This window comes from Rhinoraja longicauda, chromosome 3, assembly GCF_053455715.1.
Source record: "Rhinoraja longicauda isolate Sanriku21f chromosome 3, sRhiLon1.1, whole genome shotgun sequence".
NCBI classification, from domain to species: Eukaryota; Metazoa; Chordata; class Chondrichthyes; order Rajiformes; family Arhynchobatidae; genus Rhinoraja; species Rhinoraja longicauda.
The window spans coordinates 74,260,920-74,333,008 of NC_135955.1; the positions used below are offsets into that span (position 1 = coordinate 74,260,920).

The 72,089-nt window shown below is 41.1% G+C and overlaps 1 protein-coding gene across 1 annotated transcript; it reads right to left on the bottom strand.

Annotated features, from left to right (window-relative positions):
* Positions 1-2,177: 2,177 nt before the first annotated feature.
* LOC144592096 (membrane protein FAM174A-like) lies at positions 2,178-30,604 on the bottom strand. Its single transcript, XM_078396433.1, has 3 exons — positions 29,793-30,604; positions 14,766-14,900; positions 2,178-3,844 (listed from the first exon to the last, which is right to left on the bottom strand). Exons 1-3 carry the CDS (start codon positions 30,089-30,091, stop codon positions 3,841-3,843), a joined length of 438 nt encoding a protein of 145 aa, XP_078252559.1. The 5' UTR covers positions 30,092-30,604; the 3' UTR covers positions 2,178-3,840.
* Positions 30,605-72,089: the final 41,485 nt, after the last annotated feature.

Consider the following 72,089-nt stretch of genomic DNA (forward strand, 5'->3'; position numbering starts at 1 on the left):
GCCCCATTTCATAAGGGTTGATTTTGTGCACGAATTCAGTGAATGGCACATTTTTGAACATTCAAATATGCTGCATCCAATAACTTCCACTACTCACCTTCAACTCTCCCTCCCTATCAATAATTCTGGTCAAAGGGAATTCTGTAAGATGAAAGCCAATGCACATCAAACATCACTGTCGAAACAGGAACATTCTGAGTTCTGTCATAGGAGATTAGCAGGTGGACAGAGGAAATGATTCAAGGTTGTTTCAATGTCTCCTTGAAGAAACACAATATCTTCCATCACTCCCGAAACTCTTTTGCCCAAGATCACTCAAAATGTAAAAGGAAGCATTCAGGATGGCATTGAGAACTTTGAGGCTCTGCGCTGCAGGTACACAGAGGTCTCTTGTAAGCAGAAGAGCCGGTGGACCACCTCACAAACTACCTACCCCACAAACTATCTCCTATGACTACTACTTGCCCATAATCTGAAGTTCCCACATTGGCCTTATTAAGAGTTCTGAGGTGGTTGGAGTAGACGTAAGGCATTCATAATCCCAAGCGACTTCTTCACGAGCAGGATAAGTTTTAAAAGACTACAATCCCTGGATCTGATGACTACTTAAAAAAAATACCACTTAAGTCAGTTATCTTATACCCTGTTTGTGTGCGGCACTTCTATGATGTTTTGCTCGACGTCCAATCAGCAATACGATCATAGACAACTTTTCAACTAGATACAATAAGTATGAGATGTCCTTAATAATTCCTCCATCTAAATCTAAACCTGAATTGCCTATTATTCCCCAGCAGATGATTGACTTAATTTATACACCAAAAAAACATTATGAGCTTGAATTCTAAAAGAAAGTTATAGTTTTTGCTTCCAGGTATTTATTTTTCCACTATGCTTTGGGATTTTCCATTTCTTGAAAAACTGGTTATCCACAGTGACTGCAATCTATTTACTCTGGTAACAATCGACTAGAAAATCATTAACACTTTATAAGCTAGGGAAGACCATGTCACAATTCATGCCACAAGACATTTTCAATGTTCTTGCAACCTGGCCACATTTGATTTTGAGGAATAGGTACAGAAAGTCAAATAAGCTTTTGTACAAAGCCAAAAAAGTGAGATTTATTAACCAAAGTTTTCAGCTTCATACGTTTCTCAAAATATGTTACATCACAAATAAATAACGAAATGGGAAGAAATTACAATATGGTCACCAGCATATTGTAGTTGAATGAATTCACACTCATTTTGCACATTTTGTTCCCCTGAAGTCAATGTTCTATCACACTTAGTGCTGGTAACCAGTTTTGAATGTACAGCATCAAAACAAGAATTAAATACATTTTATGCTATGTGAGAAATTCTTTACTAAATTCACTGTTACAAGGTTCCAATGACAATATTATAATTTGTATGACTGTTATCCAGTTTTCAGTGACTTAGTAAAACAAAGCAGAATATCAAGTTAAATCTCTACTCATACGTTCACATGTTAATTGAATGTGTACAGCAGTAAATTAAAATAAATGTTCAGTAGTTGGTCTACCAATGGATTTAATTGAGAAAATTAATCTTTTGCTTGATTTGAATGAAACTGGAATTACGCAAAGTTCAATTTACAACAATTAGCAGGCACAAAAAAATATTTTAACTACTAATTCTTTCCAAGATGAATAGAAAACATACATTTTTACATTCACAGGCGAAGTCCCAAGTTATGAAAGTGAACATGTAATAATGTTTATTTTGTGAGTTCCAATGTTCTGTCAGAAGTAGATATTTTCTTCATATTATAATCAATAAACATGCAAGGGACATAGTAAAATGTTTGAACCGTATTAATAATAGACTTGACCTGGTTAAGCATCTTGTTAGTCCAAAGATGTATTTCAAAATAACATTTTTAAAAAATGATCTGGTATCATTGAATATAGACACAAAATGCAGGAGCAACTCAGCGGGTCAGAAAGCATCTCTGGAGCAAAGGAATGGGTGACGTTTTGAGTCGGAACCCTTCTTCAGACTCAAGTATGAACTGATATAAGAAAATAACTGCAGATGCTGGTACAAATCGATTTATTCACAAAATGCTGGAGGAACTCAGCAGGTCAGGCAGCATCTTGGGAGAGAAGGAATGGGTGACGTTTCAGGTCGAGACCCTTCTTCAGACGTCTGAAGAAGGGTCTCGACCTGAAACGTCACCCATTCCTTCTTTCCCGAGATGCTGCCTGACCTGCTGAGTTATGAACTGATATATGTATCAGTTGTACCAGTCTTGTGGTATAATTGATTTGGTTTTCAAAATCCATTTCCTATCTCAAATGTAATCAGGATTTTGTTTTTACTGAAACAATTAATTTGAAACTCCAAGGAGAGTGCTATGAAATATATAGTATTTCTAGTGTTATGGTTTAACTGGATAATTTGATGCAGCCAGTCTCCAAAGATCAACCAAAAAAAAAGGCACTTAAAACCTTAACTTAACGTAAGGTTGGTGATGAAGCAGAAGAATGATCCATGCTGGGAGATAATCGACCAAGTACATGCAGGAAAGTAACACATTGGTGCAAGTTTTAGTGCTATATTTAAACTATTGATTCATAGGTCACACACCAGTAGAATGACGATGCATATGAAAATTGATGTTTTCTGAGTTTATCTGAACAAATCACGGCTAGCATTTTCACTTTTATTAGGTTTTCATTAATGCACAGACAAAATCGATTAACATGTGGCCATTTCACATGCACACAAACAGGATTAGAACTAGCCCCATAACCAGAAAATCTCACACAAGAGAAATCATTCAAAAACAAAATTTTCAATGGACTCAAAACATTATTACCAAATCTATCATGAATTTGTCCTCTTGGAATGTGGAGATACAAAATGAAATGGGTGACTTTTATTTGGAGAATCAAAGCCATCTGTATTATCATGCTATTAATTAGCAATAATACACCACATTTCATTTTACTTTGAAATACCAAAGTTCTACTTTTAACTCCTACATTTTACCTAAGGCCCCTATAATTTGCCAAAAAAATCATGTTCATAACTGAATTGAAAAGCATTGATCAACATCAAGTAAACAATCTTAAGTTTCAAGTTCCAATTCTTTTAGAAAAAGGCAAATAAATCAAAATCCCTCAAATATTTTGTTAACATTTTGCTGGTTTGCATATTCTGTACAAAATGTTTGAGATTTTTGAGTCTTTATATAATGTGTTCGCATGCTATATCTACAATATCAAAAATGTAATCCAACACTTTAAACATTAGTGTAAAAATAATTAAGTGTTGCAAGGTACAGCAATTTGCTTTGATATTAAAATCTTAGTAATTTTTTATTAAAATTCCTGTTACTGAACAATGTTATATTGGCACTCTGATTCCAACCTTAAAAATAAAATCAATGTTTGAGCTAGAAAATATCAATCCATTCATTTTAAATCCAAACTTTCGTATTGCTTCAGTTGAAAAGTGACTAATATTATATCTACAGGAGAATTGGGTAAATGTCTTAGTTATTCACCCCACAGATTTTAAAGATTGGAATTGTCACTTAGAAACTAAAAATAGAAACTAAAAATAGAAACTAAAAATAGAAATGTACAATCCTCCATTTTCATTTACACCTATATCAGATATGTTTTACCTTATTAAAATAATATATTTTTCATTAGAGTGGCAGGGCTGCAAAATTACTGTACAATAACATGGTATATGGCAATACGCTATACAGACTTCGAGCTTGATCTGGTAGAGCAAGAAACAGATGATGTCTTGATAATTCTGTACATTTGATTTTCTTGCAAAACGTACAGTAAGATTCACTTTACCTGTAATTTAAAAAGACAAAAAATATAAAATACAAATATATATTAACTATGATGTGCTTATGTGAATTTCACAGAAAGTGCTAACGAGGGAATTACTTGATTCTGACACAGTACTAAGTTAAAAACTGTAAAATTCCTTTCACACAAATAAAAGTAAAAATTCAATATTGTTTTTTAGCCAAAAATTTCAGTGATCGATCTGTATTAACATTATAAATGTAATTTTTTTTTGTCTTAGCTTCATTGAATAATGAATAATTTGGTAAACTGAGTCTGTCAAAGAAATCTCAAACATGTTACTTTACATTCTTTTAGTCAATAAGCAAATAGTTAGATTCATTCTATTCACACTAATCCCTATACATCCAAGTCAGTAAAATATATTAAAAATCAGTGGCCTACCAATTTGAGAGTTTGAGAGAACTTCTGTGGTCTGAAAAGGACCCTTTTGCTGCTACTGCTTCCTGTTATTTAAATTTTAATTTACGATGCCACTGCCCCTTTCATCCAGTGATCTTCAAACCTAATAACGACCTATGCTTTTAATCAAGATGCTTTTTAGAAGTCATATCACATACACCAAATTTTGCTCACCAAACATAAATTAGGAGCAAGAGGTGGTCACCTAGCTTCGAGCCTGCTCTGGATGTAATAAGATCAATGCCACATTCCCATTTACTCGCAGTAATCTTGCAAAGACTCAGGACCCTCAGAGAAAAACATTGCCTCACCAATTTTAAATAGGTGAGCTCTTATTTTTAAACAAAAAGGATGCTAAAGTATTAGAAGCCATTCATAAGTTTTCTATACTAACTCCTTGAATAGGTGTAGACACAAGGAATTGCAGAAGCTGGTTTAGAAAACAACACAAAGTGCTGGAGTAGCTCAGCAGTCAGGCAACATCTCTGAAGGACAGAAATAGATAACATTTCAGTTTGGAGCTCTTCTGACTGAATGTAATTGAGAAGTGAAAGTTGGAAGAGAGTTAGGGGCAGGCCAAAACAAAGTCAGGCAAATGGTAGGTGGATACAGGTGAAGGAGGTTTGATTGGCAGATGATTGGATAAAGGCCAGAGATGTGAAGGTAAAAGGCCGTGAGATAAGGAGATAAGAGGCATGAAATTTGAAGCCGGGGAAGGGATATAGGTGGTAGCAGAAAGGATAGTGGGAGGTGGGAGAAGGTGCACATCCAGGAGGGGCACAGGGAAGAGAGAGGGGGAGGTGGGTGGAAAAGGGTGGCGGAGGTCTTTGTTGGTTAGTTATCTAAAATTGAAGACCTCAAAGAGCATACTGTTGGGTTGCAAGCTACCCATGTGGAATATATGGTGTTGTTGCTCCAGTTTGCGTGTGGCCTCATTCTGGCAATGGCCGGTTGCCTAATGAGAAAAGTTTAAGTAAGCTAGGCTTAAATCTGGAGTTCAAAGGAGTAAGAGGGGATTTGACTGAAATGTGCAGATCCTGAGGCTCCTGATTGAGTGGACGTGGATAGATTGCTTCCTTTGTAGAAGCTATATAATACAGGAGTAATCTTTTAATATAGGGGGGCACTTATTTAAGGGCATCAAAATTTCAACCCTTCTGAGCATTGAAAGGTTTTTGAACTCTCCCTCAGGAGCTGCAGCCAAGGCAGACTTTGTATATATACAAGGCAGAGGTAAAAGGGTACCTCAAAAGTATGGGAGTGTAAGTTACTGTGGGGGCAAAAATAATGCAGAGTTGAGGTAGGAATCACATCACCCATTATTATATTAAATATCAGATTAAGCTCAAAGGGGCCAAGTGACCCTATTCTTGTTCCAAATTCATGTGCTTTGCTGCTCGACTTGGCTTTAAATTTCTGCTCATTCAGGGAGCTCAGCCGTGAATCTCTTCACAGGCTTCAGTCACAGAAATGGACCTGGAGTATAAATGAAACACCTCCACCTTAAAGGCCGCCTTCCCATTGTTTAATTACAGATTTGCTTGCCAAACTTTGATAACAGTTTACCTGTGCAAAATCATTCTTTTGAAGCTGGTCTTTCTCCAGTACCCCCCATTAACATGTGGTCCCGAAATGCTCTTCCACAGACATTTTAAAGATAGAATGACTGCCGACCGGCTGAGTTCCTCCAGCACTTTCTTTCATTATCACCGATTGAACAGTTTGAACATATATATGATATACCCATATCAAATTCATATACCAAAACATTCTTAATTTAATTGTCAGTGCAGTTTTGGGCTCCTGAAATAAAATGTTGGGGTTTGGAAAAATCATGGAAGCAGCTTTACAATACATGGCATTTGCCACACAGTGCTTCCACTGACTAGGAAAGAAAATCCTATCAATATAAGTAATATAATGCTATTACTCCCAACAGTATTGTTGGGATTGCTCCCAAAAGCATAAGTGAATTTTCACAATCTTCAGGAAAAGGATGTGGGAAATGCAAACTACATGTCTACAAGCTAATTACTGTTGAGTATTAACACAGTGAATATTCAAGTACTCAATTTGCAAGCTTTAGCAGAATCTCTGTAGCAAAATAATATTGTTGAAGCATTAATAATGGCACAAAATATTATATGAAAATTATATTGTGTAAATCAATTTTTTCAGACAAGTAGCAGGGAGGACTCCAATCTAAATGCAGGTATTTCTGAAATAAATGTCAGTATGCACAATTAAAAACAAAATAATTGAAATATATAGAAACATTAAAATATGTGCTATTTACTTAAACATATACTGTCCATTTCACCATGAGTTAATTCACCTAGCGGTAAGTAAGTAGCATTTGGCATTGATAACCTGTCACATGCAACCCTTCCGTGTTACAGTCATTCGCCTTACAGAATTAATAAATTCCTACCTAAAATTTGAAATGTGGAATAAATGTCGCTCAATGGATTTGTGAGAAAATATTAAATATTTTTTTCCACAATATATTTTCTTTATCTCACATTTCTTGATGAATGTAAAGATGGAAAATCATGAGGTAGCCTATTTTTCAGGAAGGTAACCCCCCCTCCCCCCCCCATAAACTGGGGTTGCCTGTATTCACAGTACAGGTTTTTGTGAGATCATTTAGCAAATGAAAATTATTTTTGTTTCAACTTAGGTCCATGGGGAATGAATAATAAGCAAAGTGCATGAAGCATTAAATTTGGTTTATGAATAAATTTGTTTCATAATTGCTTTAGCCAATAAATAAAATGCTGGTTAAATGGTGCAGATAGTTCATTGTTCTTCAGCATTACTGGATTCAATTCTTCTCGGCTGTATCAAACTTTGTGACCTCAAGACTCATTATGGATTGCAAATATGAGCTTGTGCCACAACTCATATCGGTCACTCATCCATGAGCGTGTGCAAGCTGATCTACATTGCTCATGATCCATCAATAGCATGAATTTTATCCTTTCATTCAAATTGCCCCGTAAAACTGACACATACAGTGCATTCAGAAAGTATTCAGACCCCTTCACTTTTTCCAGTTTGTTACGTTACAGCCTTATTTTAAAATGGAATAAATTCATTTTTTTAAATCATCAATCTGCACACAATACCCCATAATAAAAAAGTGAAAACAGGTGTTTAGAAATTTTTGCAAAGTAACTAAAAAGAAATAACTGAAATATCACATTTACATAAGTATTCAGACCCTTTGCTATGACACTCAAAATTGAGCTTAGGTTTAGCCTGTTACCATTGATTATCGTTGAGATGTTTCTATAACTTGATTGGAGTCTACCAGTGGTAAATTAAATTGATTGGACATGATTTGGAAAGGCACACACCTGTCTATACAAGGTCCCACAGTTGACAGTGCATGTCAGAGCAAAAACCAAGCCATGAAGACAAAGGAATTGTCCGTAGACCTCCGAGACAGGATTATGTCAAGACACAGACCTGGGGAAGGGTATGAAACAATTTCTGCAGCATTGTAGGTCCCGAAGACCACATTGGCCTCCGTCATTCTTAAATGGAAGAACCTTGGAACCATCAGGACTCTTCATAGAGCTGGCCGCCTGGGCAAACTGAGCAATCGGGGTAGAAGGGCTTTGGTCAGGGAGGTGACCAAAAACCCGATGGTCACTCTGACAGAGCTTCAGAGTTCCTCTGTGAAGATGGGAGAACCTTCCAGAAGGTCAACTATATCTGCAGCACTCCACCAATCAGGCCTTTATGGTAGAGTGGCCAGACGGAAGCCACTCCTCAGTAAAAGGCACATGGCAGCCCACTTGGAGTTTCCAAAAAGCACCTAAAGGACTCTCAGACCATGAGAAACAAGATTCTCTGGTCTGCTGAAACCAAGATTGAACTCTTTGGCCTGAATGCCAAGCGACACCGCTCATCACCTGGCCAATACCATACCTACGGTGAAGCATGGTAGTGGCAGTATCATGCCGTGGTGATGTTTTTCAGTGGCAGGAACTGGGAGACTAGTCAGGATTGAGGGAAAGATGAACAGAGCAAAGTACAGTGAGATCCTTGATGAAAACCTGCTCCTGAGCGTTCTGGACGTCAGACTGGGGCGGAGGTTCACCTTCCAACAGGACAATGACCCTAAGCACACAGCCAAGACAACGCAGGAGTGGCTTCGTGACAAGTCTGTGAATGTCCTTGAGTGGCCCAGCCAGAACCCGGTCTTGAACCCGATCGAACATCTCTGGAGGGACCTAAAAATAGCTGTGCATCGACAGTCCCCATCCAAGCTGACAGAGCTTGAGAGGATCTGCAGAGAAGAATGGGAGAAATTACCCAAATACAGGTGTGCCAAGCTTATAGCGTTATACCCAAGAAGACTTGTGGCAATAATCGCTGTCAAAGGTGCCTCAACAAAGTACTGAGTAAAGGGTCTGAATACTTATGTAAATGTGATATTTCATGTTATTTCCTTTTAATTACTTTGCAAAAATTTCTAAACACCTGTTTTCACTTTTTTTATTATGGAGTATTGTATGTAGATTGATGATAAAAAAGAATTTAATCCATTTTAAAATAAGGCTGTAACGTAGCAAAATGTGGAAAAAGTGAAGGGGTCTGAATACTTTCTGAATGCACTGTATGCCTCTCTGCCACCTCAACAACTGGAAGAGCTCAGTATTCCTCCAGGTCTGGACTATAATACAGGTCCACCACTGATTTTATGGCAACCTTGGTTCCAGAGCCTTTCCGGATTATCCCTTTTGTCAGACAAACAGAATGCACCGTCTTTGAGAGCAGTCCAACAATACCGGAACAGTCCAGCTGAGGAGCCGAGACAACGGCCTGAGAAATCGGCTATGGGAACGGATCTGCTGGTTCAGGCAAGGCTACAGTTCCAGAGCCCCAGCTGTAGGGGGCAAATTTGACCCATTGATTGGCCACGGAAGTTGGCTATGGGAATGAATCTGCCAGCTCCGGCCGGGCCATAGTTCCAGAGCTCTGGCCGCAGGGGGCAAATTCACCCGCCGATCGGTACAGAAGTCCCGATGAGGTCGAGATCAGCTGTCTCATGCAACCTCAGGCCTCCCAACATTTGATTTTACAAATTCATAATTTTGATGTCCAAAATTTAGAATTTTACATCAAAATTCATAATATGGCGCGTAATGCAACTTTTCAGCAAAAGAAAAGTATGCACGCCAAATGCGCATTGCGCTACATTCATGTGTGAAAAACGACTATTATTTTCAACTGTCTGTAGTTCTTGGACTACATGTACAATGTCAGGCCGATCATGAGTATATTCTGCTATTTATAGAAAGGTCATTAAACAGAAATACTTTTTTACAACACAAAGAAAAACATGTTTTGTTTTGTTTTTTCTATTTTGCTTTTTCCTTATTGAATAAAAGAACAATGGTCATAAAATGTATGACTAAGTTATGAAGAGTTTCATTTAAAATTGCACATACCTAATTTCATTGAAGACATACTTGCTGTGGTCTTCAACAGCAAATCACAACGGTCCATGTCCCCCCCCACCCCTCCCCCCACCTTTCCCCCTGCCTCCACTCCCCTCCTCCTCTTCCCCTCCCCCACTCCCTCCCCCTCCCATCCTCTGCCCCCCACCCCCCTCCCCACTCCCCCTCCCTTCCTCCACCCCCTACCCCCACTCCCCTCCCCAACCCCCACTTACCCCCTCCCTTCCCCCCCACCCCAATTCCCACCCACCCCAATTGCCCCCCCCCCCCCCATTCCCACTCAACATTAATGGGCTTCACGCTACGCAGCGAGGCCAGGCCTGGTGAGCGGCGAGGCCCTGCCCAGCGAGCGGCGACGCGAGGCCCGGCGAGCGGCGGGGCCGGACGAACGCAAGGCATGTGTTTTGTGGAAAAATGTTAGGCGAAATCGCAATGCCGGAATTGAAATAAAGCGGAAACTTTCCGCCAAATTCGGAAGGGTTGAGAGGTCTGCAACCTAGGTGCCACATTTTCAGGGAGACTTCAGAGGGGAAGTTCAATCACGCTCTCATCATTTTGACAAGATTAAAGAGGTGCCGGACTACCAATTGCATAAAATTGACAGTGGACCTGTATATCCCCTGTCTTCGCTTCACTCTTTCCAGTCATGCCTTCAGCTATGGAATTACTTCTATTCTTATCTTCCTTTATCTCTCTTAAAACCCATCACTTTAATCTTTTTTTTCAATATGGCTTCAATTATTATTCCTCAGCCTCGGCATTAAATCCTTAAAAATTTTCACCACTTTAAAAAAAAGACTCCACCACCAGATATGTCTTTCCTTCAACTATCAGCAGCAATCAGAAATAATCACCTTCCTTCATGACTGCCTGGCCATTGTTCTATCTTCACCTTATTGTGGCCATTTCTTTTGCAGGTACTAGACAGCGACCAGAGCAATCTTTTCAGGCAAAACATCTTGAATATTTCATTATGTACTCACAATATAATCTCCTGTGCACTGGAAAATACAGATTGGGTGACCACTTTGCACAGCACCTCTGTTCAGTCCACAGATGTGACTAGAGTTGCCAACTGCCTGTCAATATCCACCACAGTACAGTCAGCGGTCTCCTGTACTGTTCCAATTAGGCCAAATGGAAGCTTGAGGAACAGCTCCACATGATCACAGGGACTTTATATTAAATGCAACAACTTCATATACTTTGATTTTACTGAAAAATTAAAAAATTGCGCAAATGCTGGAAATTTAAAATATAATCAGAAAATGCTGGGAACACTAAGCAAGTCAGGCAGGATCCATGGAAAAAGAAAGCACATTACAGATTGTGCACCCTTCATCAGAACCGGTGTTAATATTTTTCTGAGCGTGTCGGAACTCTGGTGCAAGATTATCCATCTGTAACATTAACTCTCTTTACTGACTGTCCCATCAGCTGGGGATTTCCAGCATTCTTCTTTTGGTTTCAGGTTTCCCCAACAGATCAGACCTACATTCTAGGGCTTCTCTCCCTCAATTACCTTAATAATCTATCAAATAATGTGTTCTGCATGCAAGCAGAATCACAATGGCACCTTGGACTCACCCAAGAGTTAATTCCTTTGTCCTATCCATTCTTCCATCACCTTAAGATTAACTTGGAGACACGGGTCTTAGGCCCCCCTCAGTCATGGCTGACCATGGGTGATGCATCCTAGTTGATGGCTGCTTGCTCCAAACCTCAGCTAGAGCAGCGTCGCTTGTGGCTGAAGAGACCAATGCGAGAGTGACAGTCTCTGTCACAAAGGTCACATTTGTGTGTGGTCTCTGGTCTGTTGGAATTTGCTGCGCTCCTTTCTGCGTGCCCGCTTGTCTGCCGCTGCGTTCATCAGTTTCTCTTCCCCTGTTTTGAGAGGTTGGTTCAGGGTAGCTCTCCACCTCGTACGGTCAGCAATTTATAGAGGCCATGTAACCTACAAACCTGCATGATTTTGGGATGTGGGAGGAAACTGGAGCACCCATGCTGTCACAGGGAGAATGTGCAAACTCCACACTGACAGCAACTGAGGTCAGGATCAAACCCAGCTGCATCCACTGTGCCCACCCTTAAGCTAAGGTATAGTCCCTTTCTCCCAACCTATCTCATTATGGCACTCATATATTCTGCTCATTGGTATTTTTATTTTTACATGACCTATTGCATTTGTGTACAGCTTGATTGTACTCATGTATGACTTGACTGGATAGCCAGCAAACAACGTTTTTTTTACTGTTTCTCAGTACACATGACGATAATAAACCAACATATGATAGATAAATGGAACCAGATGAGCTAGGGGATCCAGCAAGAGAAATGTGTAGTTAGTAGGTGGATGGAACAGGAGGGTAGAGAGCAAAGATAATAGCAGAGCAAGATAGAACACTCGACCCTAAAAACCGTAGTATGTCATGGCGCCATTTTAGTAGGCAGAAACTTGCAGAAACATTTTAAAAGAAAAATAACAAAAATCTGTGAATTGATAGATGAGATATATTCTGCATTTTTATGGTATCATCACACACACTGTTCCCCCAAATCACTGATTACACTGCGAGAGGCATAGCGAACGGCGTGTTTTGCCTACTAAAATGGCGGACGTTACGCTCCTTTGCGTACTACACTTCAGTATAGGCGATTTCAACGGAGTGGTTCATCTTGCTCCTCTAGTATCTTTGGTAGAGAGTGAAAACAGATGATGAGGAGCAAGGGTATGGGAAAGGAAACAAAAATGGGAGGATCAGATGTGTATCGGAAAAGAGAAAGAGAGGAGCACAGTAGGGTAGGGCTACCTAAATCTGGAAAATCCAATGTTCATACTATTGGGTTGTAGACCACCCAGATGAAATACAAGGCATTGTTCACTATTTGATGTTTTTCACCCCCTCATTACTATGAGCTTTATGTAGTTTGCTGAATATTAAAAAACCCTTCAAATCTCAGATCAAGGATATCTAATTTGAAAACACCTAAATTTAACTCAACCCCAAGTTACTCAGATTGTATATTTTTAAGAAGGCAACTTCAAGGACTACTAGGGATGCAAATAAACCTTAGCCTTGACAATAATGTTTGCTTCCCAGTGAAAAATACGCCCTTCATAATAATCCAGGCACCTTGAGACACTCCTCAATAGTCACCAGCACTTTGGTATTTATAAGTTACAGGGCTTATTTAAAAGAATGCAGTATTAACTGACCTTAACGATTTAATGCAGAGAAAATGCATTTTTTTTCTTTCAGAGTGTTGCAAGTCTTTCAAATTCTTCCTTTACATATATTTTTTAAGCCGGATATAGATAGATTCTTGATTTTAAAAAACTGCTGGAGGAACTCTACAGGTGAGGCAGCATTTATTGAGGGACATTGACAGACAACGTTTGGGATTGCAACCCTTTCTAGGACTAATGGAGTTGAAGTGAAAAAGATAGAAAAGAGAGGTGGGGCAGTAACTGGCAAGTAATAGGGGTGATTAGCAGATAGAGATAGTAACTAAGGCTAAAGGTGAAATGAAGACAAAAGGGTGTCAGATAAGAAAGGAAATGGAGGGGTAAAATGCAAAGCCGGGAGAGGGATATGGGTGGAATGGGACATGGGGGAAAGAGGGGGAAAACAAAGGGAATAGGTAAGGGTTGGAGATGAATGGAAGGGGGGAGGGGAAAAACATGGTTATGGGGCAGTGGAACAAAGGTTTGTGCATAGCGAGGTAGGGGGTTTGGGGGTCGTTTACTTGAAATTGGATAAATTCAAATTGGATATGGCAGTGGGGAGGTTTGTTAAAATGGCTAACAACTGGGCATTCCACCAGGCCTTGCAGGACAGAGTGCAAGTATTCAACAAAACAGTTGCCTAGCCTATGCTTGGTCCCACTAACCTAGAGGGGGCCACATTTAGGTGCAATGAAAGCAATAAGTGAGATTGTAAGGTTAGCTTTTCTAAATGTGCATTATCTAGAAAAATATCACTTGCACTTAAATTAGACACATTTTAAACTGTCCTTGCATTTAAAAAAAATGTGAATTTACTATGTGGCATCTCTTCATTGAAAAATCCACAGAAATATTTGAGCAAGTTATTTAATTCAACAATTAATCCTTTAAGATTTAAGTTTACCCATTCTGAAGTTAAAGGCTACTGAAAGATTATATATATATTTGGCAAATATCCTCTTGGATATTTGCCAAATATCCTCATGCATTAAAATGTCAGTTTTACAGATTGTTCAATCAAGCTTCCAATTTGGACTTATGGACATATTTCAAATTTGGATAAATTGTAATTCAGAATTAACAGCAAGAGATTTAAAACAAAGGTTAAGAAATATGTATCATTGATACCAATAAAGAAAAGAAAAGCTCGTTCTTTTATAGTAATGAAAGCAGAAAATGTTATAAACATGCAGCAGGTGGTCAGCACATGTGGAGAAACAGGGCTGACATTTCATTTTACTGCATTAGAACAACAAATTAAGTGTAAGTACAATAAGTACAAGTTGTACTGAAAACAAGAAGGAATGCTTGGAACAGGGCAGAAATCAGAAAAGATTGATTAGTATTGGGTGGGAAAGATACCAGAGACTAATGAATAACATAAAATATATGCAACAGTATGAATGAGAGATAATACAAGAATTATATAGCATGGGAAAAGGCCTTGCGGCCCAACTCGTTATGTTGACCAAGATGTCTAGCTGAGTTAGGCTTATTTGCTACCATTTGGCCCATTGGCCTCTAAATCTTTTTTATCTATGTACCTGTCCATTTGGCTCATAAACATTGTTATTAAACCCGCATTAAAGCTTCTTCTCAGCTTGTTCTAAATATCCACTACCATTTGTTAATACAATTTTAATATATCACAATGCTTTTTGAACATTTAAATTTGTTTTCCTTGTTAGCTAACAGTTTTCATAGCATCTCTGCATGCACCAGGAGAGACTAAAGGAGATCTACTTCAGTTATTATTCAGATTACAATTTTTTCAAAGAGACCATTTAATGGTTTATGTACGCACCTTCTTGAATGATGTACATCAAATAACGTATCATCTTCTTCTTCATCCTCCTGATCTAATGGCCTCATTTCCATGTTTTCCATATTAGTTTTCAGTATACCATACTTTCGTTTTTTTCTGTTAATTCTCCTCATCCTACAATTAAATTAGATAGAAACTGTTACAATATTTAAAATAAATAAAACACCATCATAAAAATGCATCCAACTATGCAGATATTCTGCTACCATATAACCATATAACAACGACAGCACGGAAACAGGCCCGTTCGGCCCTACCAGTCCACGCCGACCACTCTCCCTGACCTAGTCTCATCTACCTGCACTCAGACCATAACCCTCTAATCCCCTCTTATCCATATACCTATCCAATTTACTCTTAAATAATAAAATCGAGCCAGCCTCCACCACTTCCACCGGAAGCCCATTCCATACAGCCACCACCCTCTGAGTAAAGAAGTTACCCCTCATGTTACCCCTAAACTTTTGTCCCTCAATTCTGAAGCTATGTCCCCTTGTTGGAATCTTCCCCACTCTCAAAGGGAAAAGCCTAACCACGTCAACTCTGTCCGTCCCTCTCAAAATTTTAAAAACCTCTATCAAGTCCCCCCTCAACCTTCTACGCTCCAAAGAATAAAGACCCAACCTGTTCAACCTCTCTCTGTAGCTTAAGTGCTGAAACCCAGGCAACATTCTAGTAAATCTCCTCTGTACCCTCTCCATTTTGTCGACATCCTTCCTATAATTTGGCGACCAGAACTGCACACCATACTCCAGATTTGGCCTCACCAATGCCCTGTACAATTTTAACATTACATCCCAACTTCTATACTCGATGCTCTGATTTATAAAGGCAAGCATACCAAATGCCTTCTTCACCACCCTATCCACATGAGATTCCACCTTCAGGGAACAATGCACAGTTATTCCCAGATCCCTCTGTTCCACTGCATTCCTCAATTCCCTACCATTTACCCTGTACGTCCTATTTTGATTTGTCCTACCAAAATACAGCACCTCACACTTATCAGCATTAAACTCCATCTGCCATCTTTCAGCCCACCCTTCCAAAAGGCCCAAGTCTCTCTGTAGACTTTGAAACTCTACTTCATTATTAACTACACCACCTATCTTAGTATCATCTGCATATTTACTAATCCAATTTGCCACACCATCATCCAGATCATTAATGTAAATGACAAACAACAGTGGACCCAACACAGATCCTTGGGGTACTCCACTAGACACCTTTAAGATATACCTTTAAGGATATTCCATGTTATAGAATACTCATCCATAATAAATTACAGAAATCGCTTTTGACTGGTAAATATCTCAAACACGACGAACAAAATGATAAACCTAATCTCCTTTTACCTTTAAGTACAACATCTCAGGGAGGCCTGACACACAAAAGCATAAAAGGAATATGGAGGTGTGAATGGTGAAAAAATATTTTCCCATAAAATACCATTGGTTCCTACTAAAAGAATCACCCACAGTGAGCAACAAAACAAAAACTAACTGTTATTGACATATGACACAGTTTCAAGTCAGAAGGAGGAAATTATATCCAAATTTTGCAGATAATTTCAGATATTTGACCCTCTTGCAATGGCATTGCCAACACTTTGGGAACCAAAATATACTCTGAAGTGCATTTCAATATCTATCACCAAGAATGATGTGTGACCACTATCCCAATACCCGAGGATCAAACCAATATCAAAGTATGGTATACTAAAACCAATATTAATTCTGTAATAACAGAGATTAGAGTGAACATGATCGAAAAATGCACCTGGCTTCAGCCTCACCCATATATTGTTGCTTATGTACGTCTCCATGAGAATTTGTTGAGGGGAACACACACAGGACTCGTGGAGTTGAAATCCACAACCTTCCATTGTGTTGTATTGGATTACCAGCCTGCTGACTGGGATACATTTAGATGGACATGGCATCAGCTCAAAACTGAACAACTGCAGAAGGAGTTGAGAGTCAAGAGTGTTTAATTGTCATATGTACTGAAAATGGAACAATTAAATTCTTATAGCAGCATAACAGGTCTGTAAATGCAGCACTCATAGGTAACAGTTAAAAAAAATCAATAAATTAAAAAAATACTCTTCCTGGTCTTACCAATGACATCTGCATACCGTGGAGTTTAGTGGATAATAAATCCATAAAAAGGAAAAGTGAGATCCTTATCAATGATTACTTATATGCAGGTGTAAATTGACACACTTCCTACCCAAATCTACTGCACTCTGATGTCTCCTTGTATATCACTGTTACTCAGTTATTCATCCAACCCTTAGTCCATAATGTAAAACAAGAGACATTTCTGTAAATAATTCTTCCCAAATGTTCAGTTCACTTGCATGAACAAGTTTTAAACAGAAAACCAGGTTGGCTGTGTGGTGCAGAAAATAACTAAATAGGTGATTGAAGTCAGCAATATATATATTTTTTAATCATAACTACAAAAAAATCATTCCTGGATTTAACTCATTAAAATCGCACCACCAACTGTAATCTTTCTATTTACTTTCAAATGAGCAGATAGTGTTAAATGTCTAATTACTGATTATGGTTTATTTATAAAATCATTTCCAACTGAGTTTCACTACAATTCATAGACCAATGAGTAAACATGTAAATTGGACTTCTGACACACTCTTCAAGAGTCAGGTGTGCATTTGTAAATGACCACTGTCCGCAGAAGACTTAATGAACAGAAATGCAGAGGCTACACTGCAAGATGCAAACCACTGGTTAGCCGCAAATTTAGGATGGCCAGGTTACAGTTTGCCAAGAAGTACTTAAAAGAGCAACCACAGTTCTGGAGAAAGGTCTTGTAGACAGATGAGATGAAGATGAACTTATATCAGAGTTATGGCAAGAGCAAAGTATGGAGAAGAAAAGGAACTGCCCAAGATCCAAAGCATACCACCTCATCTGTGAAACACAGTGGTGGGGGTGTTATGGCCTGGGCATGTATGGCTGCTGAAGGTACTGGCTCACTTTTCTTCATTGATGATACAACTGCTGATGGTACTAGTATAATGAATTCTGAAGTGTATAGACACATCCTATCTGCTCAGGTTCAAACAAATGCCTCAAAACTCATTGGTCGGCGGTTCATTCTACCACAAGACATGAGCAAGCATGATCCCAAACATACTGCTAAAGCAACAAAGGAGTTTTTCAAAGCTAAAAAATGCTCAATTCTTGAGTGGCCCAGTCAATCACCCGATCTGAACCCAATTGAGCATGCCTTTTATATGCTGAAGAGAAAACTGAAGGGGACTAGCCCCCAAAACAAGCATAAGCTAAAGATAGCTGCAATACAGGCCTGGCAGAGCAACACCTGAGATGACATCCAGCAGCTGGTGATGTCCATGAATCGTAGACTTCAAGCAGTCATTGCATGCAAAGGATATGTGTATTTTTACAATACTGGCACACAATAATGTGACATAGGGGGTCAAATTTCAAATTCCTTCAAAAAAGTTGACAAGCACTTTATTGGGTTCATGATTAACATAGTATCAACAAAAAATATAAGAAAAGATAGCATATTGATGGCAAGTTTCCGAAAATGGCATCAGAATACACAAATACATTTTGTGTAACGGTTGTTTCGTGGTGTCCACCAGTGACCTGGTTGGCACAGTAAGTGCACGTATTTCTTATTCCTTTCTATGTTTATGAATACCACATGGAACAATAAAATTGCAAACACCGTTTCCACTTCATTCACCTGATCATGTCGTAGAATACTGCATCCATCTGAGTGGACACCGCGACGCGCTTTACGTAAGAAAAAGATACGTTACAATACATTTTATCTTTGGCTTCATTTGTAAGTAAAGGCAAATTTCATTGGCACAACTTTGGTCCTCATGTTGATAAACAGCAATAAAAGTTTCCAAAGGTGATGGAAAGACTGGAGGAAAGACTGGGTGCTGAGCGCTCTCTTATACCTGCATTAAGGAGGCAATTAAACACACCTGAGCAATTACAGATGCCTGTGAAGCCACGTGTCCCAAACATTATGGTGCCCTGAAATGGGGTGGTCCATGTATAAACATGGATAGGTGACGTTTCGCAGTAACTCTGCAGGTCAGGCAGCATATCTGGAGAACATGGATAGGTGACATTTCGGAGAGTACTGGAGTAACTCAGCGGGTCAGACAGCATCTCTGGAGAGCGTGGGCAGGTGATGTTTCACAGAGTACTGGAGTGGCTCGGCGGGTCAGGCAGCGTCTCTGGAGAGCATGGATGGGTGGCGTTTCACAGAGTGCTGGAGTGGCTTGGCAGGCCGGGCAGCGTCTCTGGAGAGCGTGGGTAGATGTTTCACAGAGTGCTGGAGTGGCTTGGCAGGCCGGGCAGCGTCTCTGGAGAGGGTGAAGATGCTATGAGGTTGCAGGGTGACTTGGACAGGTTGTGTGAGTGGGCGGATGCATGGCAGATGCAGTTTAATGTGGGTAATTGTGAGGTTATCCACTTTGGTGGTAAGAATAAGAAGGCAGATTATTATCTGAATGGTGTCAAGTTAGGAAAAGGGGACGTACAACGAGATCTTGGTGTCCTAGTGCATCAGTCACTGAAAGGAAGCATGCAGGTACAGCAGGCAGTGAAGAAAGCCAATGGAATGTTGGCCTCCATAACAAGAGGAGTTGAGTATAGAAGCAAAGGGGTCCTTCTACAGTTGTATAGGGCCCTAGTGAGACCGCACCTGGAGTACTGTGTGCAGTTTTGGTCTCCAAATTTGAGGAAGGATATTCTTGCTATTGAGAACGTGCAGCGTAGGTTTACTAGGTTAATTCCCGGAATGGCGGGACTGTCGTATGTTGAAAGACTGGAGTGGCTAGGCTTGTATACACTGGAATTTAGAAGGATGAGAGGGGATCTTATCGAAACATATAAGATTATTAAGGGGTTGGACACGTTAGAGGCAGGAAACATGTTCCCAATGTTGGGGGAGTCCAGAACCAGGGGCCACAGTTTAAGAATAAGGGGTAGGCCATTTAGAACGGAGATGAGGAAAAACTTTTTCAGTCAGAGAGTTGTAAATCTGTGGAATTCACTGCCTCAGAAGGCAGTGGAGACCAAGTCTCTGAATGAATTCAAGAGAGAACTAGATAGAGCTCTTAAGGATAGCGGAGTCAGGGGGTATGGGGAGAAGGCAGGAACGGGGTACTGATTGAGAATGGTCAGCCATGATCACATTGAATGGTGGTGCTGGCTCGTAGGGCCGAATGGCCTACTCCTGCACCTATTGTCTATTGTAAAAGCAGTAGAGGTTTGGAGCCTCCGTGGTTTAACTTACGGAGATACCGACCCTGATAACGGTCGTTGTGACAATGGACACCAAGCACAACGACCGTTACCGAATCTTTGCTAGGCGGAATACCATACAAGTTACTGTATTTTACTCCTGGTATTGATGAATATATTTCCCGAGATCAATATCAAAACATGTATGTATGAGGGGCCATATGAAGTTTATTAATGACTTAAATATTCATGACTAAATGTGGCAGGGTTTTTATGTCACATTTTTGGTGTCATAAATGGTGGTAAAACGATGAAAATTTGTCTGTCATGGAAAAAGTTTTTGACTTTCGGTCTTGAAGTTATCTAATTTATATCTGTTATTTATAAGGTTTCACATGATGGGTAAATTTTTGTTAAGAACAGTGTATTGGTGTAAAAACCTGAATAATCGTGTTCCTCAAAATCTCTCCAGTATTGTAAAAATACACATATGCAGCAAAATATTAAACATAACTACTTTCATTTACATGACATGGCTGTGTCCCAAACATTACGGTGCCCTGAAATGGGGGGACTATGTATAAACACTGCTGTAATTTCTACATGGTGAAACCAAAATGTACAATAATACCCTTTATTAAAATCTGACAATGTGCACTTTAACCACATATGTGATTTTTTTCTATTACAAATTTCAAATTGTTGAGTACAGAGGCAAATAAATAAATGATGGGTCTTTGTCCCAAACATTATGGAGGGCACTGTGTGTCTTCCTAATTAAGAGACTGTGAGGCTTAAATTAATTACAGAGTTATTTGAACGCTTGCATCACGAATGTGGTAGTAGTTGTGGCAAGTAACCAGGTGTAATTGAAACTCTTCACTTCTAAATATGGTACAATCACTTGAGAATGGTGTGGCTCAGAATCAAGATCAAGGCAACAAACCTTTTTATTAAAATAGCTTTTTCGGTTCCTGCAAGGAGTCTCTCATTTTGCTGTCTTTTCAACAAATTTGGATCTTATCATATATCCAATGGTCAGCCTGTTTGACTCCGTCAATAATTGATAATGGCTGAACAAGTAGATCCTAATACTACAGGAGGCTCTTTGAGATTTTCCAGACTACAGCATGTTATTCCTTTTCATACCCTAACACATCTATATTTTTGTTTATGTTATATAGTATAATAATAAATTCCAGTTTAGCTGATGAGTCAAAAACCAATAGGTCCAGATTTTAACTAATTGGTAGAGGGATTTGAAAGGAGAGGAGGAAATTTTTTCTCATCCTGAGTGACAAGGTCTAGAACATACCTCCCAAGAATAGTAGAGGCAGAAACCCTTACCACTCTCAAAACGAGCCTGGATGTTTACTGCAAGACTGAGAAATCAAGTGCAGCAAGATGGAGCTCGATTGGGAATGATATATTGGTATAGACATGGCAGACCAAATGGTCTCATTCTATGCTATACATTTTCTATAAGCAATTGACAAAATTCAACAAATCTTGCAACAATACAAAACAATGTATCCCTCATTGAGATACCATTTACAACAAAGAAAAACCCCTTTTGCCCCCAACGATTCAAACATGCGATACAACCCATAAGGTATTTTTAAGCTGTAATTGCTGCAGTAAAAGGAGGAAATACAGTAGGCAATTGTGTTCAGCTAATCTCCAAGAACAGCAAACAAAGCAAAGACGATCTACTCTTGATGTGGGAAGGAACTGCAGATGCTGGTGTCAAAGATAGACACAAAATGCTGGAGTAACTCAGCGGGACAGGCAGTATCTCTGGAGAAGGAATGGATGATGTTTAAGGGTCTCGACCCAAAACATCACCCATTCCTTCTCTCCAGAGATGCTACCTGTCCCGCTGAGTTACTCCAGCATTTTGTGTCTATCTACTCTTGGTAGTATTTGCTGAAAGGTAAATGGTGACCTGAATTTCACTGCAAATAGTATGTTTAAAAAAAACCCATCAAAATAGTATACCACAAATAAAATGGGTGGTTTAAACTGGAAAGATAGCAATTATTACCTTTCCCTAATTACCCTGACTTCACAAAAAGTCAAGCATAATGCAAAAGCTAAGCCATGTATATGAACTCTTCTTGAAGGCGATATGTGAACTATTTGAGGTTTGATGATATTCAACACATTCTTCCCCCCCCCAGTTAATAATGCAGCTCGCATTTTATGTGTCATGGTTGGATTATGCTTTGGCTGCTAATACTTCGAAGGATATAAAATGAAATCAGAATTTCTTTTTTGTTATAAAATGAATATTAGCAAACATAATAACGATCGGATTTAGATATAAATATGATAGAACTCTGTTGCATAACATGCCAGAAATGTTTACCCTGAATTTTATAACTGTGATTTTATTACACTGGCCAATTTGATGCAAATCATTTGTTTCCCAGCACAAGTATTCCATTGCCGACATAAAATACTTGCCCCAACAGTATCAGATACCTCAATCCTGTTCCCATATTACAATAGAAATATAGAAGCTGAAATGATGACATTGATTCAACAGTGAATCCATTGAATAAATTGTATTTGGGACACTAAGCACAACTGAGCATGTTACCAAGATTCAAAAAGAAATATCTTACGTGCACACAGAAAAACATTACATTTATGAAAATGATGCACTTAGTTCATACATATATACCATTCTTGGGTCTCTATACCAAACATGCTCAAATTTCTTTTTCTCACAAAAAACTTAATGGTATATCCTGCCATTTGAACATAATTGTGCATGTTTTATTTTGTAAAGAAAAATGATCGATATGTACCATGCCAATGAAACAGCAAGAACATCGAGGTATCTTGGATCTTCAGGAACAATGGGAAAATAAAATAGAAAAAATAACAAGGCCATAGAGCAGGGATGTCAAACTCATTTTAGGTCCGGAATGGGCAAAATGCGACTTCATGTGGGCCGGATCAGTTGTGCACGCGCGAACACATGCGTGCGTGCTCCCACAGCTTTCGTTGCCTTCGTTTTTTCGACCTGCTCTCATGTGTCTCATTCTTTGCTATAACTACAAAGTGTTTCACTTTACGAATTTCGTTTCTTATGAAGAACATTGCCTAGCAGGCATTACTTTTATGATTGGTATTAACTTACATTCGTAGGCTACAAGAAAGTTGTGATGAGAGAGAGAAAAAATAATGCCATTTTGGCTAAGATTGTTTCGGGAGCAACACCCTTTTCATTAATAAACCATTTGAAATCGAACATTAGCAGACACAAATGTAGACCTAACGAAACAAATTGTAAATGTAGGCTACACAACTGCACCTATTTTTTTATTAGCCTGCTTCCAGCAATCAAACTCAGACAATGAACACATCTAATTTTTATTGAAATGATCACATTTACAATAGAATAGTCAAAAATGAATGGATCACAATATTATGACACTCAATATTTTATAATGCATTTTGCTTACATGTCCAGTGCATCGAACAGTGTCACTCATTTTTCACTTGCAACATCCAGACATCTGACATCTCTTGGCTTTAACCAGCTTGTCAACATCAGGGACCAGTTTCTGGGCAGTTGTGATTTTCACAATGTCATTTAGATGTCTGTGTGTCAGCTGCGAGCGCAGTTTGGATTTCTTAATGTTCATTATGGAGAACGCCTGCTCACAGAGATATGTTGTTCTGAACATGCAAAGGATCTTTGAGGCAAAGTCTGTCATCTTGGGGTACATCAGTCCCAGAATGAGTCCAGACCCACAGTCTCAAATATATATTTCAAAGCCGAGTTGCACCGAACTTCAATGAGTTACATTTGGAGTTCCTCCAGCACATCTGATGCTGCGTTGACGGCAAATGGGGAGCGAAATAGTGAGAATTTCTTCTCGAGCTGAGTGAAGACTTGAAAACAATTCTGAAACTCACTTTTCAGCCATGATATTTTGTCCTTGTACCTGTCCATCTTGTCATTATTCCCATGAGCGACACACACCAACTGCAAAGAGGGGAAATGAGCTGGGTTGCTCCAGGATAGTTGCATCTCCCACAGGCCTAATTTAATTTGAAAGGCACGAATGCTGTCGTAGTATTCCGTAACAAGTTTGTTGCGGCCTTGCATGCTAACATTAAGCACATTTAAGTCCTCTGTTATATCTACCAAAAATGCAAGATCATGAAGCCAGTCTGGGTCATCCAATTCTGCCACTGGCTTCCCTTTCTCGCTCATGAATAGTCCAATTTCCGCACGTAATTGAAAAAAACGTTTGAGCACAACCCCTCTGCTCAACCAGTGAACTTCAGTGTGATAGGGTTGGCCGTATCCAATATTACTTTTGGACAAAATTATGTCAAATTGCCGATGGCTGAGTCCCTTGGCTCTGATAAAATTAACCGTTTTGATTACGACATCCATGACATTGTCCATTTTCAGGCTCCTGCTACATAACACCTCTTGGTGCATAATACAATGAAAATTCCAGAATTCCTGCTCTGGATTCTCTGTCTGAACATTCTCTCTGAGTTTCGCAACAACACCTGCCTTTTTCCCGACCATGGACGGTGCGCCATCTGTTGCCATGCTGACTGCGTGACTCCAGTCAACCCCCAGTCTGTCCAAGGCCTCGACAAGACTGGAGAAAACGTTGTTCGCCTTTGTGGCGTTTGTCATGGGCACCATCTCCACAAACTCCTCGGTGACGGTCAGAGATGCATCAACACCACAAATAAATTTTCCCAATTGAGTTACATCTTGATGAGCTGATATTACCAAAAGCCTGTCTCTTCCAGGGCACACCAGCTCAGCCACCGACAGTATGCATGCTTTGATGAATTTCCCCTCCGAGTATGGCTTCGACGCTGCAGAAAACATGCTTGTTTCTGCGCTGTATCTCTAAATCTAAAAAAATCTAAAAATCTAAATCTAAAAATCTAAGTCCAAGGCCATGGTGTCACAATAAGGGGTTGGCCACTCAGGAGAGAACAAGACATTTATTCAAACAGACAGCACTGAATTACTGAATATCCTACCCGATAGATCTGTGAAGGTTAATTGTTGAAAATTTCAAAAAAGAGAATGATGGATTTTTACATATAAAGGGAATCAAGAAACATGAAATTATTGCAGGAAAGTGCAACCAAGGTGAAAGATGAGCCATGACCTGTGCAATAAAAAGTGTTACGCTTCGGGTTAAAGAGACTTCACCTTTGAGCTGAAATGGTAACTCTTCACAGATGCTGCCTTTTTCCACCATTAAAAAAAAAATCTGATTTCCAGTATCTTTGTCTCCCATTAGCCTTGAAAAAATAGTGCAAGAGGTTGCTGCTTCTATTTATTATATCCTACAATTTGATCAACTCCATGCCAAATCATTTTCATGGAAGATGCAGCGAGAAATAGCTCACACCAATTCAGAAGCTTTCCTGATACCCTGAAATGGTAATAATGCACGATTTTGGAGAAGGTAGATTCTGTAATTACTGTAGGGGTCAGAAATATATATATTGACCACAAGAGGCAGCAGATGGTGGTGTCTTGAGCAATTACAAACTGCTGGTGGAATTCAGTAGGCCAAGTGGCAGGCATTGAGGGAAATGGACAAGAGGATGGAAGGTGCATGTAAACCTTTGTGTCACCTGGAAGGGCTGTTTGGGTCCCTGAATGGAGGGTGTTGCAACCAGTGTTGCAACCCTTGCAGTTGCAGGGGTAAGTGGTTGGAGTGGGTGAGGGATGGGTGAGGAAGGATGAGCGAATCAAGGAGCCATGGCAAGAGTGATCTCTGCAGAAAGCAAATAGGGGTGTGGAGGAGAAGATGCAACGTGATGAGATTATGTGAAAGGTGGAAGAAATGTCAGAGGATGATGGTTTGGATATGGAGGCTGGTGGGGTGAAAGGTAAGAACCAGGCAATTTTTATCCCTGTTCTATCTGGGGAAGGAGGTGTTGAGAGCAGAACTGCAGAAAACATGGTTTAATCCACAACTGCAAGGTGGAAACTATGTTTACTGAAGAAAGAGGACATCTCTATAAGGTCTATAGGCTCTGGTCAGGCCGCATTTGGAGTATTGTGAGCAATTTTGGGCCCCCTATCTGAGGAAGGATGTGCTGGCTCAGCAGGGGATCCAGAGGTCTACGAGAATGATCTCAGGAATGAGTGGGTTAACATACGATAAACATTTGACAGCACTGGGCGCCTACTCGCTGGAATTTAGAAGGATGAGGGGGGGACTCCATTGAAATTCACCAAATAGTGAAAGGCCTGGATAAAGTGGATGTGGAAAGGATGTTTCCACTAGTGGGAGAGTCTAGGACGAGAAGTCATAGCCTCACAATTAAAGGACGTTCCTTTAGGAAGACGATGAGGAGAAATTCCTTTAATCAGTGGGTGATGAATCTGTGGAATTCATTGCCACAGAAGGCTGCGGAGGCCGTCATTGGATATTTTTATGGCATAGATAGATAGATTTTTAATTAGTACGAGTGTCTGGGATTATAGGGAGAAGGCAGGTAAATGGGATTAGAAAGGAGAGATAGATCAGCCATGTTTGAATGGCAGAGTAGATTTGATGGGCCGAATGGTGTAACTCTATGAACTGATAAACACTTATCTCAAATGTTATAGAGACGAATACCTCAAACTTGAGAACATAAGAGAAATTGAGCAAAAAGGGTTGCATCTATGGAAGAGACAGGAGGTGTAGTCAAGGTAGCTGTGGGAGCTAGTGGGTATGGTGTAGTTGTCGGAGGATAGTTTTGCTCCAGAGATGGAGACTGAGAGAATAAGGGTAGGGAGGTGGCAGAGATGGCCCAAATTAACTTGAGGGCAGGGTAAAAGTTGACGGCGAAGTTGGTGAAATTGCCAAGTTCTGCACGTGCAGGAGGTAGCCTCAATGCTCTCGTTAATAAGCAGAGAAAGAGTTGAAGAGTGGTGCCAGGGTACATTTGGAACAAACAAAGTTCAATGTAGCCAACCAAAAAACAGGCATAGCTGGGACCCACGCAAATGCCCATGGCTACCTTAATGATTTAAAGAAAGTGTGAGGAATCAAAAGAAAAAATGTTGAGGGCGAGGAAAGGTTCTGCCAGGCAGTTGAGGGTCAGTTGAAGGGAACTGGTCAAGTCTCTGTTCTAAGAAGAAACAGAGGGTTCTGAAGCCTTCCTAATGGGGAACAGAAGTGTACAGAACTGGACATCAATGATAAAGACGATGGTGAAGTAATTGGAATAAATTATTTAAGTTGCGGTGTCCTGTTCAAGAAATGTTGCTAAGAATGTTGTGAAATCTTGACAGTGTGCCACTAAAGTCTCCCAACTTATTTCGGAAGTCCTCCGCAAATCTGTAACGAGTGACCAGTAAAAGTAACAGTATACCTTTAAGTAAAGCTCATATTTCTTGGCGTCTTATTATGCTTTTCACTGTACCTCAGTACACGTGACGATACAGCTTTTCACTGTACCTCAGTGCACGTGACACTAATAAACTAATCAGCTAGCTGCATTTTTGTGAGGGTTTTAGGACAAGCATAATCTATCACAATGTTGCTGGCAACATTAACATGGTTGCACAGTAATTTACATACCAATTCATTTGACTGTTTCCAATACAACTTGCAACTATTTGGACTCCAAAATCTCTGATGTTTCATATTTTCTGACTCCTCAATCATTGGGTCCAATACTCTTTTGCAACTTTCTGCTCTCATCTACAACACTATGGTATTTAACTATATACCGTCCATAGCAATACATCCTTATTTTATATGCTAAGATATCCAGAGCAATATATACACACACAAATCTTAAGTATTTAAGCAATATGGTGATGAACTTCTCAGATCCCTCAAACGTCATGAATCGTTTTGGTCAACTGGAATACTCTCATCACCAATATTTCATAGATAATAAGAAATTATTACTTCTCTAACACAAATAAAGTATAATGGAACAGAAATAATGAAATTGGAGATGAGCATCATCCAATCATCTTCCGGAATGGCTCGAGAGCACAAATAAACTACTTCGATTTCTTTTGTTATGGTTAAACAGAGCTGAAGTATAGATCACTTATAATCTAATTTACTGGCTCATAAGGTTTAATGGTGCAGTACTTGCTGTCCCTAATAACCCAAGATCATATTGTATGTTGGAATGATTCCTTCCAACAAATTCAATATAGCCCTGCGATGGCAGCACAGCAATTGCTGAAGTCCCAACTGCTCTCCAAGTCAAGAATGGGAGCCACAACTTCAGGGCCAGTCTTTAATGTCACCACCACTGTCAAATTGGGAACTGTTCATTTTTAGAAGCAAAGAACTGCAGATGCTAGTTTGCAACAAAAAAAAAAGACATAGTGCTGGAGTAACTCAGCAGGTACCTCAAAATGGGGAACAAATTCTAAAACCATTCGATCAACAGCTCTGGCTCTCTGCTTCTCCACTGCCGAGTATGCCTGCGCAGTATGGGAGCGCTCAGCTCATGCAAGGAAGATTGATCCTGTGCTAAACACAAACTGTCGCTGCATCAGTGGATGCATGAAACCTACCAAGACTGACAACATCTACCCACTCTCTGGCATTGCACCTCCTGGAATCAGAAGAGCTGTAGCCAGTCAATAAGAACGCCTCAGACATTCAGAGGATGAAAGACACCCCCTACATGACCACCCTTTGCTACCTCAGCGTTTGAAATCACGCAGAAGTTTCCTCTCTTCTGTCCATCCCCTGGACTGCAGCGCATCGTCCAGAAGGCTCAAACTCTGGGAAGAGAGACTAGAGAAATCTCTGGAAGACACTCACATGGCAATCGATCCCTCTGAGAAACTCCCACCAGGTTCCGACCAACCGGGGATAACCTGGTGCAGTCTCAACAGACTGCGGACAGGCATGAGGAGGAGCAAATCGAACATGCTGAAGTGGGGATATACTGAAGATGTGGCAGACTGCGAGTGCGGACGGGGCCTCCAGACTATGGAACATCTCCTGAGCTGTGACATGCTGCCTGACACATGCACTGTAAAGGATCTTGCTGAGGCCAACAACGTGGCACTAAAATTTGCTCGCTATTGGCAAACAGTTGTGTGATGTCATGAATAAATAAATACTCAGCAGGTCAGGCAGCATCTCTGGAGAACATGGATAGGAGACGTTTCAGGTTGGGATCCATTGAGAAATTTGTAAGTTAGGAGGATCAGGACAAAACCTGATAGATAATTGGAGTGATTACCTGCTCCCTGCCAAGCTTCATCCTCCTTTCTTCCAGCTTTCTCTCCCCCCCCCCCCCCCCCCCCCCCAAATCAGTCTTAAGCAGGGTCCTCCATCCGAAACGTCACCTATCCATATTCTCCAGAAATGTTACCTGACCAACTGTTAGCTTTTAGTCAGTGATATTTGTCAACAGCAAGAGTCGTTGCCACAAATCCCTGGCATTAGGCAAGGCCTCGAGTCTGCGGCAGGGCGTCTGGAAGGACTGTGTCGGATGGAACTGCAGATGCTGGTTTAAACTGAAGATAGACACAAATTGCTGGAGTAACTTCAGAGTCTGTGAAGAAGGGTCTCGACCAGAAACGTCACCCATTCCTTACATCCAGAGATGTTGCCTGTCCCGCTGAGTTACTCCAGCATTTTGTGGGTATCGTCTGGAAGTGCTGGAAGGTTTCGGGCCCCACAACCATCGCTGTCAGCGGCGCAAAGACCCGGGCCCGACCCCGAGCCCCATTCCCATTCCCCTCAGCCGCAGCCCTCACCTGATCGTCCTCACCACGAAGTAGATGAGCGCCAGGGCGGTGACCACGACCAGCACACAGAGTGCCCGCTGGATCATCATGGTCTGTTCGGAGCCGGGCACCGTGTTGTAGGCGCCGTCCGTCCTCGCCTTCTCCCCTTGCGTCGTCGTGTTGGTGCTGTTGGTCCGCGACCCCGGGCCCTGCTGCACCCCCACCGCCGGAGAGATGGGCACCGCATCCCCGGCCCACAGCAGCGGACAGAGGCGCAGCAGACAGAGGCGCAGCAGCCACGGCCCTCGGCCTCGCACTCTCTCCCACATGGCCCGCCCGGAGCCCACCGCCGACCACCGGCCGTCAGACACCTCGACACCCGCTGTCCGAGAGGCCCAGCCACCAGCCGTCCGACACCCCGCCGCCGACCCACAACCGCGGCTATTGCTGCCCAAGGCCCGGCCGCAGGCCGTCCGTCACTTCGACAACGGCTGCTGCCGACCGCGGCCTCTGCTGCTCAAGGCTCCACCGACCGCGACCTCCGCTGCTCAAGGCCCGGCTGCTCAAGGCTCCACCGACCGCGACCTCCGCTGCTCAAGGCTCCACCGACCGCGGCTGTTGCTGCTCAAGGCCCGGCCGCAGGCCGTCCGTCACTTCGACAACGGACGCTGCTCAAGGCTCCGCCGACCGCGACCTCCGCTCCTCAAGGCTCCGCCGACCGCGACCTCCGCTCCTCAAGGCTCCGCCGACCGCGACCTCCGCTCCTCAAGGCCCGGCCGCCGGCAGCGCTGACGTCGGTGGGGGCGGCGCCGCTCCCCTCCCCTGTGGAAGCGCCTCACTGCGCTGCAAGTGTCCGACTCGCATCCAACGTCAAGCCTCTGTCAGGGAGCAAGGACCGCAGGCTAGGGTCATGTCGCTGCTGGACGTTGAGGGGATGAATCCAGCGAAGTCCACCCTCCAAGACCACATGAGAGACAAGGGTGGATTGTTCTAAAATAGATGCAGAGTATGATACTGTTGAATGCATTACATTTTTTGCATTGTTTTTGTTTTGTAGACATTTTTTATTCTGGATACAGTTTATTATTGAAACAAAGGGAAAGTTATTCATGTGTCAAACTATAGTTGTGAGGATCGGCAGAGAATGACAATTCCCGATGACTACTTTTTCCAATTATACAAACCTTCGAATGAAAGTTTCAATGCGGCAATGAGTCAGGAAGTCATGTTGCAACTTTATAGGACTTTGGACCACATTTCGAACATAATGTGCAATTCTGGTTGCTCCATTATAGGAAAGATGTGGTGGGTTTGGAGAGGGTGAAGAAGAGGGTTTACGAAATTGCTGCCTGGATTAGAGGGTATTAGCAGTAAAGAGAGGTCAGACAAACTTGGATTGTTTTCCATGGAATGCCGGATGTTGAGGGGAGACCTGATAGATGCATATACAATTATGGGAGTCATATTTAAGAAACAGTTAGAGAATTTAAGAGACAGTTAGACAGGTACATGGATAGGACAGGTTTGAAGGGATATGGTCCAAAAGTGGGCAGGTGGGACTAATGTAGCTGGGACAAGTTGGGCTGAAGGGCCTGTTTCCTCACTATGTCACTCTATGACTCTTTGATAAGGTAGACAATCAGAACAATTTCACAAGGTAGAAATGTTAAAGACTGGAGAGCATAGCTTTAAGATGAAAGGGGCAAGTTGTAATGGAGATGTATGAGACAATTTTTTTTTACTCAGGGTGGTGGATGCCTGCAAGGGCAGCTGGCGGGTAATGTCATGATGATGAGTCATTATAATGATATGCAAATACCACAGAGTGTGCCTGCTTCATTATTACACATCTGAGGCAGAGATGTGACAGGTAAGAGCCTTTTGGAAAGGCATACGGTTGTACAGGGAATGGAGGGAGGGAACCCTGCTCGAACTTCTACCATCGGGCAGACGATACAAGGCCTTCTACGCTCGCAACACCAGACTCAGGAACAGCTTCATCCCCAGGGCCATAGCTGCTATGAACCGGTCCTGCTGAGCCGGATGGTCACATCGCACAGTGAACTGGCACAGATCTACTTGCACTTTATTCTGTTTTAAAATTGTTCTAATTTGTTTCATTGGGTTGTTTAAATTAATACTGACTAGCTAATTAATTTATTGCATCGTATGGGAGGCACATTCCCAATCTCGTTGTACCCCTGTACAATGACAATAAAGATATATTGTATTGTATTGTATTGCTACAGTTCCATGTTCAGTTCCAAAACAAATCAAGGTTGTTTTTTCTCTCCTTTCCAATTCTTATAAGGGATGTTCAGTCTGAAATATTAACTGTTTCTCTTTTCACAACTGCCACCTGACCTGCTGAGTATTTCCAGCATTTTCTGCTTTCATTTAAGATTTAGAGCAGCTGCAGATGTTTTTGCTTTTGGAATCAAACTTTCAGCCACGGGTTTGTCCTACAGCTAGATGCTTACTGTAAGAAAGTGGTTTGAAGTTGTACAGTCTGAAGACATTTTTTCCAATTCTTCCAGAAATGCTTTCTGACCCACTGAGTTCCTTCAGTCGTTTGAATTTTACAGGTTATTGCAAGGATGGGATGATATTTTTTTTGCCATGATCTTCAAACATAGAAATGAGGACAGGAGTAACTGATCTGATGAAAACCTCAATGTTGCATTCCCACAATAACCTTTCAGCTCCCCCACCAAGAATCTTTCTACCTCGTATGTTGCAAAACATACTTGACTAATAAAGTATATTATGATTGTGATTATATTGCAAGGGTTAAATAGACCATATCAGCTAAAATGAAGTTAGCAGCTAAATTAGCAGCACAGCATTCAATACCCTTTGAAAACAAGATGTTCCCAAGACAAGTGAGAGACGTTTTCGCACCTGTTCCCACACAATGCCTGGGAATGTCGGGCTGTTCCCACACAAATATTTTCACAGAAATTCCCCAGGTGACTATCTTTGCCTCTTTCCTATTTCTCTGCTATTGGCATCTTTAAAAAAACATATTAGGTTCCATATGTAAACAGGTAACCCACCCTGATCTTTCTTATTAACAACCGTCTTTAACCTTCCCATCAAACTAAATTATTAAACATTCAGTACTAGATGGGCAGAAATTTACTCAAACTAAACATGATTAAAGTCAAGGCCATTGCATCCAGTCCCATTCACATGCTCTGTTCCACAGCCACAACTCCCATCAATTTTGCTGGCAACAGATAAAGGCAGAACAATTCTCTCCATGTTAATGTTGCAACCTTCCAATTATATTTTGAATGATGTAACATCACCTGACTTTGTCTCTACCTCAGCCACACCTGCTGCTGAAATTATCACGTCTTTCCGACAGTTCTAAACTTGAATATTCCAAATAACTCAAAAAAGATGGGATTGTGTCATTTGGGTGAAAACAGCCCTGTTTTGGATCGCTTTTACAGATGATCAAAAGATAGATTCCAGGCGTCACTGTTTTGGGTGCATACATTTATTAAGGGAAAATCATATCTGACTAAGTTGTTGTTTCCGCTGGATAGTGCACAGAAACACATATTTATGAGGTGCTATAGTCTGAATATAAATCAGCAGCCATAGGAAGGTTGACCCAGGAACAGCTCTTAATATCTTTGAAACCTAGTTGTACCAGTTTTATATGTTACATAATTGGATTTGTTGAGGAAGCAAGAAAGAAAATTTTTGCTGGCAGTTTGTCAGATAAAATCACATGGATTTTAAAAAGGCTTTTGACAAACTCTCACAAGGCAGGCTGGTCACCTTAACTGAGTATAATATATTTCAGAGGCTTAGAAAGTGCAAGTAGGAAGAACATATTCCCTTTAGCAGAGGGGTCAAGAGCTGCATGCAAAAATATAATGTAATCGAGTAAAGGATTAGAAAAAACATTTTCACACCAAGGGTGGTATTTTCCTGGAACTCACTGTTGAAGGGATTGTGTCAAACCATTATGCAGTTAGGACTACTTGAAGACACATGATCTTCAGGGTTATGGATCTCGTGCTGTAAGATGGGGGTTAGGTTAGTTAGCACTTCCTTGATTGACTCCGACATGATGAACCAAATGGCCTCATGCATGGTGAATTGTTTTGTGATTCTTTTCACTAATGTTCCTGTGAATTGCCTTGGGATCTTTTCCATATTTTAACATAAAATATAAAAGCAAGTTGTTGTTTCAGCTGGATAGTGCACAGAAACACATATTTATGAGTTGCTAAAGTCTGAATATGTCAGCAGCCATAGGAAGGTTGACCCAGGAACAGCTCTTAATATCTTTGAATCTTTTATATGTTACATAATGAACAGTATGTTATATAATGAGAGTGGCACATTGGCGCAGCGATAGAGTTGCTGCCTTACAGCGCTTACAATGCCAGCGACCCAGGTTCGATCCCAACTATGGGTGCTGTCTATGAAGTTTGTATGTTCTCCCTGTGACCGCATGGGTTTTCTCCAAAATCTTCAGTTTCCACCCAATCCCAAAGACGTATAGGTTTGTAGGTGAATTGGCTTGGTATAAATGTAAATTGTTCCAAGTGTGTTAGGATAGTGTTAATATGTGGGGATTGCTGTTCGCTGCGGACTCTGGGCCAAAGGGCCTGTTTCCACGCTGCATCTCTAAACTAAACTGAATTAAACATAATTATTATTTATCTGTATTTTTTATATTAAAAAAATTGAAAGGTTAGAGCAAGAAATAAAATTGTTGTATGGACAAAATCAGCTTCATATTTCTAACAATTACTTTCTTAAATCATCCTTTGGCTGGTTCACATGCTCATTTCCCCTGTTAAACCCCAAATTCTGGGACATTCTGACACATGCAGCTCCAGATCTTTTCACTATTCTTCTCCCTAGCCTGGTTTAAAACATTTCTCACATTGTTCTTCTACATCTCTACTTCATGCTCCCATTCTTTTTCTCTTAGAAACATAGAAACATAGAAAATAGGTGCAGGAGTAGGCCATTCGGCCCTTCGAGTCTGCACCGCCATTCAATATGATCATGGCTGATCATTCAGCTCAGTAGCCTGTACCTGCCTTCTCTCCATACCCCCTGATCCCTTTAGCAAAAAGGGCCACATCTAACTCCCTCTTAAATATAGCCAATGAACTGGCCTCAACTACCTTCTGTGGCAGAGAATTCCACAGACTCACCACAGCATGTGCAGAGCCCTACCAGGGGCTCAAACACACTGGATAAGGTGTACACCAATGTAAAGGACGCCTACAGAGCTCTCCCCTGCCCACCCTGGGACAATCCGATCACCTCTCACTGTTTCTACTGCCCGCATACAAACCCCTCATCCGCAAGACCAAACCCACAATAAAGACGGTCAAAATATGGCCCGAGGATGCCACCCTACAACTCCAGGACTGCTTTGATCGCACCGACTGGGACCTGTTTGCACAACAGGCCACCTATGGTTCAGAGGTAGACTTGGAGGAATACGCATCCACTGTGCTCTCCTACATCAACTGCTGTGTGGAGAATGTCACGGAGGACAAGGAGATAAAGATGTTCCCAAACCGGAAACCCTGGATGAACAAGGAGGTACAGAACCTGCTGAGGGCATGCAACAATGCCTTTAAATCTGGTGACACTTCAGCACACAGTGTTGCCAGGTCAAACCTGAACAAAGGTATTAAAAGGGCCAAAGACACCCACAAGCAACGGGTGGAATACCACTTCAACACCACGGACACCAGAAGCATGTGGCAGGGTGGCAGGGACATCACTGGCTACAAGAGCAGCCCTGCCTGCCCACATAGCGATATGGCACTGACCAACGAGCTTAACACCTTCTTTGCCCGCTTTGAAACTGGCAAAACCACCTTGAGTGAAAGAACCCCAGCCGAGGCGGTGGGACAGGTCTTGCAACTGAACACACAGGAGGTACAACGCGCTCTGCAAAGGGTCAACCCACGCAAGGCTGCAGGACCGGATGGAGTTCAAGGAAGGGTACTGAAGGACTGTGCTGAACAGCTGGCTGAGGTATTCACCAGGATCTTTAACCTGTCATTATCTCTAGCTACGGTCCCCAAGTGCCTGAAGTCGGCTATCATAGTTCCGGTGCCGAAAAAAGCAAAGATCTCCAACCTGAACGACTACCGCCCGGTTGCCCTAACGCCGATAGTCATGAAGTGCTTTGAGAGGCTGGTCCTCTCACACATCAAATCCAGCATCCCTGACTCACTGGACCCACATCAATTTGCATACAGGGCAAATAGATCCACAGAGGACGCCATCTCTCTGGCTCTTCACACTGTCCTGACTCACCTAGAGAGACAGGGCACGTACGTGAGGATGCTATTCATAGACTATAGCTCTGCCTTCAACACGGTCATCCCCACCAAGCTCATCACCAATGCCAGGGTGGTGTTGGAGAGGGACTACGCGCTGTCCACGGGCACCCTGGGGATTGTAATATAATTGTATAATAGTTTCAATAGGTATATTTGTTTGTATAATATTCTGGTGGTGGGTTCTGTTTTGGTTTTATTGTATTGTATATATTATTTTAATATTTGAATAAATATTTTTGATTTAAAAAAAAAAAAAAAAAAAAAAAAGCTCATCACCAAACTCCACCAGCTAGGCCACAGCTCGTCATTATGTGACTGGATCCTGGACTTCCAGCTGGAACGACCGCAGGCAGTGAGAATGGGCCCGCACCTGTCCTCCACTATCACCCTGAGTACCGGCACACCACAGGGCTGTGTTCTGAGCCCCATGCTCTACTCCCTCTTCACACACGACTGTGTTCCTGCATTCGACACCAACACCATTGTCAAGTTTGCAGACGACACAACGGTGATCGGGCTTATCACCAACGGGGATGAAACAAACTATAGAGCGGAGGTGCAGAACCTGGCGGACTGGTGCTCGGATAACAACCTGTCCCTAAATACCACCAAGACCAAGGAGCTGATCATCAACTTCCGTAGGTCACATAACGGGGAATATGCCCAGATCTCTATCAACGGGGACAGTGTGGAGAGAGTGTCCAGCTTCAAGTTTCTGGGCACTCACATTTCGGAGGACCTAACATGGTCCAATAACACTGCTGCGCTGGTCAAGAAGGCACAACAAAGACAGTTCTACTTAAGAACACTGAAAAAGTCTGGTCTACCCCAACAGCTGCTGACGACCTTCTACCGCTGCACCATAGAGAGCATCCTAACGCATGGCATCCCTGTGTGGTACCTCAGCTGCAAGGAGGCAGAAAGGAAAGCTCTACAGCGGGTAGTCCATAGAGCTCAGAGGGCCATCGGAACACAGCTACCAGACTTGGAGGGCATCTACAATACACGATGCCTCAGAAAAGCCACCAGCATCCACAAAGACTCTTCACACCCCTGCAACAGTCTGTTCGAACTCCTTCCACCGGGCAGACGATACAAGGCCTTCTACGCCCGCACCTCCAGACTCAGGAACAGCTTCATCCCCAGGACCATAGCTGCTATGAACCGGTCCTGCTGAGCCGGATGGCCACAACGCATAGATCAACTTGCACTTTACCCTGTCTAAAAACTGTTACAATTGTTTCGTTTCGTTGGGTTGCTGTTAATTACTTAAATTATTGCATCGTATGGGAGGCGCATTCCCAATCTCGTTGTACCCCTGGGTACAATGACAATAAAGATATATTGTATTGTATTGTATTGTATTGTAAAAGACTTCCCCCTTATCCTTAAGCTGTGACCCCTGGTTCTGGACTCCCCCAACATCGGGAACAATCTTCCCGCATCTAGCCTCTGCAACCCCTTAAGAATTTTATATGTTTCTATAAGATCCCCCCTCAGTCTTCTAAATTCCAGCGAGTACAAGCCCAGTCTATCCAGTCTTTCCTCATATGTAAGTCCCGCCATCCCAGGGATCAATCTGGTGAACCTTCTCTGTACTCCCTCTAAGGCAAGAACGTCTTTCCTCAGGTTAGGAGACCAAAACTGCACACAATACTCCAGGTGCGGTCTCACCAAGGCCCTGTACAACTGCAGCAGAACCTCCCTGCTCCTAAACTCAAATCCTCTTGCTATGAATGCCAACATACCATTCGCTTTCTTCACTGCCTGCTGCACCTGCATGCTTGCTTTCAATGACTGGTGCACCATGACACCCAGGTCACGTTGCATCTCCCCTTCTCCCAATCGGTCACCATTCAGGTAATACTCTGCTTCCAATTAATTTAACAATCTCTCTCCAAAACATTGCTCTTCCCAATTTTGGGATGGTGAGTCCAACATATGAGGAGACGTTAAGTAATACAGGCTACTGTTCGGAAGCACGAAAGGTGACCTTGTTGAAACAGAAAATAGAACAGTACAGCAAGAAACGATCCCTTCGGCCCATAATATCTGTTTCGAACATGAAGCTAAGTTTAAAATAATCTCCTTTGCCTGCATGTGATTCACATCTCCCCATTCCCTACATATCCATGTGCTATCTAAAAGCCTCTTCAACGTAACTATCATATCTGGTTCTACCATCACCCCTGACAGGCACCCCCCACTCTCTTGATAAAACAACACTTGCCCCACACATTTTCTTTATCTTTTCCCCTCTGACCATAAAGCTGTCCCCTATTTCCACCCTGTGATAAAGATTCTGACTGTCTACCTTATCTATGTCTATCATAATTTTATATACCTCGATCAGGCCTCCCCTCAACCTCCAACGTTCCAGAGAAAACTATCCAATTTTGTCCAACCTTGCCTTATAGCTAATAGGCTCTAATCCAGGCAACATTCTGGCAAACCTCTTCTGCACCCTCTCCATATCTTCACATTCTTCCTGTAACAGGGTGACCAGACTGCACATAATACTTCAAATGTGGCCTAACTAAAGTCCTATAAAGCTGCAACATACGTTTTGATTCTTATACTCAATGATCTAACCAAAGAGAGTAAGCATACCATATGATTTCTTTATCACTTTATCCACTTGTGTTTCACTGTTAGGAAGCGATATGAAACATTTGAAACACATAAAAGACATGTCAGGGAAGATTCGAGGAGGCCATTTAAGATTCATTCAAAGAGTAGTGATTCTTTGAAATTCAGTCTCCTTGGGCAAGATTCAAGATTCAATAGATTCAATTGTCAAATGTACCAATTTAGGTACAGTGAAATTTGAGTTACCATACAGCCATACTAAGTAAAAAAACAACAAGACACACAGCCACATAAAATAAAATTTAACATAAACATCCACCACTGCGGATTCCACATTTCTCACTGTGATGGAAGGTAATAAAGTTCAATCATCTTCCTCTTTGTTCACCCGCGATCGGGGCTGTGAACCATCCGCAGTCGCCGCTGCCGACTGTCCGAAGACCTCGCGTTGGGATGATCGAAACTCCAGCGTCGGGACGGTTAAAACTCTCGGCAGCATGGAGCTCCCGAGTCGGCCTCTTCTTATCAGAGACCGTGGGCTTCACGGTGTTAAAGTCCAAAGGTCCCGCGGTTGGAGCTCTCCACAGACAATCCTCGGCAAAGTATCGCAGCTCCACGATGTTAAAGTCCGCGTCGCGCCCACGGCTTGAAGCCGCCAACTCCTCGATGTTAGGCCTTAGTGGGGACGGAGATACGATACGGAGAAAAATCGCATCTCCATCGAGGTAAGAAGGCACTATGGAGGTTCAGTCATTGGCTACGTTCAAAACAAATTTCAGTTTATTTTGGTATATTCGAGGAATCAAAGATTTTGGGCAGGAAAATGGAGCTCAGGTTGAAAGTAGATATGATCTTGGAAAAGCTTTCACAAGCGACTCTATGATGTAGTTCTGCTCTGAATTTTTATGTTCTTATGTATTTTAAAATTGTGAAGGTGTTGGATAGATGAGATATTGTATCTTTTGGGGGAGAGCAAAAGTAAATGGAAAAAAATCACTGAAAAATTCAAGGAAACTCAAGAGAAATGTATTCACCTGGGAAGTGGCTAAATTGTGGAACTTAGCATGAGGGTGGTACAATGTCGCAGTTGATGGAGCTGCTGCCTCATAGCACCAGAGACTTGGGTTCGATCCTAACCTCGGATGCTGTCTGTGTAGAGTTTGCACATTTTCCCTGTGACCATGTGGGGTTTCCTCTGACTGCTCCCGTTGGGATTCTTTGACATCCCACAAATGGAGAGGTTCGTAGGTTAATTGGCCTCTGTAAACAATCGCCCTGAATGTGTAAGGAGTGGGAGGGAAAGTGGGATAACGTAGTGTGAACTGGTGATCAATGATCGGCATGGACTCGATAGGTCAAAGGGCCTGATTCCATGTCATATCTCTAAAATAAACTGCATTAATATAGGTTAGCTATCACAGGGCTGTGTGTGAAAAGGATGGGGTTATTTTGGGCATAAACAATTGTATTTTGGATGCTCCCTTTTACAGAGAAGAGAAAGATTACAGTACTACAGTACTACAGGATTACAGTACTATAGCAGGGAAGTCTTGAGGTTTTACTTTAGTTTTACTTTTCTTTAAAGATACAGTGCAGAAACATTGCATTGAGCCTGCGCTAACCAGCAATCACCCCTTACAGTAACACTATCTTACACACTGGGGACAATTTACAATTTTACCGAAGCTAATTAACCTGCAAACCTGTACGTCTTTGCGTGTGGGCGGAAACCTGTGCACTCAGAGAAAACCCATGCGATCACAGGGAAAACATACAAACTCCCTACAGACAGCATCTGTAGTCAGCATCGAACCCGGATTTCTGGTGCTGTAAGACAGCATTTCTACCACTATGCCACTGTGCCGCCACTAAAGGTAATGGTGTTGGTAGGATTTCATAAGCCAGTGATTGAGACCGTTGTTTCCAAATACACAGGACAAGATGTTAGAAATCCAAAGTGCCAAATGTCAATTTGCTCCCGGTGGTGATCGGAGGCTTATGCACTCACCTATGCTCCTCCGATGTTGAGAAAGGCTAGGCAGACACGTCATTGGGGTTATCAAGTGGGCACCTACTTTCATCAACGTTTCGCTGATTGGGCCCACGACGTCTCCAGTGGGCTCAGCAGTGCATTCTGGCGTCCCAGAACCACCCCCTCTGCATCTGCCTAGCTGGCTTATTTGGGAGACCAGATGGGGTCTTTCCCCTTCAGCCAGAGCCACTGGCTACTCCGCTCTGCCACCTGTGATGTTTCCTTGATAGCCTGGCATAGGGCTTGTCCGCTGATCCCCAGGTCCTTCATCAGTCTTACGGTAGATGTTGCCACAAATCCTCGACATCCAACTTCTACCGGACAGATCTTTGCTCTCCAGCCCCGCTGTTCTGCCTCCGCTGCAAGGTCTGTGTAGCGCAGTTTCTTTCTTTCAAAGGCTTCCTGCACAGCATCCTCCCAAGGGACTGTGAGCTCCACAAAATACACCGTGCGCTGAGAGTTGGACCAGAGGACAAGATCAGGCCTCAAGTTGGTGGAGTAGAGTAGGACAATGTTTAGATTTATCGCAGGGATATATTGTCTCTTTTCTTTCAGTCAAAATCTATCATTTCACGCTTCTCCATATTAAATTTGATCTGCTGTATTAATCCTTTGTATCCATTCTTTGGATAAATCTACATACTATATTTATCACTGTTTATCATGACTCCAGATATGTAATTTGCAAATTTTGAAAAGTTATCCTATACACACATACCCAACAGGTACCAAAAAAAATACTGTGGGTAATTCAATAATCATGAGTGTTAATCAGTAATCATTACTATGTGTATCAACTGGGAAAGCCAAATCCCTTGCAGTAAAGTGGAAGACAGATTCACAGATTGGATAAATGATGGTTTTCTGGATCAGTATGTACAAAAAGCCAACGAGGGAATAAAGCAGGTGCGGGAAGTCTGAAATAAAATTAGAAAATGCTGGAAATGCTCAGTGCGTCAGGAAACACCTGTGCAAAGACAACTAATTATTGTTTCAATTCTGTGACTCTTCATTAGAACTGGGACAGAAAAAATAAATTTAGTTTTTGGTTGCAGAGGAAGTGGGGGAGGAATGGGTAGAACAAAGGCCAGCATTGTGGCACAGCGGTAGAGTTGCTGCCTTGTAGTGCCAGAGACCTGGGTTCAATCCTCATTACAGGTGCTGTCTGTACAGAGTTTCTACGTTCTCTCAGTGACAGCGTGGCTTTTCTCTGGGTGCTCTGGTTTCCTCCCACACTCCAGAGATGTGTAGGTTTGTAGGTTAATTGGCTTCTATAATTTGTCCCCAGTGCATAGAACTAGTATATGGGGATCACTGGTTGGCACGGACTCGGTGGGCAGTGGGCATGTTTCTAAGCTATATCTCTTAAAAACTAAAAATCTAAAATCTCTGAGAAGGTAAGACGAAACAAATTAATGTGGCTGTTGGAGGCAGATTATGCTTCTTTGTGTGTGTTATCTGTTGCTGGTAGAGGGCTGTGAAATGTATCCAGTTGGTCAAGCTATATTAATGGAGAGAGAAAAAAAAAGTCAAAATTACAGATGGATGACTGTCAGAAATACTCTGTTTTAATATAGACAGATAAGAAAAGGTGGGAAAGGATATTTTAGATCTTGTATTGTGCATTTATGAAGGGAATAGACATTGTGCAGGGAATTATTGACCAGACAGTTTACCATTGCAAGTACGAAAAAAAATAGAATACCCTGCTAAAGGAAACTAACAAAAAAAACTAAAGTGAGCAGCATAACAATAAACGGTGTGGCTAGATTTCGGAAAGGAAGGTCTTACTTAAAGGCAAACAGAGAGCAGACAATTGACATCCAGTAAGTATAATACATCTACATTTTTAAGTACATTTCAACAAGGTAACTGATGGCAGATGGATGTGCAAGGTCAGAAAAGAGATAGAGTACAAGTGGTAGAATGAATGACAGTGGTCTCGTGTTAGAAAGAGGAGATTGGGTGCAAAATGTTGCTGTGCACAATGAAAGAAGATAGAAGTTAGGAGTTCCACAAGAATTAGTGCTTGATCACTACTGTTGTTAATTTACATTATTTATTTAGATTTTGTAAACAAGAATTTAATTTGTGTATTGCGGATGAGGGAGTTGGTCATTGGTAAAGAGGTTCACGGCAATATACACAGGGGCATTCTGTAATATATGCAGAATGGCCAAATATCAGATAAAGCTAAACTCAGATTAATGAGAGGCAGCACAGTTTGGTAGGAAAAATAAGGTACTACCTGCTTGGAAATTTGCATCTCGTTGCGGTTGAGACAATGATGCAATCAATCACTAAAAGTTGTAGTACAGATCAGAACACAAGGTCATAAGAAAATTGGAACAGAAGTTTAGACTACTTGTCCGGTCATTCAATATGATCATGGCTGATTTATGCTGGCCTCAACTCCTCTTATATGATCTTTCAAATATTTATCTAAATTTTAAATATTTCTAATAAATTGGGCTCCACCCTTCAGGTGAGGCAAAGGCCCGTTTGCACCTCCTCAAACATTTACTGTATCCGCTGTTTCAGGTGTTAACTTCTGTACATCGGCAAGACCAAGCGCAGGCTCGACGATCGTTTTGCTGAACACCTCCGATCAGTCCGCCTTAACCTACCTGATCTCCTGGTTGCTCAGCACTTTAACTCTCCCTCCTATTCCCAATCTGACCTTTCTGTCCTGGGCCTCCACCATTGTCAGAGTGAGGCCCAGTGCGAATTGGAGGAACAGCACCTCATATTTCGCTTGAGTAGCTTACACCCCAGCGGTATGAACATTGACTTCTCTAACTTCATGTAGCCCTTGCTTTCCCTCTATCCATCCCCTCCCCTTCCCAGTTCTCCCACCAGTCTTACTGTCTCCGACTACATTCTATCTCTGTCCCGCCCACTCCCCTGACATCAATCTGAAGAAGGGTCTCGACCCGAAACGTCATCCATTCCTTCTCTCCAGAGATGCTGCCTGTCCCGCTGAGTTACTCTAGCATTTTGAATCTACACTAGACTAGTTGGATAGGTTGGACTAAAATTCCTGTTTCTTTGCCATCTATGCTAAATAATCTTATATACTACCTTCCTTTCTGATAAGATTTTGGTTGTATAATTTTCCCTGACAAAGATTCATGCAACATAATCATTATATATTTGAGATGTGATATCCTCCTCCATACATAGATGGTCTTTATCCCTAAATGACCTCACTTATCATTTTACTTTGTTCTTATCACAATGTCTATAGATATGCTTTCAACTCAATAAGAAAAAGAAAGCATTGTTGGATCTTACTCTGGGGAATGTGGGCCAAGTTGACCAGTATCAGTGGACAAACATTTGGAAAACAGTGCTTAATATAGTATGGTTTTTTTTCATTTCCATTTAAAAAAATAAAGTTTTCATCCAGTCCAATTAATTGTTGTGGGACCAAGTAACAAGTTTTTTTCAAGAATGTGAAGATGTTAAAGGTAAAATAAGTTACCCGGTAAATCATAAATGTATATCCTTCTGTCTAGTGTGCAGGTTAATTATTTTTGTGATCATGAATATTTTGTCTCTGTCAAATTCTAAAATTACATTAATCCATCTAATTATTTGTTACACTGGATGTGCTAGTACATCAGTCACTGTAAGTAAGCATACAGGTATAGCAGGCAGTGAAGAAAGCAAATGGCATGTTGGCCTTCATTGCGAAAGGATTTGAGTTAAGAAGCAAGGAGATCCTACTGCAGTTGCACAGGGCCCTGGTGAGACCGCACCTGGAGCATTGTGTGCAATTTTGGTCTCCAAATTTGTGGAAGGACATTCTTGTTATTGAGGGAGTGCAGCGTAGGTTCACCAGGTTAATTCCCGGGATGGCGGGACTGACATATGATGAAAGAATGGCTTGTGTTCACAGGAATTTAGAAGGATGAGAGGGGATCTTATGGAAACATAAAATTCTTAAAGGATTGGACAGGCTGGATGCAGGAAAAATGATCCCGATGTTGGGGGAGTCCAGAACCTGGGGTCACGGTTTAAGAATAAGGGGTAGGCCATTTGGGACTGAGATGAGGAAAAACTTCTTCACCCAGAGAGTTGTGGAATTCTCTGCCACAGAAGGCAGTGGAGGTCAATTCACTGTATGTTTTCAAGAGAGAGTTAGATCTAGCTATTAGGGCTAAAGGAATCAAGGGGCATGGGGAAAGAGCAGGAACAGGGTTGTGATTTTAGATGATCAGCCACGATCATATTGAATGGCGGTGCCGGTTCGAAGGGCTGAATGGCCTACTCCTGCACCTATTTTTCTATGTTTCTATGTGTCGATAGAGGAAATTAGTTTCAGGAAAGCTATGTCACACCTTGAGTCAAAAATGTATGGTTAAAGAGAGTTTACCTGAGCAAGTTGCAGACATTCATTCTTTTATTCTCTTCATTGTATTTAATCTTACCCCAATGAATGTGGGAGGAATTGAGGTCCCTCAGTGTTGTTACTCTATTGTTCGTGGACACCTTTGTAATTTCCCTGATGCTTTGGTCCTCAATTCATTCACTCTTCAGTGGCCAAAGGAATAACCCCAGCATCATCATAATACCCCTAAAATCTCTTAATGAATTATGTTCTTTGCCCTTTAGGAAAATCCCATTTTGCCACCACCATAATATCTTCCTTATTCTATACAATCAGTCCACCTCTTTTTTAATCTTTTAATTTTATTTTAAATGCTTAGTACTTAGGAATGTTAGGTATCCATTTCTTCCCTCTTGCTTTGAGCTGCCTTTTGATAAATGTCACTCCATCGTATTTGTATCCAGTTATTTGAGATTGTAGCTCTCCAACTCTATTTAACACACCTGACATTTATCTGCATGCATTCTAAAACTGCTGATGTCCTTTTCATTATATGTTTGAGTCCCGAGGGGTGACCAAATCAGAGGGCTTTGGGAGAAGGTAATGTTAATAAATCCAACTAGAAATTCAGAAACTTATTTTTTATTGAGAGTGGTTCCAGATGAAGTCTTGCTAACTCATGGGTCATAGGAATGGGATGTTAAACAGAACCCAGATAAGCACATAAGAAAGAATGGAACTGAACGTATTGGAAATAAACTTAAATATACCAAAATAGGAGATAACCACTGTGGAGCCTAAACACCTGCAGAGAAGACTTGGGCTGAATAACTATCCTCAATTTGTCATGTTGCATGTAATCCCAGGTAATATCGAAGGACTTACATTCACACTTTCTATTCCAGTAGAGCATATTGTAATAAGATTTGTATTTTGATATGTTGTTCTCTTTGGTTATATAAAGAGGAGTAAACCAATTGATTTTGTCGTCTGTGTCTTTAAACAATTACCTTCAAACACTCCAAGTTACCAATGTAACATTTCCCATCCAATGTAGGTACGTAGAGTCATAGAGTGATACAGTGTGGAAACAGGCCTTTGGCCCAACTTGCCCACACTGGCCAACATGTCCCAAATACACTAGTCCCACCTGCCCGCGTTTGGCCCGTATCTCTCCAAACCTGTCCTATTCATGTACATGTCTAACTGTTTCTTGAATGTTGGGATGGTCCCTGCCTCAACTACCTTCTCTGGCAGCTTGTTCCATACCCCCACCACCCTTTGTGTGAAAAAAGTACCCCTCAGATTCCTATTAAATCTTTTCCCCATCTGTCCTCTTGTCCTCGATTCGCCAACTCTTGGCAAGAGACTGTGCATCTACCCGATCTATTCAAGGTTTCAAGGTCAGTTTATTGTTACATGTACCAATTAAGGTACAGTAAAATTTGAGTTACCATACAGACATACGAAGTGAAAAGACACACAACCAAATAAAAGTTAACATAAACATCCATCACAGTGGATTCCACATTCCTCACTGTGATGGAAGACAATAAAGTTCAATCGTCTTCCTCTTGTTCCTCTCAAGACCTGGAGGATACACTGGAGGATATTCATATCATGTTCAAATGAGAAATGCAAGTGTATCACAGTGTGCAGGTGAGATGGATAGTGACTGTTGTGACTGGACAGTTGCACAGCTAAGTTCTTTCTCTGTTGTAGTGTCTAATCTTTCAGGTGATATCCATTTAGAGCCTGTACACTGTGGAAAGATAGGATTATTCCAACTACACCCATAGAAATACACTGAACTTTGTGAAGGAATGTGGCAAATTGACCAAATCTGAACATTTAGTCCACTATTTAACCTGTGGCAGCTTCTTTGACAGGTGCGGTAGGGTACATCTTAGTATAGATCACAGAAACTACCATCGGATTTTCAGTTCCTTTGCCCACTATAATGCTGTCAAGGCAAATCGGGTCGTTGAGGGACCCAGCCACACTGGAATGTATTAATTAGTCACTAATGAGGTGTCTGCATTTTAAATCAATCTCACATCGGTAGTTCTGGAGGCTATTAAAGAACCAGAAATCAGAAGTCACACTAGTATTCTATGTAGCTGATAAAACTAGATAATGCATAGCATTAAATTGTCTACAACTTCTAAAACCTCTGCAGACTATTAGTGCCCCCCTGGATGTGCACTTCGATGGGCTGAAATATTGGCTCTGCAATGGATAAGGAGCAAAGAATTTTGTGCGCAGGTCACTAATCTGCAATCCAGTCTAGGAGGATTCTACGTAAATATTGGTGCCAATATTTGAGAAGCTGAAGATAGTTGCATGGGAAAATAGGCCCAATGACTTTCGAGTTATGGATTTCAGTTTTAAGAAATGGCGGTAATCTTCCTTGTCAATTTTTAATTTCATCCTCTGCCTTGCTTTTGTCATAGTATTTTTCCATAATCACATTAAAATGTATTTGTAGTACTAATGTATTCAGTGTGTACCAGAGATCAACTATTTGAGTGACTCTGAGGACAGATTGTACCATAATGCATTTGCAGTAACTCACTGTTTTAATTTCCCTGTGGTGCGGTTGATAATTATAACAATTGCAGCACGAGTTTCATTGTATTCTACTTCTGTTCTTTGTTCGTGAAACATTTTGAAGAGCCATGCTTGTAATGGATAACTCTGGCTTTCACAGAAGTTTATTTATTTTTTTAAGTGTCTGGCCTACCATGTTGATTTAAGCTTTATGTTAGAGCAATCCAAAGCTCCACAAATCCAAAAATCCTGCGCCCTCCACCCTTTATCTCCACCATGTAACCACAGATCCATTATATATATTTTTTATTTTTCAGAAGAATCCCACTTAAGATGACATCTGACCCAATCAATGTGTCACATAAATTTATCATTATTCCTATTCCTATTAATGGTTGCTGCAGGAACCGGAGCTGGAAGAGCTGAGCAGACTCACTGAGTCAGTGAGGCTGGCTGGCAGCCACTCTTCCCTTGCCTGTTCTCTCCTCGCCTGCTCTCTCTCCTGTCGCAGCTGCTCTCCTGTCTCCTCGCCTGCTCCCTCTCCTGTGATCCCCTCCCATACTTTTTTTTTGTTCACTTCCAAATCACAAAGAGCACAAGTTACAAACAGTTCTCAGGAATGAAACCCTGTTGTAATCAGGGGACTGTCTTTATGTAATTTTCAGGTAGCTGTGGATGGGCTATTACATTCACTGTGTGGTATACTATGGAAACTTGGAAATATGCCTTGCCTGCCAGCTGACATTATGGCACTACTTTGCTATTCTTGTTTGTGATTCTCTGCCAATTACTGTGTTTGTGAATTCAGTTGCATTGTAGTGAGAAATTGTGAAGAAAGCACATTGTAACAATGCTGGGCACTACAATGTCTCTTAGCATGTGATGCATTATTATTAAAATAAGATGTTGTTTCCATCAGCGCACTTATCATTGTTTATTACAAAAACTACCTTTCCTGAGCAAAGTTTTGGCGGTGTTTGTAAAATTGATGTAAAATGCACTGTACATAATCTTAAAACCATTTTCAGAGAAAATTAAAAGAGTGGGTACAAAAATGATCACCAGTATGTTCATTTAGTTAAGTTTATGCAGCATAATATTTTTGATCAGAAATTTTATTTCTGATAAATTCGGAATCTTGAGAATTATCCTTGTAAATGATTTTAACCTGCATATTTGAATGTTTTTTTTCCACAATGAAATGGATCTCTTGGAACATGAGTAACGGAACATACCATTCAGCTCAAATGAACCGGCATTTAATGTCTGAAGAAGGGCCACAACCCGAAACATAACTTATCCATGTTCTCCAGTGATATTGCCTCACCCGCTGAATTATTCCAGCACTTTGTTTATTTTTTAATAAAATCATTGTTTAACTGTGACCTATCTCCAGAAGGATGTCATTTTTCTATATTCCAATGTGAAACAGCAATGTCATGTAAATGAAAGTAGTCATGTTTAGTATTTTGTTGCATATCCTTGGCATGCAGTCTGCGATTCATGGACATCACACGTCTTCTCTGGTGATGCTCTGCCAGGTCTGTATTGCAGCCATCTTTAGCTTATGCTTGTTTTGGAGGCTAGTCCCCTCCAGTTTTCTCTTCAGCATATAAAAGGCATGCTCAATTGGGTTTAGATCGAGTGATTGACTTGGCCACACAATTATTGACCATTTTTTACCTTTGAAAAACTCCTTTGTTGCTTTAGCAGTATGTTTGGGATTATACTTGCTGTAGAATGTACTGCCGACCAATGAGTTTTGAACTTGTTGAACTTTGTTTGAACTTGAGCAGATAGGATGTGTCTATTCACTTCAGAATTATTTATGCTACTACCATCAGCAGTTATATCATCAATGAAGACAAGTGAGCCAATACCTTCAGCAGCCATACATGCCCAGGCCATAACACCCCCACCTCCGTGTTTCACAGATGAGGTGGTATGCTTTGGATCTTGGGCAGTTCCTTCTCTCCTCCATACTTTGCTCTTGCCATCACTCTGATATAAGTTCATCTGCGTCTCATCTGTCCACAAGACCTTTTTCAAGAACTGTGAATGCCCTTTTAAGTACTTCTTGGCAAACTATAACCTGGCCATCTTATTTTTGCAGCTAACCAGTGGTTTGCATCTTGCAGTGTAGCCTCTGTATTTCTGTTCATGAAGTCTTCTGCGGACAGTGGGTCATTGACAAATCCACACCTGACTCCTGAAGAATGTTTATGATCTGTCGGACAGGTGTTTGGGGATATTTCTTTATTATAGAGAGAATTCTTCTGCCATCAGCTGTGGAGGTCTTGTTTGGCCTGCCAGTCCCTTTGCGATTAGTAAGCTCACCAATGCTCTCTTTCTTCTTAATGATGTTCCAAATAGTTGATTTTGGAAAGCATAAGATTTGGCTGATGTCACTAACAGTTTTATTCTTGTTTCTCAGTCTCAGAATGTCTTCTTTGACTTTCATTGGCACAACTTTGGTCCTCATGTTGATAAACAGCAATAAATGTTTCCAAAGGTGATGGGAAGACTGGAGGAAAGACTAGGTGCTGAGAGCTCTCTTATAACCTGCATTAAGGAGGCACTTAAACACACCTGAGCAATTACAAACACCTGTGAAGCCATGTGTCCCAAACATTATGGTGCCCTGTAATGGGGGGACTATGTATAAACACAGCTGTAATTTCTACATGGTGAAACCAAAATGTATAAAAATACCCTTTAATAAAATCTGACAATGTGCACTTTAACCACATGTGATTTTTTTCTATTGCAAATCTCAAAATGTGGAGTACAGAGGTAAATAAATAAATGATGGGTCTTTGTCCCAAACATTATGGAGGGCATTTTTATAGGAAACAGAAACAAGAGAGGACTCCATGGCCTCCTGAGCCTAATACACCATTTTACACACTAATGTTTCAGCTTGCTTTCAAAACACTTTTATCCATTTGTGCCTCAAATTATTACATGTCAGCCTTGAATGTACTCAAGGTTCAGCATCCATTGTGTTATGGGGCATCGTATTACAAAATGGTACTACTTTTAAAAATATTTCTAATTGCTCTTGAAACTATAGAGTTCCATGTCTAAAATTAGACTGTGTAAATTCAGAGTGAGATGTAGAATGAAGGAGAATCTTTTCACTCAAGAATGTGGTTGGAATCTGGAATGTGGTCTCTGAAGAGATGCATGAGGCAGAGATTCTCACAACATTTAAGAAGTATCTTTACATGTACTTGAATCACCATGACAAAGTAGAGTTAGAGTTCCAGTGTGGGAAATATGTTGAGTATACATGGATAGTTGATGGTCAGCATGGACATGGTGAGGCAAAGGGCCTGTTTCTATGCTGTATGCCTTTATATCATTATTGTAACAACCTACAGTTCTATGGCCCTGTAGCTTGTTTTTTTTTATTTCTAAAAAATATATATTTTATTTAAGTTTTAACAGAACTCATACATTTTAAATTCCATAATAAACAATAATAACTACATTGTAAATTCAATTATACACGTATTGTTCTGTATTTTCTCCCCTCCCCCACCCCCCCTTCCCCCCACCCCCCCTTCCCCCCACCCCCCCCCCCCCCCGTTAAAAAGAAAGAAAAAGAAAAAGCAAAAGAAAGAGAGAAAGAGAGAAACCTGGAGGCCCGAGGGAGTCAGTTCAGAGTACTTTCTTATTGAATTCTTATTAAAGGTAACAAAACAATCCTGAGATTAAATATTTCCAATTCTTAATCCTAACTTTAAAATGAATGGGTTCCACACCTTCAAGAAGAAGTCATATCTATTCCTCAGATTATATGTTGCTTTTTCTAATGGGATACAACTACGCATTTCTGCTTGCCATCTTTCAAATCTTATTTCATTTGGATCTTTCCAAGTGACCGCTACACATTTTTTTGCTACTGCTATTGATATTTTAAGAAATCTTTCCTGATGTTTATCTAAAATTAGCTTTGGTACTATTCCTTTTGTGTCTCCCAATAAAAACAACCTTGAATCCATTGGTATAATCTTGTTCATCAATTGTTCCAATTTTTTTTTAAAGTCTTTCCAAAAAGGATTTACCTTCTGACATGCCCATGTAGAGTGTAAAAAATTACCAACGTCTTGATTGCATCTAAAACAACTTTCAGATGAGTTTGGTTTAAAATTGTTTAGTTTTTTCGGGGTTAAGTATAGTTGATGTAGGAAATTATATTGTACTAAACTATATCTCACATTAATAGTATTTTTCATACTATCTAAACACAGTCTTTCCCAACTTGGTTCATCAATAATAATATTAAGATGTTTCCCATCTTTCTCTTGATTTTTGAATTCCTATCTTTGGACGAGATTTTTGTAATAATTTATACATTGATAATATAAATTGTTTTATTCCCTTGCCCTTGCCCTTACATGTACTTGAATCACCATGACAAAGTAGAGTTAGAGTTCCAGTGTGGGGAATATGTTGAGTATACATGGATAGTTGATGGTCAGCATGGACATGGTGAGGCAAAGGGCCTGTTTCTATGCTGTATGCCTTTATATCATTATTGTAACAACCTACAGTTCTATGGCCCTGTAGCTTGTTATAACATGTTACAGCTCAAGGTACCTCCTTCCTAGCTAGCAAAGAAATTAATAAAAATTAAACACGACAATGTCTACAATATGATCGGATGTTAATGTCCTTATGAGAGAGTATCACATAAACCGCTGTGACTAGAGAGCAAGTAGGCAGGGGAAAAGTGATTGAGCGAGTCCGTTCAGCGCTCAGCGTTCCCAGTTTTGCTTGGCTCATCCCTGCCTCCAGGTGTTGCCAGTCGGGGGGGGGTGGTATTTGGGGAAGAAGGACCGTGGAAACGTCCCATTCCCAAGAGGCAGAAGATGCCTGCGGCAGCAGGCATGTCCATCCCCATCCATCCTGCTGGTCTCCCAAATGCCCAGGGATGTACCCTGCTTGACCCCAAAATAGACTGCCTGCAACCATGCAGCAGCTGGCAAATCCATCCTCATACTGACCTCCGAGCAGCTGGCACAATGGTTCAAACTGCTTGGTCATATCTGCCAGGCTCCGACCACTCTGGCCAGGTCCAAGCCATTTCACTCGTATCACTTTACAGCTCTGCTGTAAAGTTAGTGAACAGATGTGCTAACCTCACTCTGAAATCGAGTTATGGTCATCACAACGTAGTTGGGGCCAGGCAGGAGGCTCTGCTTGAGCAGGATGAGCAGCTAGAACTCAAATTAAAATTCAGAATTACAAAGAGAATAATCTCTAGCATAGTGTCAAAAAGACTGAATGTGTGGCTGAAGGATTGTTATGAGAGAAATGGCCTTCAGTTCATGTGACACTGGCAGCCGTGCTGAGAAAGAAGAGCCTGTAAATAACACATAATTTGCAACAAATGCAATTTACTTTTAAGTGTAAGAACACCATAATAACCAAGATTGCAAGAGAGGTTATTGGCAGCATTAAGTGCAAGGAAAAAGCTTATAAAGCTGCAAGCAAAAACAACAATGAGCTGGTGGAGTGGGAGCTTTTTAGAATGACGGATGATCAAGACATTGATAAAGAAAGGAAAAACAAAATCTGCGCAAAAATAAAAAGATACTGTAAGAGTATCTAGGGGTCTGCCAAATGTAAAAGACAATTCAAATGTGGGTCCTTCAGAGAAAGAGATAGGAGAATTTATGAAGGAGATTAAGGGAATGGCAGAAGCATAGGGCAGTACAGTGGTGCAGCTGGTAGAGCTACTGCCTCACTGCACTAGAGAATCCGGTTCAACCCTGACCTCGGGTGCTGTCTGTGCGAGTTTGCACCTTCTCCCTGTGAACAGGTGGGTTTCGTCCAGGTGCTCCAGTTTTCTCCCACATCCCAAAGACATGTGGGCTTGTAGGTTAATTGGCCTTTTGCAAATTGCCACTGGTGGAGTGCATGAGAAAGTGTGATAATAACATAGAACTAGTGTGAATTGGTGAGCGATGGTCAGCGTGGACTCAGAAGGCTGAAGGGCCTGTTTCCATGCCTAACTAAAGTAAATTTAAACCTTTAAACCTAAACTTCTAAATCTAACTAAAGTAAATTAAACATTGTGGCCCAAAGGGCCTGTTCTTGTGCTGCACTGTTCTGTGTTCTACCAAACAAATACTTTTGTTTTTGTGGAAAAAAGACACAAAAAATCTCTGGGGCAATAACAGAAAACCAAAAGTAGAATGCAAAGGAGAAAATAAAAGAAAAATGCATGAATTAAATTGTACTGGATGGGAAGTTAATGATCCTGAAAACTGATTAATTGCAACAACCTGATGATCTACATCCAGAGTTTTAAAAGGAGTGGCTGTGAGGATAATAGATGCTCTGGTTATCAGCTTCCAAAATTCCATAGTCTGGAATAATTTCTGCAGATATGAGAATAGCAAATTTGACACCACTATTCAAGAAAAGGTTGAGAACAGCTTGACACCGGTAATTTGAAAAAACACTAAAATTATCTATAATAAAAGACGTTAGCAGAGAACTAATATGATTGATCAGAGTCAATATTGACAATTTATGAAAGGGAAATTACTAATCTATTGGAATTCTTTGAGGACGTAGGAATTAAGGATGATGGGGATCTGGCACAGAAGAGAAGTTAAGCCCAGCATGTGATCAACCGTGATCACATTGAATGGTGGCCAGTCTTGAGTGGCCGTGGCCTATTTTTGCTTCTATTTTCTTATGTTCATGTGTTCTTATGTCTCCATTAGATACGATAAATTTGGATTATCAGAACATATTCAAACGGTCTCACATCGAACATTGGTGGAGAAAGTTAGAGTGCGTGGAGTTGTAGGTACTTCACTCGGTTTAGAGTTGGTTAACAGAGTCATAGAAACATCGAAAATAGGTGCAGGTGCATAGTTCTATGTTATTATCACACTTTCTCATGCACTCCACCAGTGGCAATTTGCAAAAGGCCAATTAACCTACAAGCCCACATGTCTTTGGGATTCAGCCCTTCAAGCCAGCACCGCCATTCATCGTGATCATGGCTGACCATCCACAAACAGTAACCCATGCTTGCCTTCTCCCCAAGCCCCTTGATTCCACTAGCCCCAAGAGCTCTATCTAACTCTCTTTTAAATTCATCCAGTGAATTGGCATCCATTGCCTTCCACAAATTCACAACTCTCTGGGTGAAAACGTTTTTTTTCATTTCAGTTTTAAATGTCCTCCTCTTATTCTTAGACTTTGGCCCCTGGTTCTGGACTCCCCCAACATTGGGAACATTTTTCATGCGCCTAGCTTGTCCAGTCCTTTTATAATTTTATATGTTTCTACAAGATCCCCTCTCATTTTCTAAATTCCAGTGAATATAAGCCCAGTCTTTCCAATCTTTTCTCATATGACAGTCCCACCATCCCGGGATTAACCTTGTGAACCTACGCTGCACTGCCTCAATAGCAAGGATGTCCTTCCTCAATTTAGGAGACCAAAACCGCACACAATACTCCAGATCTAGTCTCACCAGGGCCCTGTACAACTGCATAAGGACCTATACTCAAATCCTCTCATTATGAAGGCCAACATGCCATTAGCTTTCTTCAATGCCTGCCATACCTGCATGTTTACTTTCAGTGACTGGTGTACAAGGACACCCAAGTCTTGTTGCATTTCCCTTTTTCCTAATCTGACACCATTGTGATGATAATCTGCCTCCTTGTTTCTGCCGCCAAAGTGGATAACCTCACATTTATCTACATTATACTGCATCTGCTATGCATCTGCCCACTCACTCAACCTGTCCAAGTCACCCTGCAACCTCCTAGCATCCTCTTCGTAGTTCACACTGCCACCCAGCTTTGTGTCATCTGCAAATTTGCTAGTTTTACTTTATACTAGTTGCAGCCCCAGCAACGAGCCTTGCGGCACTCCACTCGCCAGTGCCTGCCATTCTGACAGGGACCCGTTTATTCACAAACAATCACAATCACAATAATACTTTATTAGCCAAGTATGTTTTGCAACATATGAGGAACTTCATTTGCCATACAGTCATAACAATAAAAAGCAACATTACACAAAAAATACATTTTATCATGAACATCCACCACAGTAACTCCTCCATATTCCTCACTGTGATGGAAGGTGAAAAAAAAGTTCAATCTCTGCCTTCTTTGTTCAGTGGTCGGGGACCTCTAACCTCCATTGGAGGGACAATCTTGACTCCCGGAGCTGGTGGCGGGCCTTCCTCGTTGGGGCGAACCAGCACCTGGATCGGGGGGCGATCTACCTCAGGTCGGGACTTGTTGAACTTCGTGCGGCTTGTGGAGCTCCTGACCGGTCTCAACCCGAGACTGCGAGCTCCTGATGTTAAAGTCCGCAGGCCGCATTGCAGCGTCGATCCAGGCAAGGGATTGCACGCTCGGATGGTACGTCCACAACCCCACGGGGGATCGAAATCAGTCCCAGGCAAGGCCTCCAGCTCCACGATGTTAGGCCGCAGAGCGACCGGAGATGCGATCCGGAAAACAAATCGCATCTCCGGCAAGGTAAGAGATTGAAAAAAAGTTTTCCCCTCCCCCTCCCCACACCCACATTAAAAAAAACAGAGAACATTTACACAGACTTTTAAAACTTATCAAAATAACAAAAATACTCTTTGTTTCCTGTCTGACAGCCAATTCTCTATCCATGTCAATACCCTGCCTCCAATACCATGTGCTCTAATTTTGCCCACTATTCTCCTGTGTGGGACCTTATCAAAAGCTTTCTGAAAGTCCAGATATACTACATCCACTGGCTCTCCTTCATCCATTTTACTTGGCACATCCTCAAAAAATTCCAGAAGATTAGTCAAGCAGGATTTCCCCTTCATAAATCCATGCTGACTTGGACCAATCCTTTTACTGCTATCCAAATGCGCCGTTATTACTTGTTTAATAATTTACTTCAGCATCTTCCCCACCACCGATGTCAGGCTAATTGGCCTATAATTTCCTGTTTTCTCTCTTGCTCCTTTCTTGAAAAGTGGGATAACATTAGCTACCCTCCAATCCTCAGGAACAGAACCTGAATCTATAGAACATTGGAAAATTATCACCAATGCGTCCACGATGTATAGAGCCACTTCCTTGATTACCCTGGGATGCAGACTATCAGGCCCTGCGGATTTATCAGCCTTCAGTTCCATCTGTCTACCCAATACTATTTCTCACCTAATGCAAATTTCTTTCAGTTCCTCTGTCTCCCTAGATCCTCTGTCCTCTAGTACATCTGAGAGATTGTGTCTTCCTTAGTGAAGACAGAACCAAAGTACCTGTACAACTCTTCTGCAATTTCCTTGTTCCCCTTAATAATTTCACCTGTTTCTGCCTTCAAGGGACCCACATTTGTCTTTACTAATCTTTTTCTCTTAACATACCTAAAGAAGCTTTTACTATCCTTTATATTCTTGGCCAGCTTATCCACTTACTTCATCTTTTCACCCCATATTGCCCTTTTTGTTACCTTTGAAAGTTACCCAATCCTCTAGCTTCCCACTACTCTTTGCTATGTTATGCACCTTTGCATTTAGTTGTATACCATCCCTAACTTCCCTTGTCAGCCAAGGTTGCCTCTTTCTCCCCTTAGAATCTTTCTTCCTCTTTGGAATGAAATTATCCTGCATCTTTTGGATTATACCCAGAAATTCCTGCCATTGCTGTTCCACCGTCATTACTGCTAGGATCCTTTTCCAGTCGACCTTGGCCAGCTCCTCACACATGCTTTCATAGTCTCCTTTGTTCAACTGCAACCCTGACACTTCTGATTAAACCTTCTCCCTCTCAAATTGCAGATTAAAACATCACATTATGGTCACTACCTCCCAGCCTTTCCTTTACCTTGAGTTCCCTTACTAAATCTGGTTCCTTAGACAAAACTAAATCCAGAATTGCCTTCTTTCTGGTAGGCTCCAATACAAACTGCTCTAAGAATCCATCTCAGAGGCACTCGACAAACTTGTTTTCTTACGGTCCAGAACCAAGCTGATTTTCCCATTCTACCTGCATATTGAAATCTCCCATAACGACAGTGACATTACCTTTGTTACATGCCAATTTTAACTCCTGCTACAACTTACACCCTATATCCAGGCTACTATTTGGGGGCATGTAGATAGTGTCTTCTTACCTTTAAATTTCCTCAATTCTATCCACAGCGACTCTACATCGTCAGTCCCTTGGTAACCCCTCACAAGGGATTGAATTTCATCCCTCACCAACAGACCTACCCCACCTCCTCTGCCCACCTGCCTGTCCTTTCTATGGGACGTATAGCCTTGAATATTCAGTTCCCAGCCCCGATCCTCCTACAGCCGTCTCTGTAATCTCCACAATGTCATATCTACCAATCTCTAACTGATATAGTGGTATATAGCATGGAAACAGCCCCTCATCCATGCTGACCAAGATGCCCCATCAAAGCTAGACCCATACAGCCTGCATTAGGGCCATATCCCGTAATAAAAGATAAGGAGTTGGAATAAATAGGTCTCAGGTTGACAGCATATGATAAGGGCTTGAAGTATCCACTTTGTTGGAGAAAAAATAAATAAGGTTTTTTTTTAATGGAGAGAGTTTGGGAATAGTTTATTTTCAAATGGTACAGGGTGTCATTGTGCACCAGTTACTGAAAGCCAACCTGTAGGTATATCAAGGAATAGGAAGACAAATGTTGTACCACAAGGATTTGAGTATAAGAAAACCACAATTATGCATAGAATATTGTGTTAAATTTTCTCCTCAGCTAAACAATGCTATTCTAAACACAGAACGAGTGCAGCAAAGTTCACCAGACTGGTACCAGGGATGATGGGTATGTTATATGAAGAGAGGTTGATTTGACTCCATCTCTGTTCCAGAGAGTTGAGAAAAAGGTTTAGTTTAGTTTAGTTTATTAATGTCGCAAGCACCAAGGTACAGTGAAAAGCTTTTTTGTTGCTTGCTGTCCAGTCAGCGTAAAGACTATACATGATTACATTCACGCTGTCAACAGATACAGGATAAAGGGAATAACATTTGGTGCAAGATAAATTCCAGTAAAGTCCGATTAAAGGTAGTCCAAGGGTCTCCAATGAGGTAGATGCTTGGTCAGGACCATTCTCTAGTTGGTGAAAGGATGGCTCAGTTGCCTGAGGTGATCTTATCAAAAACATCCAAATTCCAAGAACTGTGACAGGGTAAATATAGACAGAGTGATAGTCACAGAATTATACAGCACAGAAATGGATAGGATGTTTCCCCTGGTTGAATAGTCTAGATCTTGGGGCTCACATTTTCAAAGTAACAGATTAGTTATTTATGACTGAGATAGCGAGGAATTTCTTCAATCAGATGGCGGTGAAACTTTGAAATTCTCCATTTTGGAGGGCTGCAGGGCCTCTGTCATTGATTGTGTTCAAAACAGAATGATTGGCATCTGAATATTAAACAAAAGGGGGTGGAGAATTGTGTTCAGCATGGATGATCATTGATGTAGTATGTAGCTGCTCTGAATGACTTACCCTTGCAGCTATTTTTCATGTTTCATTGAGATGGGCACATGAATTGTGTTCGTAACAGTGCCTCAATGAATCAATTTAAAAGCGGGTAGAGTTTTCAAGGGAGGAAAATTTTGAAAGTTAGAGGATAAGACGAGGTGATTGTATAGAGCAACAATATGGCTAACAATAAGCAAAGTGTAGAGACATAAGAATACTTCCAACATGTAAGAAAAATGGTAAAAAGACAATACATTGTTTAAATGAAAGTATAACCCCTTAAGGCACAAACCCCAATGGGAAAAGAGCTTAAACTGCTGTTAAGAAGAGAAGTTAAAGATCGTGTTAAATCAAAGGAAATGAGTTATAACGTTGCTAGGAAGAGAATTAAGCCTGTGAATTGAGAAAATCTCTGAATTCGACAGAGGACGACCAAAACATTGATAAAGAAAGGGAAAGCAGAATTCAAGAATAATTTAGTGCGAAACATAAAAAAAGAGTGAAAGAGCTTCACGAGATATGTAAAAAAAGATTAGCAAAAGTTAATATGTTCCTTATAAACTGAAGTAGGAGAAATTATATTGGGCACTAAGGAAATTAAGTAAATGTGTAGTTTGACAGAAGGGAAGAAGATGTAGAAAACCTCCCAAGTTAATAAAGATCTCTACCCTGCTGCACCAGGCTGTTTATGACAACAAAGTATCATGATGAGATGCTAGAAAACATGAGCTATTTTCACATCTGCAACTTCAAAGGGTCTTGTTGAGACATACCTGAAATATTGCCAAGACATTTGGTCTCCCGAGTCGAGCAATATTTTTCAGATGGAAGAAGCAATCCTTTATCAGATTGTTTCCTGGGATGGCGTGTTTAACTTATGGGGAGATTAAGCATACTGGGCCTCCACTAGTTTGGAAAAATGAAGAGTGATTTCATTAAAAAGTGCAAAAGTCTGAAGTGGGATGATGTTTCCATTGGCTGTGGTATCTAGAACAAGAGCTCACAATGTCAAAATAAGAGGTTGCTGTTCAGGATAGAGATGTCGAGACATTTCTTCACTCAGCGATAGTGAATCTTTGGAATTCACCGTGCAAGAGAGCTGTGAAGGCTTAGTTTCTGAATATATTTAAGAGTGGGGTTGATAGTTACTTATTATGTGCAGGCATTAACAGAATCAAAGGGTATGGGGGAGTTTAGAGAAATAGCATCAAGATTAACCATGATATTACTGACTGAACACATGTAATGAGTGAAATGTCGTGCTCTTGCTTCTGTTTCTTATGTTCTTATAGAAGGTCATTTTGTGGTGGCAGTACAGTTCAAAAAGCACCCCCAACTTAAAATGAGATCAATTGTTTCTCAATAAGTTTTGAACATTTTATACAGACAAAACATGAGTTGTAAAATGCCATAGAACAACTCCTGTAACATGTTACAGAACTGGCTTTCTGCCCAGCTCTCCCAGACAACTGTCTCGAGCCTTTTCTATAATTATTTGAACATGAAACTGTTTTCCCCAGGGCTTTTTGTTTTCCCATTTAACACCAAATGCAACCACTGAAGGAAACAACACCAAGATCGAATCAATCTTTTATCCCTTCAAACAGGCACAATTTGTGATTTCTACTTTTTTTTTGTTAGGTACAGAGTCTGAAATTGATTTCTTGCTCTCAGAAGTTCAGACATCAGGAAGCGTTTTCAACATAAATCTGAAGTTTGAAAAAGATTTGCCACCATGTTGGGAATGGTTTGAATGGGTTTATTCTTGAGCATCCATGTACTATTCAGTTAACTTATAAATGAATGTTTACTTGGTGACTAATACTTGGAGTGACCTTTTGTAGCGAAGCTTTTTTGGATTTGGATTTCGAGGTATGTTATTAAAGTTAGATTTTCCTCCTGACAGGTGATATTACGGTGGACCTTTTGTGTAAATAGCACTGGCATTTGTAATATCTGTAATTTCTGAAGGTGGCATTTAGTTTGCCCATTTAGTCTTTTGGCATGCTTTTTGTCACTAAAGCCCGTATCTCCATGGAGATACTGGGTAAAAATGTTCATCTATCTGTAGTTCCTCACTTCAACCACTGGATGACTCTAAAGTAGTCTGCTCTCTTAACCACTAATTTATTATTTATTCGGTCACGTCTGAGCTGGCTTTTTGATTTCATTTTCTAACTTACTTGTTCTGCAATGTCCTGTTATTTCAATGTATTTTGCCCCATCAGTTTTCCACATGGAGAACTTTTGTTCTGCATGTCCCCATTTATAAGTACAGTGCCCTCCATAATGTTTGGGACAAAGACCCATCATTTATTTATTTGCCTCTGTACTCCACAATTGTGAGATTTGTAATAGAAAAAATCACATTTCTCCGAATCAGCCATAGCATTCCAACACTGAGAAAGTCCCAGTGCTGAAAATCTCATCAATCATCGCTATTTCAAATGATCTCTCGGAATGACCAGTCTTTATTAGACTTGCTACTACTGTCACAGCTGTGATTACTCACAAGGAAGCAGGACAGTTTTGGGGGAAAGGAGGGGTGTGGGACGGTAAAGTAATGGGAATCCCCCCCCCCCCCACCTATTCCCACGTATATTTCCAGGCAACATTCAATCACTTGAGGACAAGCTTAAATAACAGAGAGCAGGGACTGTTGTGTTCTTTGGTTTGCCGAAGCATGGCTCACTTCCTATTCACCTGACCCTGCTATACAACACACGCATTTCTCCATTTATTGTATGGATGTACAGAATCATTAGGCAAGGGGAGTCTATCGAGGGAGTTCACCTCCACCATCTTGGTCACGTAACACACAAGGCAATGCCAGGGTAGCACTGGCCGAATTATATTCTGTCATCAACTTTCTGGAGACAGCAAACCCTGATGTTCACAATCGCCAGTGACTTTGATCAAGCTAACTTCAAATGCCATCAGTATGTCCCCTGCCCCATGTGGGATGACCATTGCTACACCATCGTCAATATGCCTGACATCCCATTTCTCGCCTTCATTTAGCTCAGTCTGATTATCTGTCAGTGCTGCTCCTGCTGGTTTACAGGCAGAAAATGAAGTGCGAGGCACCGACAAAAAGATTACTACGGGAGTGGTCAGAGAAGGCCAAGAGTTACTTCAGGACTGCCTTGAGTTGGTGGACTAGAACATGTTCAAGATCACTTCATCCAGCCTGAATGAATGCGCCTTCAGTCGTCACTAATTGTGTTGAAATCACGAGAAATGCACTGACCACCACATTCTGACAAAGATAATTAGGGTCAATCTTAACCAGAAACCTTGGATGAACAGGGAGATTCACTCTCTGTTAAAGTCTAGATCCAAGGTTTTCAAGAGGCGTAATTCCGCACGGTATAAAAAAGCCAAATATGATGTCTATTAGGCTCTCTGGGAATTCCAAAACAAGCTAGAGGTTCTGTTCAATCAAGAACACCAGAAGCCCATGGCAAGACCATCACTGGCTACAAGATGAAATTGGGAGCAATCTCCAGCAATGATGCACCTTATGAATGAGCGTAATGCTTCTTGTGCTCATTTTGAGCATGCAAATAAAGTTCTAGTCTCAAATTTCTACAGATGCGTTACAGAAAGTATTCTGACGGGATGCATCTCAGCCTTGTATGGCAACTGCTTTGCTCTTTACCACCTGAATTTGCAGAGTGGTGAACAAAGACCAAGCCATCACTATCCTCCTATGCAGTCTGTATCTTCATGGCGCATTGCTTCAGGAAAGCTGGAAGTATTATTAAAAATGCCCACCACTCTGGCCATTCTCTTTTATTTTTTCCGTGTGAAGATACAGGAGCTCGGACATCCAGACCTAAGAAGAGCTTCTTCCCCACTGCTATCAAACTCTTGAACTAATCACCTGTTCGCACAGATATGCTGCCGCCTACTGATAGTCTTAACCCTACCTGAGTTAGTTACTCCATTACATTACTTTGCATTGTGCATTACAACCTTGCACCATTCTGCTGTTTTGCACTCATTGTATTTATTGGTGTATTTACCATTACTGAATTTACACAGTTCACTCTGTGAGCTTCATGCCAGCAAGGAATTTCATTGTGCCCTGGTGCATATGACAATAAACTATCTAATCTAATCTAATCCGTGCATATAATGGACTTTAAGCACGGCAGAATAACTAATGTTCCTCTGAAGCTCCCAAAAGCAGGAGCTATAATGGTTCTAAATCAGCTATACTTCAGTCCGTGAATTAATTGTATTGCATTTGGAATAGATTCAGTGGATCAAATTGTCTCCATCTGCACTGTAATGTTCTTGGATTCTGATAGTGAAAGTCAGAAATATAATCATTTCAAATTTTCTATTTTTCAAAATAATTCTAAACAATTCCCATCCTAAAGGAGTGAAACACTCCATTTATTAATTGTTTATTTTAATTGTTGCCAAAAGGATTGATTTATCAAAAAGAATCTGTGCTTTTCATTAAATATCTCTTCCTAGCTTAGTTTCTATTTGCCATGGAAATGCAACAATTTCACAGCATTCTGATCTTGTCAATGATGAGGAAGACAATTAAATGCCTGTTTTGCAAGGCTAATGATGGAGTAACATGTCTTGGACAGCACGTTTCAGTCCTTTGCATTTAACTGTACATCTGTCTGCCATTAGCCTCGCCAACATTTTGATAAAAATCTGAGAATAAAGGACGAAATAATTGGAGATTGTCAGAAATGGACCGCAATAATCACGGTTTATTTTTATCTATAAATAACCCCAAAGTATGCCCTAACTATGAAGTTCATTGGTTAGTGAACCTTTGGAATTCTCTTCTCTAGAGATCTGTGAAATATCTGTCTTTGTATTTACTTGAGATCAATAGAATTTGGGGCATTAGAGGAATCAAGGGACATGAGGATAGTGTTGGAAAATGACCCTTAGTCAGAAGATCAGCATGTTACAATGAATAGCTGAGCAGACTTAAAAGGTTGGATAGCACCATGTGGAACCATGTTACCAGAAAGACGTCGTCAAGCTGGAAAGGGTACAGAGAAGATTTACAAGGATGTTGCCAGGACTTGAGGGTCTGAGATATAGGGAAAGGTTGAGCAGGCTGGGACTCTATTCCTTGGAGCGCAGGAGAATGTGGGTTGATCTTACAGAGGTGTATAAAATCATGAGAGGAATAGATTGGGTAGACACACATAGTCTCTTACCCAAAGCAGGGGAATCAAAGACTAGAGGACATAGGTTTAAGGTGAAGGGGGAAACATTTAATAGGAATCTGAGAGGTAAGTTTTCAACACAAAGGGTGGTGGATGTATGGAATGAGCTGTTCGAGGAGGTAGTTGAGGCAGGGACTATTGCAACGTTTAAGAAACAATTAGCTAGGTACATGGACTGGACAGGGTTAGATGGATATGGGCCAAACGCAGGCAGGTAGGACTGTTGTAGATGGGACATGTTGGTTGGTGTGGGCAAGTTGGGCCAAAGGACCTGTTTCCACGCTGCATCACTCTTTGACTCCCTGACTGTATGGCTTGCTCAGGCTCCTATTTCTCATGTGCGTTCTATATTAAAAAAGGGAGACCAAAAGCAAGATACGACAAGCCAGTTAGCTTGCCTGTCACAGGAAGAATGTTAAAATCAATTATTGAAGATGTTTTTGCAGGACAGTAAGACAAATACAAGTTAATCAGGCATGCTCAATATCTCCCAATAGCTCTCTATAGACTCCCTATAAAGTCCTGGCAACATCCTAGTAAATCTTCTCTGAACCCTTTCAAGCTTGACAGCATCTTTCCTATAACATGGTGACCAAAACTGAACATAATAATCTAAATGTTGCCTCACCAACATCCTATATAACTGTCACATGACCTCCTAACTTCTATACTCAATATTCTGAATGATGAAGTCCAATGTGCCGAGAGCTTTCTTGACCACCCTATCCACCTGTGTTGCAGCTTTCAAGGAATCATGCACCTGCACTCCTAGATCCCTCTGCTTCACAACACTCCCCAGACCCCTACCATTCACTGTATAGGTCCTGCCCATGTTAGACCTCCAAAAATGCAACACAACACATTTCTCTGTATTCCATTAACCATTAAATTCCATTAACCATTCCTCAGCCCACCTGCTCAACCAATCAAGATCCTGCTGTACTGTTCGACAACCATCTTCACTCTCTACAGTACCACCCACTTTTGTGTCATCTGCAAACTTGCTAATCTTGCCATGTACGATCTCATCCAAATCATTGATATAGATGTTGATAAACAGTAAAGATGGTTTGCCCCCCTGCAATTGTAATCATCCCTTAATCTTCCTCAATTTCATTTGAAGTATTGTCCAACCCTCAACGTCCCTTCGCAAAGTTAAGCAGCACTATTACCTCCATCCTTTATTTTCCAGATGCACTGCCAAGTTGACTTGAAAAGGCATATTCTCCTAATCAACATTCTACCTATGAATCCAAGTGAACATCTTAATGCCCTCAAACAATACATTTTCTTTGACCACCATTTGTTTATCCTGAAGATAGACACAAACAGCTGGAGTAACTGGAGAAGGGTCTTCTTCTGAAGAAGGATGTTGACCCGAAACGTCACCCATTCCTTCTCTCCAGAGATGCTGTCTGTCCCGCTGAGTTGCTCCAGCATTTTGTGTCTATCTTTGGTTTAAACCAACATCTGCAATTCCTTCCTACACATTTTGTTTATCCTGGGTGGCTATTTATTCAGCTCCTATTCTTCCACTTACTGTTTCAAGATTGTAAAATTCTTCAAAAAGTCCCTTCTTATTGTGTAGGCCATGGTGTTTTTCAATCAATGACCTATGTATCTATATATTTAATATGAGCTTTGTGTGTTTTCTTCCCTGGAATGATACGACAGTACAATGAAGAATGCTATGCAAAAACTAGATTTTTGGTGATAAAGTAGTGGGATAAAGCCACTATAAACAATGACTGCAAAAGCAATTTATCATGTTTCTCTTTTGATATTGACTTCTTTTCAATAAGTATTATTGTATTTTCTGTTGCTCAGATTAGTACATTCCAGTTAAAATAAAGGAATGAAGTATTGAACCTTGAGAATGACAATTTAATTTGGCAGTAGTCCATAGATTCCTCAATAATCACCCATTTCTGAGAATTATCAGCTTTCTTTTTGCAACTTGGTCTGAATCCATGAAGTATTAATGCAATGAAAACAATTCACAAAGTAGAACAATGTGACTTAGATTTGTTGATTTCCATATCTATTGTGCACATGCATACCAAAGTAAGAAGATGTTGAATATATATATTTGGCTACAATGTCAACTCCTTTACCATATAATTTTTTTTAGATTTTAGATTTAGAGATACAGCGCAGAAACAGGCCCTTCGGCCCACTGGGTCCACGCCGCCCAGCGATCCCCGCACACTAACACTATCCTACACCCACTAGGGATAATTTTTACATTTGCCCAGCCAATTAACCTACATACCTGTACGTCTTTGGAGTATTCTACAAATATTTTTTTAATAATTCTTCTTATTAATATTATTATTTGTTTCAACGATACTGTGATCTAATTCTCTGAGGTCAACGTCAGACCATCCTTCAAGAGAATGAATCTACACAAAAGAGTGAATCCAAGAAAGACGCTCAGCTCAGACAATGCACCTGGCCGAGAACTAAAGACCTGTGCAGACCAACTGGCTGAAGTATTCAAGGCCATCTTCAATCTCTCGCTTCTGTGGTCTGAGGTTCTTATCTGTTTCAAAAGGAAACCTATCGTAATGGTGCCAAATAAGAGCACGGTAAACTGCTTCATTGTCTGGTACAACTTACTACCACTATACTGAACTGCTTTGAGATGTTGGAAATGGCACAATCATCTCCTGCCTCAGAAATAACCTGGGTCTGCTTTAATTTGCCCATTGCCGCAATGGATCAAAAGCTCTCCATTTTACTCATCTGTACAACAGGAAGACCTATGTCAGGCTGCTGTTTATCGGCTACAGCTCCACCTTCAACTGCTATCCCCTCCAAACATCACCAACCTCCAATACCTGGGCTTCTGTACCTCCCTTTGCAATAGGGTCCTTGACTTCCTCATCAACAGGTCTCAGTTGGTACAACATCTCCTCCTCATTGGTCATAAACACAGCTGCCCCTCAAGATTGTGTGCTTAGCTCCCTGCTCTGCTCTCTTTACTCCCATAACTGTGTGACTAAGCACAGCTCCGATGCCATCTGTAATGTTGCCGTTAACACCATTGTGGTTGACCGAATCACCACTGAGGCAGCATGGAGGAGAGAGATAGAACACCTGGTTGATTGGCCTTGCACCAACAATCTCTCGCTCAATGTCAACAAGACCAAGTAGCTCATCGTAGACTTCAGAAAGAGAAAGTTGGGTGACTACATGAGTTTTCTTCGGTGGGTTAATGGTCAAGAGAGAGAGCAGCTTCAAATTCCTGTCATTAAGACAAAGGAGTTGGCAGTGGACTTTAGGAGGAGAGGAACACCCCTGTCCCCTGTCTCCAACAATGGTGTGGATGTACAGTTTACCAGGGAGTACAAATACCTTTGAGTGTACCTGGACAGTAAACTGGACGGTCCAGGATCGCTGAGGCTCTGTACAAGAAGGGACAGAGCCGGCTATACATTTTGAGAAGGCTCTGCTCCTTCAACGTCTGCAGTAAGCTGCTGCAGATGTTCTACCAATCGGTGGTAGCAGGTGCCAACTTCTTTGCTGTTGTGTGCTGGGGCAGCAGGGCGAAGGCTGCAGACACCAACAGGATCAACAAACTCAGCACCAGGAAGGCTGGCTCCATCCTGGGGGCAGAGTTGGATTCATGGGAGGTGGGCTTGGAGGGGAGGATGCTCCTCAAATTGCGGAGCATCTTGGACAATACAGCTCACCCCCTCCATGACACACTGGTCAACCTGAGGAGTACCTTCAACAACAGACTGGTTCCACCAAGACGCAGTACAGAACACACGAGATCCTTCATCCTTGTGACTATCAAACTGTACAATTCCTCCCCTTCTGTTGTGGGGTAGACTGACTCCCCTCCTCCCCCCCTCCCCAATCTTTGCACATCCCCAATTCTTTCCACTCATCACTTTAATTTCATGTTTCATGTATTTTTGTGTGTTATGACTGCTGGCAGATCAATTTCCGTCCTGGGATAAATAAAGTTCTATCGTATCGTATTAACATCTTGGATGACCTGTCCTAGGCTCAGCACATGGATGCACCAATGAAGGTGGCACACCAGCACTCTACTTTTTTACAAGTTTAAAGAGATTTAGTATGTCTCAGAATATACTAACAAACTTTTACAGATGTATTGTAGAAAGTATCTTGGCTGGTTGCATCGTGGCCTTTACAGAATTCCAAAACAGATGAACTCAAGATGCTGCAGAGAGTGGTGGACTCAACCCTGTCCATCATGGGCACAGCTCTTCCCCAATCCCCATCTAAAGCATCTGCAGGAGGTGATGCCTCAAGAAAGTGGCATCCATCATCAAGGATCCCCAGCACCAGGGCCATGCCATCTTCTCATTGCTATCATAAGCCTAAAGTTCCACACCACCAGGTTCAGGAAGAACTGCTTTCGTACAGCTATAAGGTACTTGAACCAATCTACACAATCCTCATCCTATCTCAACAGCAGAACACCATGGTGTCCCTTGCACTGCATTATTTTTACCAATTACGTTTTTACACTCATGTCTTGATTTTTGCAAGGTTTTCTTTTAGAAATGTTGTGGAATTTTGTGTATAATTTATATTTAATTTGTTCTTGTATGTTTGTCTGAGTTCATGTTCTTGCAATGCAATGTTTATCATTGTACCTGTACCTCACTGTACATGTGCAAATGCCAAAAAGTTCACTTGACTCAACCTGAGTTCTAGATAGATAGTTGCATGGATAAATGAATAAGGTTTTAGACTTGTATTGATGTTCTCTCTGGGATTTCAATCACTGACATTGCCAAAGTTTATTTCAAATTCTGGAGTTGACTCCCCACTGTGCTGTACCATCACTCCACTTTAACCTCCTCCATGTTATTAGCCTCAACATCCAAAAAATAAAATAAAAACACTCTATCTGGTCCCTGCCTGATTTACAGCTTTTCCAGCACACTTCCAAAACCAGAAAACACAATGGGAGGACAGTTAATCGTACAATCATTTTTTTGTAAAAACAACAAAAAACAACTGTTTAGTTTAAATAATTCATTGAAAATGAAATTGCCAATTAATGACAAGGCTTTACAAATGTGAGAAAGATATTGTATGCATGTTTCACATTAGATACATTTACAATTGAAATCCTTTTTTTGTCTTTAAATCTCTGTTGGATTCAGTGACAACATTGTTGCACTAAGTCACAAATCTGAAGTCAATGCCCACTGGGACCATTAACCATACAATCTAAACTGCTGGCTTGTCAGAAGTGCCAGCTTTCACACAGAATTTTAAACTGCCTCTTACAATGGTTTACGTAGTCATGAATAATTAGGTGGGGCAATAATTCAAAGAATTATGAAATCTGTTGCTATCTACCCAGGCTTATTTCTGAACACATAATCCAATAAGTTCCCTTCTCCGTTTGGTTTATCCACATTCTCTTTCAAGAAACCCTCTTGAATACGCCTAACAAATTTTGTCCCATCAAAGCCTTTTGCACTGAGCAGGTCCTAGTCAATATTGGGGAAGATGGTTATCCACTAAGACAATTGTGTAGCTTTGGCAACTTTGGTAACTTACCTACACATCTGTTCCTCTATCTCTCACTTTCTGTTGGGGGTGTCTATCTTACAATAATAGTATAGTGCGTGCACCTTTCTTATTTTTAAACTCTACTCGTATTACATCAGTGGACAAACCTTCCACTTGAGAGCACTGCTATTTCTCCTTGAAGGGATTAGGATCTAAATCAACATCCTTCTATTTCTCTGGCACACAATTGATTATCTTGTCATGTTGCTGTTGTTGAGATCATTTCTATTCATGAAGGATTCCACATTGCCATATTTCAGAACAGACACCACATTTCAAATGTGTACTGAGGTCATGAAAGGAACAATATAAATGGATGCATTTATGAATTTTTCCCTTTCCTCCATCTGTTCTATCCTTATTTCCTCTTTTCCTTTCCTCCTTCAATACTCATTAAAATCCTAAATACAAACTATTTCTTCTGACAAGCCAATCAAGGTAGTGGCTACAAACTGATGAAAATACATAATCAAAGTCAAACATCTACTATGGTTACAGGGATGCATTCCGTGCTAATAGTCCTCTCACTTCTGGCTCCTAATAAGCAAGTGCTTTCTGGATACCATATTGGAGGCTAAGATGGCTGCTTCTCTCGCATAAAGTGAGCACTGGCACACTATTTTCTGTAGTATGCAGCTGTACTTTGCAAAATATAACATATATTGATAACAGCATGTGTACCTCTTGCTATTATTTCTTCAGATGTTAAAGTTGGAAATTTGTAATAATAATAATAATAATGCATTACATTTATATAGCGCTTTTCATATACTCAAAGACGCTTTACAGGGATTTAGAGAACATAGGGAAGTGAATAAATAGATAAATAAGTAAACGAACAGAGAAAGGAGACAGAAGGTGAGGTGACCTTCAGTGGTTGAAGGCAGTACTGAACAGGTGAGACTTCAGTGATGTTTTGAATGTGGTGAGTGTGGAGGAGTCTCTGACGGTTTGGGGTAGTGAGTTCCATAGGGTGGGAGCAGCGATGGAGAAAGCCCTGTCCCCCCAGGATCTGAGTTTGGTCCGGATGTGGGGGGATAGGAGCTATTTGGACTTATAGAATATTTGGACTTATAGAAGGCTGTGGAGGCCAAGTCAGTGGATATTTTTCAGGCAGAGATAGATAGTTGTTTGGTTTACAAGTGTCAGAGGTTATGGGGGGAAGGCAGGAACATGGGGTTAGGAGGGGGAGATAGATTAACCACGGTGGACCGAATGGGCCGAATGGCCTAATTCTATTCCTATCACATGACCTCATGACCTTATTCACAGATGAATACTATTTATATCTTTTTATTTCCACTACAGTTTCCTTAAGTAAGCTGCATGTGTTTAAGGTGTTAAACTGCATGCAATATTTCTTATTTTCCATGGAATATTGTGCAGGATAGCTTTTGAGATGAAAAGATCGTTTCATTGATCGTTTTCAAAACCTTGCATTAATATTACCCATTCCTTTTGCTACAAAGATGTGTGTGGGGGGACCCCCCCCCCCCCCTCCCACAAATGCCGAGCAGGGAAGATGAAAGGAGAAAAGCTGAATAATAGTAAAAATCAGATAAAGCAAAATTGGAAAAACAGGTTTGTCAGTATTTGCAAAGTGAAGGTAATAGAACAATCACATTCAGATCAATTTTCTTTTTCCATTGTCATGCATTACAGAAGAACATCCTGAAATAACTCTTAATACATCAAAATATACTTGCATTTTGAGGTGAGAAACATATTTTTGCTAAGAGATAAAGTTATTAGAATTGGTCCACTCATGAAACTACTTATGCCAAACATCAGAAGTGCTTGTTGAGGCTATCTTGTAGCTGGAATTAATCCTTTGGATTTTCAATACTTTCTTATTTTTCATTTGTTTGGAAAACTCACCAACCCAAAGTCACAAACTAATCCTGAATAGAAAATATGTTGTACACGAACATCTGATTCAGAAATTTCATCCTCACTCAGGCTCTTAAAGCTCTATAATAAGGAAAATTTCACCACTGTCATTTTGATTCTGTCCTGACAAATATATAACTTACAGATATGAACTTATCGTGGAACTACATGGTAAATATGCCACTTAACAGTTTTACTGGGGATTTCAACCATCAACCTTATTATCAACTATGGCCCATTTATCAAACCTTCAACCAATGATTAAAAAAACATTTGGCAATGAATGTCACCTAGTGCTTGAAAAGTAGCAACTGTGTCAATAT

Excerpts from the sequence above, each read along its gene's own strand:
- LOC144592096 (XM_078396433.1), bottom strand. The coding sequence starts at position 30,091 with ATGTGGGAGAGAGTGCGAGGCCGAGGGCCGTGGCTGCTGCGCCTCTGT. Across the intron at positions 14,901-29,792 it reads TTCGTGGTGAGGACGATCAG|GATGAGGAGAATTAACAGAA; the intron begins GTGAGGGCTGCG and ends ATTTAATTGTAG.